We start from the raw sequence: 56,033 nt of genomic DNA, 5'->3' as shown, positions 1-56,033 counted from the left end.
CTATGAACCATGTTCCCCTGCTCTGAGGCTTCTTCATTCTTTGGAGATGAGGAGTAGAACATGTTTGTCATCGGCTCCTGTTGCCACATTATTTTGCTTTTAAATATCTTTAAAACCTCATTATTTGCTTTTCTGTACCTTTGGATGTTTAGTGGTTCAGAGGTCACTTATAGACATAGTTACAGCTGTCTGTGGCACAGCAAAATTCTGGACAGGGAAGAACAACCTAAACTAAGATCAGCACATTGAATGTTGACCTTAGTTGATTTTTGTACCTGTCTTTGAAAAATTCTGACCTATGAAATCCAGAATGATGGACATACACGCACAGGCACGCAGCATGCCTGCACTCTCACACACAAACACACACACACACACACACACACACACTGTCGCCACTGCTGCCACCACACTGCAGAGTCCAAAAACAAGCGGCAAGGGGGTGGGAAAAAGTATGTTAGTGTGTGCAGTTGGCAGGTTTAACTTCAGAAAGGCAAAATGAATACTTGCGTCTTCAAGGGGACATATAGAAAATACCACACTTTCAAAATGTCTTCAGGACAGAGAACACAGGTGTTTATCTTGTAGAAACGAGAAGCGGAACAAACAAAAAATAAAACGAACAATGAAAGCCCACTCCCATCCATTGCAGAGTCACATTTCCTTAGTCATCCCAGAAATCTCGGCAACCTCTTGAAGAGTCTTTCCCCAGTTAGTGCTAGAACACAGAAGCCCACTGAAAGTTCAGTGAATCCTTCCTTAATGGAGTCCCTGATTGGTTGCCATAGCAACAGCAAAGCAACACATCGGACCCTGTCACAACTACCTTCCCCTTCTTCACACCTGTTATTTCCCAATCCATTCGTCATTTTTCATGAGTCTCTGAGCTCACTCGAGGTTGCCCAACTCTTGCTTAATAAGGTGGTGCTCAGGGTGAGTGAGCGGCCCTCTCGGCTGTTTCCTTTAAGGGACATCCGTCTCTTGTTAGTCTGCTGGGAGCACAGCCAGAGTAGGCATGGGTGGGAATCACACAGAGAGCACGGGAGCTTTGCCTACAGGCCACCTGCCGTTTCCCCTTTTTCCATGAAGGAAAGAGCCCGGTGTCCAAGAGGCTCAGATGTAGACTGTTTCCTCCCCTCTGAGTCCAGTGGCATGTCTGCTTCACACCCTGGAGTGATATGCCAATCACTTACACCAACTGCACATCAAGAAAGCTGACTCACTGAAAGGGCCTTCAATCAAGCTCCTCTTCAAAGACACTAATTCTGCTGTAGTGCTGAGTCACAGCCTAACCTATCCCTCTGCATCTGGGCTTTTGAGTTCGTACTCTCTAAAGGCAGAACAGAGATTCCCCTTCTCCAGGTGCCTTCAGTCGATCATTCCCAGCTTAGTGGCTCTAAGTGCTCCAACACCATTGCTATCATTGCCTTCAGGATCAGTGCTGCTGATTTGGTGCCAGCAGCTCACCTGGGCATCGTGCCATCCGAAGGGGAGAGCAATTTGTAGCACAATTCTGAGTGTTTCATGAGAACAAAGCTCAGCCCCAAACCCAGAGGCACTCAGGTAGGCAATGCCCACAAAGGTATGATGCAGAAGGGAGGGTGGATAAGCATCCAACAAATGAGCACAGTCCCATCCTCAGCATCTTGGGCGGGTTAACTCTGTGGTTCTGTCTTTATTTAATCCCAGCTAGCTGAACTCTACCCCCCAAAACCTTTCTCCTACTCTCAAACACTACTTCCTGCCTTTCTCTTGTGTGTGCCCAAAATGTGACATATGGGACCACCAGGAAGAGCAAGGCTCATTTGGAGTCCTCAAGGCCTGTTCATAAACAGAGCAGTCTACTCACTGTCTAAATATTACATTTTCTATTTATGTTATAACACCATTGCATGAGACTATTGTTTTCTGTATGTCTCTTTCGTCTTCCTCATAGCCCAGAAAGCCACAAGAGAATAGGAACTACAGAACACAAGCACTTTCCATCCGGGCACAGAGGCTAGCAACACAGAAGCTGGGCGCTGTGCTGAGGAACAGAAGACAGCAGTCCTGGGTCTCTCTTCACTCATAAATCATGGAGCTTCCAAGGAGAAGATGCTCTCCAAGGAATCTCCGAGCTCCCCTGCACATCCTGGCCTGCCCCTAAAATGACATCCTACCACTATGGTCCCTGAGGTGACTGTGCCTCCCTGTTGTACCCCAGTACCCAGTACCCAAAGGCCTCCATTATTTCTTAAAAGAATAAATGAATAAGGATGAAGTTTATTGGAAGGGTCAAGATCTGGAGTGTCTCCATGGTAACTGGGAGCAGAGAGGACTAGAAAGCAAGGGGCAATCAGTTTCCAGGACCTCCAAGTTCCTAAATACTAAAACAGAACCTGCAAGGTCATGGGAATGAGGTGACTGCTTCAGATCTCCCTCCCCAGCTGTGACACACACGCCAGGCTCAGCAGCCACCTCCACACCAGTTGCAAGCCAATGAAGTTGTGTCAACAGCGTCCCTCAGTACATCAGTATCGCCCAGCCTACCCAGACTGTGCCCACAGGCTGTGTCTCCGTGCCGGTGCACAACACACCAGGTTTCTAGGGAATGCACTCCTTGCTTTTTCAGAGGACTTCCGGGTTTCCACCTCCAAGGAAGGGCCAGAGCAGCATTTCATTTCTTTCACCTTCCTCCCTTACCACGTCCTTCCCACAGCCTCTCAATGGGAGCCAGAAGACTAAGTGGACGAAATAGCCCCATCCTGGGAACAAAAACATCCACTGAAGTGGTTGGAAGTAGATGGCCAAGATACATTTTAGATTCTGACTTGTCAAAAACCCTGGTGAAGTGCTGGCATCTCATCTACACCCTACCCCCAGGAAGGGATCTAACTGTGTGTCCCAGACAACAGACTTTGTCCCTTTGTGATCTACAGGGTAAGGGAGGCTTAGGCATATGTGGGAGAGCAGTCAGAAAAGAAAATAAGTAGGGTAGCTGCTGAGAGGCTGCTGTTGTTACCGGATGGTTTGTTTCAGGTTTGTCTCCTCTGGGACCCCAAGATTCCTCATCTGCACAGCTTCTCCAGGCTCAAAACTTCCTCTCCGCAGCTGTGCCCTGTCACCAGCGTATTCCCGTGTAGACCGTTGTTCAGTAAGTGTTAAGATGTGTGTGTCTATAGAACTTCACACAGGTAACTTCTCCTGGTGCGTCTGATATGTGTCTGATATGTGTTCATGGGGGAAGGAGCATCTTGCTTCTTAGATGGAAAGAGTGTACCATTTTGCTGCTAAAACTTCCGGGGAGAATTTTGAGGACTCTACACTGCCCATCACACAAGTCTGTGGGAAGGAGCAGACTGTGGAGGAGCTACACACAGGCATGTCTCGTGTATTGGGCCGCATCAGAACACTGAGGTCAACTGGCAGAACCAGTGAGAGAACAATGACCATGGCTGACCTGAGGTGCTGCCTCGTAGTACACCAACTATGGAGGAAGTGTGGTCACCCTCCTGCATAGTCAAGTGAAAAAAATGTTCAAGTCTGGATGTACTTTTTCAGTGAAATTACATTCTCCCAATTCAGCCCCGCAGAGTATGCCAGCTGGGAGGCTCAGTCGAACTGCCTCTGCTCCCCTCCTCTTCCAGCAAGAGCTCCAGGGACAAAGGGGTTCTTTCTGCTTTACTTCAAACTCTGCCTACCACGACTATAACAGTGAGAAGTTAGCACAGGACAGGTGCTGCTGAGCGGTTAGCACAGGATAGGTGCTGCTGAGTGGTTAGCACAGGATAGGTGCTGCTGAGCGGTTAGCACAGGATAGGTGCTGTTGATCTGAAGAGACTCAAGGCAGTGGGGTAGGTGGTTATGGCTTGGGTCCTCTGATACCCCAAGAATGGCCTGCTCTGGGGAGGTAGTCTCCTATGTCCAATGTCATTTTACCCATATTCCTCCTTGGCCCTGGCCTGATTGAAAGCCAAAACTTTCAAGTACCCCCAGCTTCTCACCCCTGGTAGGCCTGTCTCCTTGCCTTCCTATCCTCCTCCTGAGTTCATTCCTAGTTGCCAGTCCATTGCCTGTCGATGGGAACGACACTCTGCCAAGGACCTCAAGTTCCACCGAGCAATCAGCCTAAGCTCAAGGGGCAGGCATGAGAGAAATCGCAGGGCCCAGCTGTCTCAGCTCTGGATCCCAGAACGCACAGTGTCCTTAGGCCCACCACTCCCCCAGACCACAAGAAAGGTCCCAGAGAATCCCAGATGGTCAGGGAGCAGAAAGGAGCCTATAGATCTCCTCCTGTCAGGGGAACTCTTGCTCTGCCATTCTCTCTGAGATCTGAGGAGATGTGTCTGGGGAGGAGCATCCACCCTCCAGAGACACACGGACACCTAGACCACTAAAGCTCAACATATGGAAGAACACGCATTCCACGGGACAGGTGGGAGAGTTAGAGCTGGGCCTGGCTTACCGGGAAGGCTTCTTAGAAAGTTGAGGGCCTGGGAGACAGTGCCGTCCATAGAGTATGCTGTCATATAAGAATAAAGACCTGGACTTAATCCCCAGAGACCACATAAAATAGACCAAGAAGGAGCTCACACTCATAATTCCATCGCAGGATGTCAGGAAAGGTGGACCTGGAGTTTGCCAGCCTGCAAGCCTCACCTAATTGCCTAATCACCTAATCGGTGAGCACCAGGCCCTAGTAAGAGACCTTGTCTGAAAAAATAAGGTGGCTGGCTCCCAAGGAACAGCATCCAAGGTTGGCCTGTGAACTCCACATGCACATATGCACACATACATGCACATACACACACAAGCATGCACTTGCACACACATATGTGCACACACATGCACACATACATATGCACATACACATACATACATGCACTTGCACACACATACATGCACATATGCACACATACATGCACTTGCACACACACTTGTGAGTGTATCTGCTACCCACACATACACACACCAATAAATAAATAAATCAACTAATTGATTACCAAAAGAAACCTTCTTGGTAGAAAACAAAGAAGGAAGGTTTTAAGAGTAGGTAGGTAGGTAGGTGCTTTGGGGAAAATGTTAAAGCAAACGCCTGCTGCCCTTTTCTTCTATTACAACGGCCGACTTCTGGTATTCCATTGTTACTAAGCTCTGTTTCCAGAATAAAATGTGCTCTCCATTCAAAGAAAAGAGTAGGTAGGAGAGGAGTGTGGATATTGTATGTAGGAATGAAGTTTTCAAAGAGTAAATAAAAATACTACTTTAACGAAGAGACGGTATGCTTTGAGATTTTAAAGAGGGCAAGCTTACTTAGCACACACAAGATCTCCAAGTCTCACACCCGCAGAATGAACACAAAGAAAGAGGCTGATGACCTGTGTGCGGGCAAGGCCGCTCTCCTAGGCACTTGCCATCTATTTAAGTGAGAGGTGGCTGTGGATGGGAAACAAGAAGGCACCAGTGAAAGAAAATGGGGTACCATGAGGAGGACTGGGAGAAAGGAAGGAGTGGCCAGGAAGGTGCCAACGTCCCGTGGCCACAGGCAGCTCAAGGCGGCTGCTCACATTCCCTCCCATGGACTAGTGCCATGCTGTGCTCTGAGCCTGGCCCAGTCAGAAGGCCCTGCACTTCACTCAAAGTGCTCAGAAACAAACAGATCCCTTCCTCTGGGAGACAGATGATGGCGCAAAGAGGAGCAAAGATGCACCCACCTAACTAGGACCTAGGTACACTGGCAACCAAGCAAAGAACTGAGCTCTGCTTGGCCCGTGTCAACAAAAGCTGTGATTCATGGGCTCCCGTGGAAATAAGGAGTCTCAACCCCAACAAGACAGGCTCAGCCCTTCCTCAGAGCCCCAGGTAAAAGATGGCTCCCATTCCAGGCAGGTGAGAACATCAGCCAGACACTGTGGGCCTCTCAAAGGTGCCTGGACCATGACACCTGGCTCCATTTCCCACCTACCAGATGGTATCAGCCTGTCTCGATTAACTATTCTGAGTCTTGTTTCCTTATCCACATATGGGGTCTGAACACCTGGCCATTGTTTCCTACTCACCCACCCTTCCAAACCACAGCAAGATCAAAGAGGACCTGACCATCCGCCAAACAGCTCACAGTAAACACAGGGAGAGGGATGGGGCGGGTGGAGGGCGGGGAGGAAGAGGTCAAGGTACACTGGAAACCCCTGTCAATCCACGCTCTGATGCAGAATGTAAGACACAGTGAAGAAGAGAATGAGGAGCCAAGAGCATGGCTCTGTGACAGAGTTCTGTCTGTACAAGCCTGATGACCTGACCTGAGGTTCACCCGGATCCTATAACAGAAGGAGAGATTCAAGTCGTAAAAATTGTCTTCTGACCTCCACATGTATGCTGCGTCATGTGTGGGTGTCAACAGTCTCTCTCCCCCCCTCACACACACACAAATAATAGTAACAATAATAATAATAATAAATAATAATAATAATAATAATTCAATTTGTAAGACGAGATGAACGAGAGGAGGGTTTCTCCAGTGTGTGTAGCTTTGGGGATACAGGTCTTCAGGAAGGCACAGCCTGGGAAACTTCTGGAAGAAGACAGCCTCAAAGATAGCTTGATTGTGTATCGTCTTGTTCAGTTACCCACCATGCTTCAGTTTTATCTCCCCAGCAGGACCATGAACTTATTGCTAAGGATCAAGAAAGTGTGCTGTGTTACTTCTGGATCCTCACAGGAGCCGTCCTAGGACAGGCATGTGGTCAGCCCTTCATGAGTGCCGGTACTCTCCGCAGGAGACACAGTGGACATGTAGCCTGCACTCACACTAGAGGCACTGTGAACGGGTTTTCATACATGAAGAAGACTCTCCATAAACTCCATTTTGCAGACACACCCTGAAGTTCAGAAAGTTTTATGATGAGCCCAAGGTCCCATGGCTGGGCACTGGAGGGGTGAGGATTCAAACCCAAGTTTTTCTGCTCCCACTCTGTCCGCAGAAGACAGAATTGTAAATGACCTTGAGTGTCAAATATTGGCATAAACATGACATACACACAAGTGCATACCAACATACATGATCCAGGAAGTTGCATATGATATCCAACAAACAGATGGTTTTGAGCAAAATTAAAGGGTAGTCAACGCTGTGTGGAAGGCTGTGGAAGATGAATGCCCGCCTGAAGGAGCAGCCTGATGGGGTTGGGAAGGCAGCCCGCAGCTGCTGGGGAAATGCTCCGACAGAATAGGAAACACTGTTGCTGTCGCTGTGTTGACACAAGATGTTTGGACTGAAGGGAGTTGGTCCCAGGCCTAAGAAAGCGGTTCAGAAATGAGGCAGTGTTTTTGAGTCCATTAGGAGATGCATGATTAGGACATGACTGAAAGCAATTAAGTCGCTTCTCACCGGTCTGATGATCAAGTTACAACTAGAAAGAAGTTTCCACATGGGGGAGGGGAGGCAGCAACCCAACCAGTGCTTTTTTTTTTAAATGCCATTTCCTGCAGGGGTACTCAGGGTGAGCTCAGGGTTGGCAGATGCCTAGGGGATGCCATCAGCATGGCCCCCTTCATTAATCACACCCCGCCCTTTGTGGGGGGCCTATAAAAACCCAAGGGCTTGAACTTCCTTAGCTGCCTGGCTGCTCCATCCCCTTCAAGCATCTACCTCGAGAGCTCCTGCCACCTGCCTGCTTCACCCGCCATGTCTCGGCTGTCCACCATCACCTTCCACTCCAGTGGCAGCCGCAGGGGCTTCAGCACAGCCTCTGCCACCACCCCAACTGCTGGCCGCTCCCGCTTCAGCTCTGTCTCGGTTGCCCGCTCCTCAGGAAACAGTGGGGGACTGGGCAGGATCAGTGGTGCTGCTGCTGGCTTTGGAAGCCGCAGCCTCTACAACCTCGGGGGGACCAAGCGGGTCTCCATTGGTGGGTGTGCTGGTAGTGGCTTCCGGAGTGGCTTTGGTGGCAGGGCTAGCAGTGGGTTTGGGCTCAGCAGTGGCTTTGGTTATGGTGGTGGCATTGGAGGGGGCTTCGGTGGCCCTGGCTTCCCTGTCTGTCCCTCTGGAGGCATTCAAGGAGTCACCGTCAACCAGAGCCTCCTGACTCCTCTCAACCTGCAAATCGACCCCACCATCCAGCGGGTGCGGAAAGAGGAGCGGGAACAGATCAAGACCCTCAACAACAAGTTTGCCTCCTTCATCGACAAGGTAGGACCTGTGCCCACCCCTCACATTCCCGGTGCAGGAGTGGTTAGATGGGAAAGCTCTGCTCCGGAGAGAGCAGCAATGCAGGTTCCCCGGGAGAACATTCACCAACCAGTACCAGCCCCAGGCCATGGACAGAGACATTTTCAAGCCAGGCCAGGGGCCCACAGGACCCTGTAGAGATGCCCCACCCTACCCAGTCCTCTCTGGGAGTCCTCTTCCAGAAAGAGGGCTCTCACTGTGCCAGCTACCCTGACTCAAAGAAGTGGCATTGAGAAACTCAACCCAGACTCCATGACTCCCACCATAGAGGTTATGTTCTCCCCCATGTCCAGTCCATTGAAATCTTAGAGTCCTTGGGATGCCTCCATGGACTTTCTCATTTGGGAGTGAAATTGTCAATTGTGTAACTGCTCGCTGAGCGTGGGGTAAAAGCCCCTTGGACTCGCCTCCACTGTTAGCAAGAGCACACAGTTCTGCCTCCCTAGCTTCTTATGTGAGGCTCGTTCTCTCTGTTCCTCTGTAGGTGCGCTTCCTGGAACAACAGAACAAGGTCCTGGAGACCAAGTGGAACCTCCTGCAGGACCAGGGCTCCAGGGCTGTCAGACAGAACCTGGAGCCCTTCTTCGACGCCTACCTCAATGACCTCCGCCGGCAGCTGGATGGCATCACTGCCGAAAGGGGCAGGCTGGATGCTGAACTGAGAAGCATGCAGGAGGTCGTCGAAGACTTCAAAGTCAGGTGAATGGGAGACGGGCTCCCGACTCCACACAACCATCCCCGGGGCTGCTTCTCCGAGGTCCAGAGAAGTGCAAAGGAGTGAATGCCACCTGAGCTGGGAGGCTTGGGTGTGCAACCCAGAGTGCACACGACAAAGATGTGCAGGATAGCAAGGGACCTCAGTCTCTGCCTCGCTGCTAACAAACACACAGGGCCTGTTCTCTTCTGTCTACGTGCCCGAAATGAACACCAGCATCATCCGACAAAACAAACACGGTCGCTCATTCTGGTCAACAGTGTTGCTTCACCTGCAGCCTGCCGCCTGCTTGTCTCCATGGGATGTGAGCCTGGGGACTGAGATGGCTTGAATTTCCCAAACGGCAGGAGTGCCAGTGAAGGAAAGTAGCAAGGCAGAAGGAGGGGTTCTGATCTTCCTTGTGGAGGTGAACACTTTATTGTCTGGGCTACAGTGCAAAAGTGTGGTCCTAGCAAGTCCGTTAGCTAGCTTGATCACAACACCCAGTGAAAAAATTTCAAAATGTTCCTGAAAGACTGTCCTGAACAAATAAAGTTTTCTTTGCAGGCTCGGTGGGCACTACTGAGGCAGCATATATTTTTGGTGATTAGGACTATGTGTCCACAAAGAAGCGGAATTGCCTAAGCTCATGATTCCATTCTCATAAGTCTATGCTCACCTTCTAATCTTATAAAGGTTTCTTTTTACTGGCAGAAGAAATGTCTACCTTTTATAGAGGAAGAAGTAGGGGTTAATGAATCATCCACAGTCATGTGCAGGGCTCTGAAGAGCTGGAGAGGAAGGGAGGTCTTTAAGTCTTGCCAAGGCAGCAGAAGTTAAACCTTGCTCAATCTCACACCCCCTTGTCCTCACCTCATCCGTGCAGGTATGAAGATGAAATTAACAAGCGCACCGCTGCTGAGAATGAGTTTGTGGGCCTGAAGAAGGTGAGTAGGGACCTCAAACTGAGGTCTGAGCCTGTCCTCCCGGCACTCAAGAGACAGGAACAGGAGCTGTGTCTGAAGCCAGCCTGGGCTACATGGCGAAACCATGCCTCAAAGACAGAAGGACTGGGCATCCAGAGCAGGATCAGGGCTTATCCAGCATTCCCTTATGGTCAAGATCCAGCACTGAGCAGTGGAGAGAAGGAACTTCTAAAAGGAGGAGGAGGGTGGAGAATACAAAAAGAGATAAGATTTAGCATTAAGTCTTGGGGTATGAGAGAGTCTAGTCCTGGGCTCACCCAAGAAATATCACATCGGTGAGATTATGTGATGAGTGTAAACCTCCCAGAATACACCCCTGTATTGAAGGCCCCCACTACATCTGCTCAGGTCTCTGTTAGCCCAGGAAACTTAAGCCCAAGTCTCAGTGAACGTCTATCCCAACCCCTGAAATCCAGGCTCGATTCTGCTCAGCTTCTTTTGACTTGCTGTTTGGATCTGGGGTCATTTCAGGATGTAGATGGAGCCTACATGAACAAGGTGGAGCTGGAGGCTAAGGTTGACTCTCTGACTGACCAGATCAACTTCTACCGGATGATCTATGAGGCGGTAAGTGTCTGCAAGTTTCTGTTGCTCCTGGTACCGGAGCCTAGAGAGGAAATGAAGCTTCAGGTGTTATTCACTTAGTAAGTCCAGTCAGCATGGTGCCAGAGAGGAATGCTGGGAACTCTGGCACCTGAAACAGTTTCAACTCTGAGACCTCTCTCCCCACAAATGGCAGGATAGCCCTAGCTAGGAGAGATGCTGGTTCCCAGGTTCCAGGCTCTGCAGCTGCTCCCTTCCCTCTACTGGCCAGATGGTTTCTAGGGCCCTGAAGACACCTCATTTGGATCTCTGCCATGTGGAAGGCAGATACCTGGGTCTATGGAGAGACAGAGGAAGGAAGTGATGTAATCACCGTGCAGAGGTGTGGTTGCAGTATCACCTGACCCTGCAGAATGCCTCTGTGAAGCTGGGGGCCCACTGAATGCATAAGTGGAAAGCATTAGTGGACATCTTGAGAGGCAATGCAGAGAGAATGGTTCTACCACACTGATCAGTTGTCTAGAAACTTCCAGGGCCAGGACTCGGATCCCTGGCATGATGGCCCAACTAGGAGTCTGGGGAGGGAAGGATTTCTGCCAGGGATGCCAGAGAAGGGATTCCTAGCCTAAGCAGTTAGTCACCTCAAGATCCCTTCCTCTTGTCTGTGGTGACACTGAGTTGATGCCCTGCAGGAGCTGTCTCAGATGCAGAACCAGGTGAGCGATACCTCCGTGGTTCTCTCCATGGACAATAACCGCAGCCTGGACCTGGACAGCATTATCGCCGAAGTAAAGGCCCAGTATGAGGACATTGCCAACCGCAGCCGGGCAGAGGCTGAGTCCTGGTACCAGACCAAGGTGAGGTGATAACGCTCAGGTGAGTGTTCTGAGGCTGTACCTCATCGCCTCTCTCACTTCTTCACTGCGCAAGTGCAGCCCTGGTACTGGGAAAACCTAGCTTAAAATACTTACAGACGTCTAACCACATGCTAAGTGTGTGTGCCCAGTTGGTGCTGGGTGAGATTCCAAAATGACCAAGAATTATGTATAATAGTCCTAAAGGGCCCATGAATTCTTTCTATAAGCTCTGAGTTCCTCCACTCTGCCAGTAGGGCTTTAGATATAAATATAGATATAAATATAGAGAAGCCCAAAGTAGAGAAGGCCAGAAAGTGGGTGGACACCACGGAAGGGAAAGAGCATCACCAGAGCACTTCCAGCAAGGTCTGGGTCTTTAGTGCAGCGGCCAAGCAGGAAGGCTAAGCAACGGTGAAAGAACAAGAGGGATTTTAAGGCCAAATGAGGGGCTAGAAGGCAAGGACAGGAATATGAGCAGGAGATTCGTATTGCAGGAGGGAGGCTGACCTTAGAGAGCTACAGCTGAAAGCCTGGGTGAACAGCTTTGTCCTAAACACTGTAGCAGACCCCGAGGAATCCCCTTGCCAAACCCAGGTCCCTCACAGGGGCATCTGCTGGCCACTCTGTGACACTCCTCCACCCCGTCCTGCCCTGAGCACTGTACTAGTCCCTTCTGGTAGGTAGTGAAGCAGGCAGGTTGTCTGATGCCAGGGTCCACGCTGCAGCTCCTTGGCAGTGGGCAGAAGATAGGAAGCACTTAACCTCAACTGGAGGTGAAATTGGAGGCTTCTCCCTGTCGGCTGTTGTCCCTTCTAGTCCTGAGTATCTGTCAGCAGGAGAAGCTTAGCTGTTCAGCACTTTCCAGACAAAATGGATCTTGACTCAGACAGGCACTCGTCTGGAGTGGGCAGGAGGAGGCAGGGAAAAGTGATCCCTCCTAAACAAGCACGTCCCAGACTCATCTAACAGGAGCACCAAGACCAGGGTTTCTGCTGGGCCGGCCCTGGGCCTCCTGTAGCCTCTGCACCGTGTAGTTTCCTGACCTTCCTCCCTGGTCCCCACACTGCTGTCTGCAAGGTTACCTAAGTTCATGGGCATAGTCGATGCTAATATCATTCACCCTGCCACAGGATAATCTCCTAAGTCCCTTTTTCCAGTCTAGAATGTTCTCTCTCTAAGCTGTCTACCTAGGTCCCTCTTCTCATCCTGCAGATGACTGCGTCTCCCCTGCAGACACTTCCCTTCTGCCCTCCCACCACACTACACACACCTTCAAACCTAAGTCGAACTCCTTTGGGGCACTCTGAAGGACCCTGTTCGTTTACTACTGGCTACTTATCTTTTGGATACAAATTGAGCAATAGTATAAGCGCCTGGAAACTGGGGTCAGCTTGTTTTTGCATGCCACTCCCAGAATCTGCTGCCTCCCCAGGGAGCTCAAGAAAAACCACCTGGAAAGATGAATAAGGGAAAGGGGCGAGTGGCCTGCTTGGCACACAGGTGTTTGACTAGACTGCCGGTGTCTGCTCTTACCAGTATGAAGAGCTGCAGTTGACAGCTGGCCGGCATGGTGACGACCTGCGCAACACCAAGCAAGAGATCGCGGAAATGAATCGGATGATCCAAAGGCTGAGATCAGAGATCGATGGTGTCAAGAAGCAGGTACAATTCAATCAGTGCAAGAGTTCCCATTTCTTCTGTGTTACCCCACCACCTCCGAAGACTCTTCTCATGGATCATGGCACCTCCTTTCTTTTTAGTGCACTAGTCTGCAAACTGCTATCTCTGACGCTGAGCAACGTGGAGAGCTAGCCCTCAAGGATGCTCGGGTCAAGCTGGTAGACCTTGAAGATGCCCTGCAGAAGGCCAAGCAGGACATGGCCCGGCTGCTGCGCGAGTACCAGGAGCTCATGAATGTCAAGCTGGCCCTGGATGTGGAGATCGCCACCTACAGGAAGCTGCTGGAGGGCGAGGAGTGCAGGTCAGTTCTCAGAGCAAACAGAGCTTACCTGGCAGCCTGAGCTGTGGCAGTGAGGGTGCAATCTCTTTTCAGGCTGCTAAGCCACCCCAGGTGCCGTGCACCCATAGAACTGCAAGGCCTGAGCAGGTCTAAGCAATCGCTTTCTGTTAAAGAAAAAGACATATAATTTTTTTTTAAAAAAGTCATTTAAAGATTTGTTTGTTTAATTGTGTGGGTATTTCGCCTGCTTGTGTACTAAGAGCATGCCTGGTACCAGATCTCCCTGGAGCTGGAGTTACAAGTGATTGTCAGCTACCATGTGGGTCATGGTAACCTGGGCCCTCCGTAAAAGCAAGAGCTCTTAGCCACAGGCCGTCTCGCTACACCCCTAAAAACGTTTTGCTTTAATTAAAAAATAAAAGCCTTGCTCTCCTTCAATTTAGTGGCCAAAGGGATGGGCTTTGGAGGCAGATGTACCCTGTTTCAAACCTTGCAACCATGAGCAAGTAGCCTCTCTGATCTTCAGGTTCTCACTGTAAAACAGATGTACTAACACCTACCTAATGGGGCCGTTGGGAGACGCCAATGGCACCTGTGAGTGTGACAGACTCTCAATAAATGCTAATATTGGCTCTGAGCGAGTTTAGGAATGGATGCCGGTTGCTGAGACAGTGATAGCCCGATTGTGACGACTTTGGATGCCTCTCTGCACCTGTAATAGCATGCCAAGACTCCCTTACTGAGAGGAAACTCTGGTTATAGGGGCCATCCTGCCTTTTTGATGGACTCTAATGTGATTGGTTTTCACTTCCTCGGGGTGGTGGGGAAGGAAGGGATGGGTGGGCATAATTTAACACCAAGCTGTGCCTCTGAGGTTGTGGGCGCCACACCTCCACACCTGGGGCTCCGTTACTATTTTTAGTACTTCGTGTGTTTTTAGAGTTTTAACTGGCATGACAATAATAATAATAAAGGGGTTTCCGGTGCACTTAAAACAGTCACAAAATGTGTATTGAAAATACCTGCCAGGTGACACCTGGACGGTGCGTACGTAACCTTTCCTCCTCTCCTCCCAACCAGGCTGAGCGGAGAGGGAGTTTCCCCAGTGAACATCTGTGAGTACACACCTGGGGCTCGGCGCTCACGTGGTCAGCAGGGGCCCCCACAAGGCAGCTGCGAGAACCTTCAGGCAGCGTTCACTTTGAGACAGTCAGAGGGCTCAAGTTGAAGACAAAATCATAGTAGATTAGGGGAGCTTATGTTATTTACTTATTTACTGTAGTATTGGGAGTTGGACCTGGGGCCTTGGTGTGTTCTGACCATGGTCACACATCCCCACCCTGTCTAACGGGTCCTCATACCCGCCAACTCCCCGACATCGCACATCTTTGTGCTTTGTGTCTCCCATTGAGTTTAACCTGAGTCACCTGTGTGAGTCTGGGACAGCACTAGAGGAAATTCTTGTTTTCTGAGACAGATTTTATGGAATGTAAACTGGCCTCAAATTCCTAATCCTCCTGCCTCTAGTTCCCAAGGTAGATGGGAGTCTTGGGGCTCACCATTCTTCCCTCTGGAGGGAGAGTGCGAACCACTGCCCAGGTGGGGTGGTTCCTGAAATTGTCCTGCAGGAAGCTCAAAAGCCCCAGCCATATCTCCCACCTCCCAGAATTCCATGGGGCTACAAGTCTAGTTTCAAGAGCTCGGAGATGAGCACCTGACGTGAACAGGAGTTTTGCCTGTGTCCTTTGGAGAGAACCCTTTACACGAGGGCCAAACCAGGACAGTGAGGCAGCCCTGCCGCCTCTGAGAAGTCCAGAGAGCCGGCTGCTGGTCTCGGCTCTACAGAGCATTGTGGCAGGAAAGCCCTGGGCTTTACAGGACAGCCACCATCTGTGTTTAGAGTGCCACACCAGGGGGACACCAGGGGAGGGAGATGTGTATTCCTATGAGCTTCCAGAAGGAAGAAGATGCCAGAGTCAAATCCAAAGACAGCAACAGTGGTGGTGGAGCAGAGGGGAGAGGGGAGCACCTTCCCGGAGATGCCTACAGAGAAGTGCTGTGCAGTAGAGAGAGCCTGGAGAAAGAAGATAGCTCAGACCAGCAGAGATGGAGGTCTAAGGCAGCATCTCACAGAGCAAGCAGGGGATATCTGTGAGACCACCCATCTCGGCCACAGACTCTCTAGAGCACAGGCTCTGACATCAGTGCCTTCTCTCCTGCCTGCAATTCTGATTCTGTCCCCTCTTCTCTACAGCTGTGGTCACTTCAACAGTTTCCAGTGGCTACGGTGCTGGCAGCAATTTTGGAGGTGGAAACCTGAGTCTTGGTGGGAACAGTGGCTACTCCTTCACCACCAGCGGTGGGCATAGCCTGGGTACAGGTCTGGGAGGCTCTGGTTTCACCACCAGTAGCTGCCGGGGCCCAGTGGGCAGTGGCTCCAGTGTCAAGTTCATTTCCACCACATCATCCAGCAGGAAAAGTTACAAGCACTAAGGCAGCCTGCCTGCGGTTTCCCTTGCCGCTACCATGAAGCCTCCACACACTCCTAACTGGATGCCTGGGCCCTTCTCCCATATCCTCTTCACAGAGGCCGCCTGTGCTGCCAGGGATCCCGGCCTCCTGGCTAAACCCATCCCCTGGCCTATGACAACCTCCTGACAGTCCCCAGGCTGCTCCTGGTACTTCTTTGTGCCAGACACAAAAAAAACGAAAGCCCACTCTCTTCCAAAGTTCACAATCAGTGGATCTGCAAGTGCCCCTTCAGCGTCACCTGTCCCTTTCCTCCAGCCGAGCGATGGGGGTCTGTGTTGGCCACCTCACCACCAGGCTGTCTTGTCCTTCTCTGGCTGCTTGGAACTGCCAGCGAGAGCCAGTGTTCCTCTGTCTCCTCCCGGATGCCTATTAAATGCATGTGTCACGTGTTTGGCTCGGCCCTCTGTGTGCAGTGGTGATGAGCTCAGGGCAATTCTGACCCCCAGCCAGGGTTCCACACAAGCCGTACTCAGAACACAACAGCTTCCTAAGGAGCTGAGGGGGGGTATGGGGATGACAGCAGCCAGCAGCCTTCCTCTCACTTTTCTCTGGAATGCTTGTTTGGGAAGTCCCAACCCCTGGGCAGAAGCCTTGCCCATCCTTCTCCTCCTCAGTATGTCATTGGGGCGAGGCCAGCCCCTCCCCACATCAGCCTGTGTTCTTTGGACAGCACTGACGTAGGATGGGTGGTCAAGGCACTGGCCAGCAAAGGAGCCGATTGTTCCCTGACAGCTTCAAACTCGCAGCCCTGAGCAGCGAAATGACAGGGCAGGAGAGGAGTTAGAAGTCAGCCCCGAGGCCAGGCCAATGAGCCTGTAATCGCAGACAGCGGGAAGACGCCCAGGAAGTGGCTGCACATTCCTGAGGCTACAGTCTCCTGGTCCCCTCCTCTCAAGACTATGGGGGATGATGGGACTAGTCCTGAGTGGGGCTCACATTTATTTAGACATGGTGGGCTCGACCCTTAGGATTCATTGCAGAACTGATAGAAGCTGCCAACCAGAGCTGTGGAAACCATTTATGCTAGGGAAGGAGTTCAATGACACAGGAGTCAGGAGAGAGGAATATAAAATAAGGAACCACCATCTAGAATTGTTAAGAGGGTAAAGGTTTCAGATAGAGTGAAAAGACTCTGAGACAATTGTTAAATTCTCTAAGAACAAGGAAGACAGCAGCTGAGGGCAGGGATTTGGGGTGACCTCCGACTGCTCTTTAAGGAAGGACACGACACCCCATTTTCCCTAGCTTTGAGAAGTTCAGGGATTCTGGGCATGTAGCCCAGCCAGCATGGGTTCTAGTCTTGTCCCAGCATTCCCTAGCTGTGTGGCTTGTGTGCCAAAGGCTGCAGGTAGAAACCAAGGACGAGAACAGCCATGTTGAAAGGTGGAAGGTGGAGTTCAGCTCACGACACAGCCCAAGACTGTTGGCAGCGACTTACCTTCCATTTTCTCAAAGTTACAAAAATACACTGTAATAACATTTATGGTAGGCCTGCCACAAAGCGTGGCGTCGACTCAACAATGGTGGCTTGAGCACAGTTTGGGGTCCAGAGTCTGGGAGCTGGGCATGGAGGAGAAAGCTGCAGGTGGGGGGATGAGGGGTGTCCAGAGTGTGACTGAGAACCTTGGTAGGCGGGGAGCGCTGAGGCCAGGCTTGCCTCAGGCTGGACTCCCCAGGCCCGCTCCTGCCCAGGGAAGGGAGTTCCCCACGGTGATTAGCGGGCAGAAAGATGGACTGTGGCCAGACATGCCATTGCGGTGAACACAACAGAGGGGTCTTTGATCTGCTCTGGCCAAGCCCAGCTCTTGAAAGGGATAAAACTCAAGGTGAGTCCAGGCGAGCCAGAATCTAAAGACTCGTGGCTTCTGCCTTTGCTGCTCTTTGACACCAACTTCCACCATGACCCAGCATTCCTCTGTGACCATCAAATCTGGGGGCACACGGAACTTCAGTGCCTCCTCAGCCAGCCTGATGTCTGGCTGTCGGCCCGGGTTCAGCTCTGTCTCCATGTCTCAGAGCGGGAAGAGTTTTGGAGGCAGCTTTGGGGGTGGTTTTGGGACAAGAAGCCTACACAGTTTTGGGGGTAACAAGAGAATCTCCATCAGTGGGGGCTACCGCTCCGGTCAGGCCAGCTTTGGAGGTGCTGCCTGTGGGCTAGGTGTCAGCGGCATAGGGTACAGATCTGGGGGAGCCTATGGTGGGTATGGATTTGGAGGTGGGGTGGCCCCAGGAGCTGGAGGCATCCATGAAGTGACTGTCAACCAGAGTCTCCTTACCCCCCTGCACCTGGAAATTGACCCATCTCTCCAGCGCGTTCGAAAGGAGGAGAAGGAGCAGATCAAGAGCCTCAACAACAAGTTCGCCTCCTTCATAGACAAGGTGAGGGGCAAACGGGGGCTCCACCACTGAAGCAGCTGTCGTCTGAACTCCTCGCTGTCTGGGTTTTCCTGAGGTCATCTGGGGCTTCCCAGGACCCATGTACCCAGGGCCTAGGCAGTCTGCTGATAGGGAAGGAGCAGAGGGTACCCATCTCCATCCAGTCTGAGAGCCCTCAGACCCACAAAGAGGGCATTGCCACTCTGACGGTCAGCGACCATGTGCTCAGCCAGACGCTTTGGAGGGAAGGTGGTAAAAGAACAAACAAAAGCTAAGGGTGTGTGGAAGCATGTTGGGTCCCTTTCCTTCTCCCAGGTAACGAACTCTAGTGTCCTCCCGAGGCAGAGGTGTTTCCCTGGTGACACACCTTGGTGATAGTGTGTATCTCGGAAGAGGAGTAGACAGTGAAGGGCACTGAGACGACACGTGTGACTTCAGCCTGAGTCCCAACAGTCCTAGAGGTCCCCAACTCTGGGAGAGAGCCTCTCGGGACACAGCGCCATTATACACCCTCTCATGCCTCAGCTGGGAAAGAGCATAGTCTCTGGGAGGAAGGAGAATGTGAAGTACAGAGATGTCCAGCTCAGGCCCCGCTTTGGACTCCACTTAGGGGAGAGTTTCCTCTCCTCTCCAGCCACCATGGGGTGGAACAGATGGACTCTCGGGTCCCTTTGTGGCTTTCTTGCATTATGAACACCTCGTCGTGGGGAGCAGATGGTTGTGTGGAGAGACCCGACCGAGGGGCTGCTCAGGCACCAGCCCTTAAGTCCCTTGTCGTTCCACCTGGCCTGGGCTATCTCAGCAGGGCTGTGACTTCCGAGAGCCTGGCTGAGAACCGGAGATAGATTCTGGGCTTTCCTTTTTTCTGGTTTGTCTAGAGGGGGTGTGGGAATAGTGGGTGGACCCGGGAAGGACTGGGGGCCAGGGCACGCTCTCTCTCACAGTGGGAGACAGGGAAAGAAAGACACACTTGTTAAAGACATTGCTGCCTCTGAAGTCAAGGAGGTATTGTTCTTCTATTTTTGGAGACTAAGTGGCATTCCAGTTCCTCCAGGGGAAGGACTTCAGGTTGAAGGAAATCAGGATCAGATGGAGCTGAGTCCAGAAACCCAAATATCAGCTCAATACTGCAAGGGACTCAACCAGCAGCGCAAGGGAGGTGATTGCTCAAGAACTGGTGAGAGGCGTGGCTAGGACTGTGTCCAGGTTCCCTTAGTGTGGCTCCGGGGAGGCCCTCACTAACATTTGTAAAGGGCACAGGCAGTGGAGTCCAAGTTCCAGATCCTGAGAAATCTTCCCAGAAAGGAAAGGGAGTGATAGACTTGTCTGCCACAGCCTCCCACACATGTAATAGGAATCAGTTTGGGCTCTGTCAGTTATAAAGTTCTTTTCCTAAGCTACTGTCAACACGGTTGGTGTATCAGATGTTCCTGTCAACACGGTTGTTGTATCAGATGGCCTCCAGCTCCCCTGAACCTGGTACTTGCCTCCCGAGCCCACTATTCCAACATCGATGTGGGTCTCTGCATCCAGGCCCCTTGCAGCTCAGGGGGAGCACTGGAAGCTACCCCTGCACTAGCAGGAGGATCCCACATCGCAGACCATGTGAGAGGCTGAAGCAAGGAAGCCCTCACAATCTCTGACCTTTGTGGGACAGGTGCGGTTCCTGGAACAGCAGAACAAAGTCCTAGAGACCAAATGGAGCCTGCTGCAAGAGCACAAAACCACCAGGACCAACTTGGAACCCATGTTTGAAGCCTACATCGCTAACCTGAGGCGCCAGCTGGAGTGTCTGGGAGGAGAGCGGGGCAGGCTCGAGACAGAGCTGAAGAGTATGCAGGATGTGGTGGAGGACTTCAAGAACAAGTGAGTGGGCGCTCAGTCTAGCGGCTCCAGAGCCCTGCCCTGGGGCTCCGGGGGGCGGAGCCAGGCAAAGGGGCGGGGCCAGGCAAAAGGAGGACACACATTAGGGGCATGGGAATGGGACACACATTAGGGGCATGAGATGGAATCAAATTGACACAGAAGTTTAAAAAAAATGTGCAGAGGTCTTTGGTCCAGAATGTTAGGGTCTGAGGAAGGAAGGACTGGAGTTAACGAGGTAATGACCGTATGAGTCCAAAGACTTGTCCATATGTAACAGCCTGTAACTTCTGCAGATAGGAAACACAAGCGCTGAGATGGCCGTACACCTACTCAAGTTCTAGAGTTAGAATTATAGTCAGACTCCACCCTCCCTTTTATTCAACTAAGTGTTCATTTAGAGGGCTTGTGTTTTCACTCAGTCCTGCACAGGAGACTGGAGAAAGAGAGAGAAAGATTCTCCCAGGAATACTCGTAGCTCCCCAGTCACAGTGAATAATTCCATGAATCCAAGCTGGCTTCTGCAGGGAGCATGGGGTATCCCGATACTGAGGGAGCCTAGTGGGGAGTGGGCCACTTCTCAGAGGATGTGGGCAGGGAGTACTGTAGCACCATGGGTGCCAGAGCGAGTGCAGCCAGCCAGGGCTGGGGAGGGGTCTTACAGTCTGAAGATTTCACTTCTCAGGATACAATTCAGTGTGAGTGAGACATTGAGGGACATGGCAGCAACCTAGGGTGGCAGGAGTCAGGCCAAAGAGGAGGAGGGGTGGGGAAGGGGCATACTTCTTTAGCGATCCAGGTTACCTGTGAAAGCACATCGCAGGGACAGGCATGATTCTACTCTGGCACTTTCAGCTGGAGTTTTCTTTCAGCAGAAGTGGGGCTATTTGATTTGGGGTTCGGAGGCACATATTATGAGGGAGCCACGCTACAGCAGTGGCTTTCTAAGTGTGTCCTCCTGCCAGAACCCTGAGCTGAGGACACACAGGGTGTGCTGGAAGACTTCTCCGACCTCACTCCCAAGCCCTTCTCCCAACACCCACTCTTCTCCTTTCCTCAGGTACGAAGAGGAAATCCACAAACGCACAGCGGCAGAGAATGAGTTTGTAGTACTCAAAAAAGTAAGCAGCAAAGGCGTTTTCGCTGACTGCAGGTTCCTGGGGGAGGCAGAGCTTTCACTGAATCCTCGGTCTGCTTGGAGACATATTTGACTTTAAACACGAGGCCACTGAGGTCCTGGGATGTTCAGTTTGTTGTACAGAGGTGATTAGAAGCAGGTCAGGATCCAGGACTCCCAACTCCAAGCTGTATAAGTCACAGCACTAGCCTCTCTCTGTGCACAGTGCAGTGTAGGTAAGGAGAAGCCAGCTGGGCCTGGTCCTCAGCTCAGAATCCAGAATCCAGAGTCGACCTTTGGGCAGGGCTGTAGGAGGGTCGGGCAATGGAAGTCTGGAGGTCTGACTGTCTGGCTTTGAGACTGGCAGAGGGAAGAAAAAAACACCAAGGTTTAAACTGAAGGAAAAATGGAGTAGCAACTAGGAGAAGAAGGGAAAGGGGCAGAATGGGCAGAGGCATGAGGATGGGAGCCCATACCATCTTTGGGGAGAGTGTTGAAGAGCTCATAGGAAATGGGAGCCCGTGATCCCGGACAGGGCATCCTCACGTTGCTCATGGCACTAACTGAGGACAGCAGACAGGCATTCCTGAAGGTCATACTATGTGGGCCTCCCATTCCCTCTAGCTCCACTCAACAGCATGCAGCAATAACATGTATTCCCTGGGGAACTGAAGCTGCCCCGCTAGCTCCAGAGATACTCTCCAGAGGCTGCTAGTCGACCCAGGGAGAGTAGGACCCAGAATGACCTCATGTTCCATGCCGTGCCCAGGATGTGGATGCTGCCTACATGAACAAGGTCGAGCTAGAGGCCAAGGTCGATGCCTTGATGGACGAGATCAACTTCCTGAGAGCTTTCTATGAGGCGGTGAGAGACGCTGGTGCCCTGTCTGGAGGGCTGGAGGCTGGGACCACCCTCACCCCACCACCCTACCCCCGGCAAACAACTGCTGTCTCTTTACTGACCTCCTTCCTCTCCACTCCTCTTCCCACCTGTGGACTGTGATTCCTGGTGCAGATCCTACTCTTTGAGGGGGTGGGGGAGAATGAGGTTCTTGGGAGTAGCAAAAAGTTTCCAAAGGTGAAAAACTCAACCTTGGCTAATTAAAATAATTAGACCATGTTAGAACACTGTTCTGTTGGGCAGATAGCATATCTGCCTGTCACCAAATTCGGGGCATTCCTGCAGAACTGTCTGTGGCTCACTCCCTAGCCCAGCCCAGCCCACTGCTGTTCTTCCGGGAGCACGGAAACTGATACAGCAGCACTCGTGGAGCCTACGGGTGCTTCCTCTTCAGGTGTGGCGACCACGTGTCCTTCCGAAAGATGTGTTTTGTGGAGCTCCAGGGTGCTCATCTGTGGGCTGTTAGGGGCAGCACCACAGACTGAATCAAGACCCTCGGGTTTGGGCCTTTTTACAGAGCCCTTTCTCCTGCTTCTCGCTAATCTTCATGCCCCATTCTAAGGAGCATAGCATAGAACAGTCAGGAGAAGTGCCTGGTTCCTTTTGACTCAAGCTTCTGCCTGAGGCAACAACAGTCTATTGGGTGTGAAGGGCTGGGCCTCTTCAAAGAGCAAGCGAGCACACTCTGACACTCCCTTGACAACGGGAGTGGCTTCTGGAGAATTCTAGCTGTAGTTACCTGTGCTGCACTCAGGTACACGTGTGCTGATGCTGAAGAGCACTGTAGACTCAGTGGTCTCCTAAATATTCAGAGCTGGGAGAGGAGCTGCACTCCACAGTGCAAGGCCCTCCATGCCAGAACCTGTCCCAGGGGGTTGCCAACCCCAAAGCACATGTATGCACTCATATACACATCTGCACACATGCGCACACACATGCGCATACGTGAATGCCCTGTCTTATCTCTCCTCACAGGAGCTGGCTCAGCTTCAGGCTCAGATCTCTGAGACCTCTGTGGTGCTGTCCATGGACAACAACCGCAGCCTGGACCTAAACAGCATCATTGCCGAGGTCAAGGCCCAGTATGAGGACATTGCCAACCGCAGTCGGGCAGAGGCTGAGTCCTGGTACCAGACCAAGGTGAGGTGCCAAGATCCAGCCAATTAAACAGGCACAGAGATTGAAAGCTTTATGAACAAATAAGATAGGAGTCTATCCTCTCCAGTGTCCCAGCCTAGTGGGGTCCAACGTGTCTGAGTTCATGTGTTCGTGTGTTCTGAACATCACCCAGGGCCAACACCATCAAGAGCAAGGGGAATAGTCAGGTGTTCACCCAGGGCCAACACCATCAGGAGCAAGGGGAATAGTCAGGTGTTCACCCAGGGCCAACACCATCAGGAGCAAGGGGAATAGTCAGGTGTTCACCCAGGGCCAACACCATCAGGAGCAAGGGGAATAGTCAGGTGTTCACCCAGGGCCAACACCATCAGGAGCAAGGGGAATAGTCAGGTGTTCACCCAGGGCCAACACCATCAGGAGCAAGGGGAATAGTCAGGTGTTCACCCAGGGCCAACACCATCAGGAGCAAGGGGAATAGTCAGGTGTTCACCCAGGGCCAACACCATCAGGAGCAAGGGGAATAGTCAGGTGTTCACCCAGGGCCAACACCATCAGGAGCAAGGGGAATAGTCAGGTGTTCACCCAGGGCCAACACCATCAGGAGCAAGGGGAATAGCCAGGTGTTCACCCAGGGCCAACACCATCAGGAGCAAGGGGAATAGCCAGGCAGAGTTTCCAAGGCTCTGGATCAGAGAAATGGGTGTAAGTGGTCAGTTGCAGTCACCATGCCAATCGGAGGGGGCGGTGTCAAGATGAAAGTCTAGTGCCTTCTAGATAAGGCCAGAGGACGCAAAAGAGAGAGCTGGATCTGGTTGGGGCCAAGGCTCTGAGGACAGAGACTTAATATGGATGACAGAATGACATTTCCCAAGTTGGAATAGACACTCTGTTCTGAGAGTCAGGGAAACAATACGCTCTGGTTGCATGACAAATGTATGGAGGGAGGATCTCTATCAGAAAGTGTGTGTGTGTGTGTGTGTGTGTGTGTGTGTGAGAGAGAGAGAGAGAGAGAGAGAGAGAGTGAGAGAGAGAGAGAGAGAGAGAGAGAGAGAGAGAGATGCTAATCTGGGAGAGTCAGATGCATGGAGTGAAGGGATAGGGAAGAGAGAGGCCAGGAGCAGGAAAAGGGGGAACAGCAGGCCACAGCTGCCCGGCTGCTGCTGCAGTGTGTGGATAAGGAGAGCAGGTCCAGAGCAAAATCTGATGCTGCTGAGCGGACTCAACAGGCACAGTAAGACAGCACAGGGCCTTCTGAGCAGCGCCCTGAAGGCCTGGAGGCCCTGGGGAGCTCCAGCCCTCCCTCCTTGGGCCTGACTGCCCCTCATCTGAAAACTCTTCTCCTCCAGTATGAGGAGCTGCAGCGGTCTGCCGGCCAGCACGGGGATGACCTCCGTACTACTAAGATGGAGATCTCCGAGCTGAACAGGGCCATGCAGAGGCTGCGTTCTGAGATTGACAACCTGAAGAAGCAGGTAAGACTGATATCTCAAAGACAATCCCATCCAAATCCCTGCATCCAGGAAGACTTGGATCTGTGCTGTCCTAGTCAGGGTTTCTATTGCTGTGATGAAACACCATGACCAAAGCACTTTAGGGAAGAAAGGGTTTGTTTAGCTTCTGCTTCCACATCACAGCTCATCATGAAAGGAAGTCAAGACAGGAACTCGGGGCAGGAACCTGGGGGCAGAGCTGATGCAGAGGCCACAGGGGTGCTGCTTACAGGCTTGCTCCGCATGGCTTTCTCAGCCTGCTTTCTTGTAGAACCCAGGACCCACAGTAGGCTGAGCCCTCCCCCATCAATCACTAATTAAGAAAATGCTCTACAGCCAGATCTTATGGAGACATTCTCTCAATTGAGGTTCCCTCATTTCAGATAATTCTAGCTTATGTTGACATAAAACTATACAGCGCTTGGGGCTTACCTCAGTTGGTGCAGAGAGAAGTCTGTCAGAGAAGGAATGGAGAAGTGCTCACCTGAGTGCTTTCCCCTGGAGCACAACAAGGCCAAGTTGGTCTTGCTTTATATCCTTACCTACAACCCAGAGGAAGACCTCAGAAAGCCATTTTCTCATCCAGAGAACTCTACACTATCCGTGGGGACTGAGAGCAATCTTACACTCAGACTCAGTGCCCTGACTTCCATGGCACTGACACACTTCAGGGAAGTTAACCTCTGTGAACCGTGTCACGAGCTGCTCCTTTCTCCTGTGGGCAGTGTGCCACACTCCAGGCTTCCATCGCTGATGCCGAGCAGCGTGGCGAGCTGGCTCTCAAAGATGCCAAGCACAAGCTGGCAGAGCTAGAGGAGGCCCTGCAGAAGGCCAAGCAGGACATGGCGCGGCAGCTGCGCGAGTACCAGGAGCTCATGAATGTCAAACTGGCCCTGGACATCGAGATCGCCACCTACCGCAAGCTGCTGGAGGGCGAGGAGTGCAGGTGAGCTCCCACCATGGCCCAAACAGATGCTTCCAGAACAGAATAGTACGCTACAGAGGCCTCGTGGACCACTGACCGCCCTGCCTCTGCATAGAAAGGTCAAGATCAGACCAGTGGCATTCGCTGTTCCTTCACAGGTTCCCTCCTACAGCTGCTTCTGGGCCTGGGCTAGGGGCAAGGCTGTGAGACAAAGGTGACCACAAATGCCTAAGCAGGGACGTTGTGACTTAAGCCTTATAATGACACACGCAGTGTCCTTGGCATCAGGGATGTCCCACACTTTAACCACTCCATTCTACCTCACTGGTACGGGGTCTCACTTCCAGTTTCTATCTCTAGTTCCCTCTGGGGTTCCCCTCCTGTATTTTTGCTAGATTCTAGAGCTCATGAGCTGGATGCCACCTTGTTAAACATAGGACAGGCTCTCAGCATTTATGGCTTCACATGCAAGGGACTGGGAGCTCTCTAAGTCCCCAGCAATGACACACCCTCTCTTCCCACCTGCCACAGGCTCACTGGAGAAGGCGTTGGTGCCGTGAACATCTGTGAGTAAATGGCTCGGAGAGAGAGAAGAGTGGTTGGGGAGGAGAGGTGGTGTTGGGGCCCTAACATTGCTGAGATTTGGAAATTAACAACTGAGGCAAACATGTCATTAGCCCCTCTTCTTTTTGGTTTCTTTCCCTATTGGTGTTAAGAGTGTTTAACATTCTTTGTCCCTGGGAAAGGAGTCTGTGAACTATTTCTTATTCTGGGAAAGTGTCCTCAAATGCTGCAGGGAACCCTGTACCCCTTGGTGGTTGTGATGTCGCATGCCTAGTCTAGCCCTAGAGGATCCTGAGTAGGACAGGACTACCCATGCAGTCAGGCTCCCCAGTCCTCTGCTACTCTGGCAAAAACAAAAAAAAACAAAAAAAACCCACATGGAGCAGCTTAAATACATAGGATTGAAGCAGATTGGCCGAGAAAGTAAAGCAGACATCTCAGCTTTTCCTGGACATCCAGGAGGAGACCAGAAGGGGTGATCTCTTGTCTTTGGCAGTGACATGGCAGTCCTGAGTCATGGTCAGAGAGAGGAGAGCCCCTGGGCCTCAGCCAGGTCAGAAAAGCCAGACCCTGTGGTCATTAGGGAAAACTTTAGGAAGAGTCTCACAGGAGGAGCAGACTCCCAGAGGGAGGACTGGCCTCAGCTTCAAGTGTCTGACGGGTTGGGAACACTGTCCCCTTGTGGGCCTGAGTTCACTGTTGCCAAGGTATCGGAGCAGACACTAGCAGCTCTAGCAATGAAGCTGAGGAGATTCCAGTACTTGGCAGGGAGACTCATCTTGGTGGCCTTTGGAGCTGTTCTAATATAGGAGTCCAAAATCCCCTTCCCAAATCTGAGGCCTTGTGTCCCATCTAGTGTGAGAGCCCTAACAAAGAAAGGGGCAGCGCAGCCTAGGAGCCTAAGACCTGTCCTCAGGCAGGAGTGACCTTGAGCATGCTGCCTGGGGCTTTGCACCTCCATCAGCTCATCTCTGCACTGGAGGTCACAGCCATGGTGGCATCTCTTTGAGGGCCCAGTACCATCACAACTGTGGGAGCTTCAAAAGTCACAGAGTTCCCAGTGGAGCTCACCCTGCCTCCTGCTGCCTCCGGAGATAGCTGTCTGTCATCTGAGCTTTCTTGGCGAGAGAGGCAGCCTGGAGATGAGCGTGGGAGGGATGACTGACAGCTGACAATCTGACAATGTATCCCGTGGCTTCTTTGTTTCAGCTGTGGTCTCTTCCTCCGGGGGCACAGGCTACAGTGGAGGTGGCGGCCTCTGCATGAGTGGCGGCAATTACAGTAGAGGAGGCTACAGTAGCAGTGGCCTCTGCTATGGTGGCGGTGGGAGCAGTGGTTTTAGCTCCACCAGCGGTCGCAGCATGAGTGGCAGCAGCTCAAGCATGCGGATCGTCTCCAAGACGTCGTCCAGCACGAAGAGTTACAGGAGCTAACGTGCTATCTGCCTTGCCTCTGTCCCCAGCCCCCAGCTCCTGGCACTAAGGCCTGATGCTTAGTTACGCTCACCATCCCCAGCGAGAGACACTGACACCAAGTGGCCTGTGAGCTTTAGGTCACCTTGCCCATCTTCTGCCTCCAAGCAGGCCTCCCAGGGATACCCCACCCACTGTTCATCTCAAAGTCCTCCCTTACCCACACTGACCCAACTGCTCTAGGCCAGGCCTTTGCCCCTAAGCAATAGGGGTTGCAGAAGTCCTCCTCTGGTTGCAGAAGTCCTCCTCTGGTTGCAGAAGTCCTCCTCTGGTTGCAGAAGTCCTCCTCTGGTTGAAGAAGCCCTCCTCAACCTGCTTGGGCTCTACAATCTCAAGCGGTTTTTCTTACTCAGAGTCCTCCATGGGAGCTTGACCTTGGTGGCCCCGAGTCACCTTTCATTGTGTGCTTTCCAGCCTCTGAGGTGACTCTGAGTTGGGAGGATCGTCAACCCCCTCGTCTTGGCTTTCTAAGCACTCAGGGTAGAGCCAGACAGGAAGCTGAAGGAGAAAGGCAGATCTTTGCTGCTTTCTCTTGCTCCAGGGCACAGGGACACAGGTAGCAGAGGGGAAGTGTGAGGACATAGGAAAGGAGCTGCGTGGAGGGTTTGGGAGCTGGTCTTCACAGTGGTTTCATCTGAAGTTTCATTTGGTCCCTCAAATATCTGTTATGAGTTCAAGACCAAAATATTTCCCAAAGGCAACTAGGCTACCCGCTGCTGTGCTGTATGTAAAGGAAGCTAACAGCTCTGGAGTCGCAGCCGAACCTCCTGAGCTGCTCACTGCTCTTCTGCGTGCCTTTTTCCTGCTTCAATAAAACACCTCTGAGCACCGTAGGCCTTCAGTGTCTTGCGTCTTACACCACGCGGCAACCTTAGAGCTGTGAACTCTGGGAACCGGTGATTCCCACACTACAACTATGAGCGATCCTACCCTCTGCTCCTGAGCTCCGGGGTTCCAGGAGCTGAGCATGGCTACTGAGACCATCACCTGTTGAACACCATGGGAGGCCTGTGGCTTTGTGGCATCCACACGGCTCCGGCAAGCCCTGTCCTCATGACTCAGCCCACTACCCATGCCCAGATCAGTTTGGTCTCTCGGTACCATCATCCCTCACACCATTTCCTGGGCCTTCCAGCAGTAAAAGTCCCTACCCATGTCCAAACACCCCATCCCACTCTACCTCCCGACTGTCACCTGACCTCTAGTTACACCCCTCACTCTTAGACCCAAAGATATGAACTCCCAAGGCCCAAGACAAGTTTTACATTTCAGTCTGCTGATCTATAGGTGGCAAGAACACACAGCATGCTGGGTCAGGACTCTGAACCCAGGCTTCCTCCTCTGGAAGGATAGAGAGAGTGGGGTCCAATCCCAGACAGAGAGTGCGGGATCTAGAGGAAGGCACTGATACAACCCTCTGACAGTCTTCAGAGCATCTGGCCCGCCCTCACCTCAGGGAAGTCCCCTTCTGTGAACAACCCAAGTCCCACTCTTCTTCCCCAGAGGCTGAGCCACTGCATACGACATCCATAAGTGCCTGGTTGGCCCCTTTCATCAACTCCATAAACAAGGAAGAAGGACAAACAGAATTTTTATAGGACTACCACCCCCCAGCTTTGACCACTGGGGCTCCTTCTTACTCTTTGCTACCCTAATTATGTAATGTGTCCCTAATAGCTGCCAATATCCCAAGCTCATAAACCTGATTTAGTAGTGATTAGGGGTTTGAACCAGTCCAGTCTCACAGCCCCCACCAGATAAAAGGGGAAAAGCTGAGCCACCGTTTGGCCAGTCCTGCCCTGTTCTCCTCTCCAGGGATCCATCTCTGCCTCTCAAGCCATGTCATGCCGAAATTTCCAGCTGAGCTCCAGATGTGGCAGCCGAAGTTTCAGCTCATGTTCAGCCATCATGCCCCGGATGGTCACCCACTATGAAGTGAGCAAGGGGCCCTGCCGGCCTGGGGGTGCTGGAGGCCTCCGAGCCTTGGGTTGCCTTGGATCTCGGAGCCTGTGCAATGTCGGCCTTGGGAGGCCACGTGTGGCCTCCAGATGTGGCATGCCGGGCTTTGGGTACCGAGCGGGAGCTGCCTGCGGACCTCCCATGTGCATCACCCCTGTCACCGTCAACGAGAGCCTGCTGGTCCCCCTGGAGCTGGAGATCGACCCCACGGTGCAGAGGGTGAAGAGGGATGAGAAGGAGCAGATCAAATGCCTCAATAACCGATTCGCATCCTTCATCAACAAGGTAGGGGCAGCAGGTTGGGGTGAGGCAAACTGCTGCCGAGCGCATCCCAGAGACAGGCCATTTGTCCATGGGTCTTTAGGTATTCCAAGACTGCTTGTCATTGGAAATTTCTGCTTCTCAGTCCAGACTAGATTCAAACTTGCAGTGTTCCTCCTGCCTCTATCTCCCAAGTACGTGGGATTACCTGCGTACGTAACTACCTCCAATCCAAGCTGCTCCCACCCCACTACTGGAGTGAAGCAAAAGTGAAGCAAGGCTCAGGCCACAAGGTGACTGTTACCCAAGTCCTGCACTTGACAAAACCAAAACCAAAGCTTTGAAAAGCTACAAGGCAGAGTGACATGCTAAAAAGAATATCACCTCAAGGAGTACTGAACTGGCTTGTCTTCCCCTAGGCCACCTGGGTTTGTCCCCCACTTAGGGAGTCGGGATCCATGCCAAGGGCTAGGCTGTTGTTTCTGGAGACCTCAAGGATTAGAGCAAACAAGCCTGAGTCAAAGTCAGAAGCCCTAGGTCTACTCCACCCCCAAGAAAACACAGGCCAGGGATGGACCAAAGAGTAAACTCAGTTGCTGCCAAGCCTGACACCCTGAGCTAGATTCCCAGAAGCAATATGTTGGGAGGAGAGAACTGACTGCCACAAATTGTCCAATGACTTTCACGTGTATGCCGTGACATGTATATGCTCTCGTGCATCTACACACATGCACGTGCACATACCACACATACACACACACACACACACACACACACACACACACACACACACACTTGTAAATGAATGAAAGGAACTGGTCCACTAACCCTGTTTTACTCTTTTTTGTTTTGATTTGGTTTTGGAGACAGGGTTTCTCTGTACCTTTGGAGCCTGTCCTAGAACTCGCTCTGTAGATCAGGCCGGCCTCAAATGCACAGAGATCTGCTTGTCTGTACCTCCTAAGTGTTGGAACTAAAGGCAGGCGCCACCACTGCCTGGCTCCCTGTTTTTCTCTGAAAACCTGTTAAGTTCTGGTTATAAGCATGTCACGGACGGAAGCCCCACCTGGGAGCCTCTGCTGATGTGACCATTGGTCCAGAGTAGAGCAGCAGCCCTTCCGCAGCTACCTTAAGAGACTTGGTATGGGAAACCCCATACCAGAACTGCAGACCACGCTCTGTGTGCCCATGACTGGCCAGAGCAACTTACTCAGGTGCTTCCAATCTTAATTCCAACCCACAAAGATGGAAGAGGTGGCCCACAGCTGCCCGCATTACTGGAACTCAGACTTCCTTCAGATGCAGCCACATAAACTGAAGCCGCGGAGACAGAAAAGGTCAGCAGGGCTGGGTCACAACCCTTGACCTGTGCTGAGGGACCTTGGACTCAGGCATTCATGTGGGTGTGCTTATGGCAAGGAGAGGCTCAGAGAGGAGGAGGCATGGTCCAGGTCATGTAGCTGCCAAATGCCAGCCAGAGAGCTGCATGTGGGCTGCACAGGCCTGTGAGACAACACTCTTTCCACACCATCATGGACCACTGAGGGGAAGGTGCCAAGGTCCCTAAGGTAAAGGAGACAGAAAGCTAGCTCCTCTTAGGTGTCAGTCTCTGCAGAGCCCGGGTGATTACAAAGAGTGGTCTCCAGGTCTTTTCTGCATGGTGACACCCATTCCTGGGGCAGGTGCGCTTCCTGGAGCAGAAGAACAAGCTGCTGGAGACCAAGTGGAACTTCATGCAGCAGCAGAGGAGTTGCCAAAGCAACATGGAACCACTGTTTGAGGGCTACATCTGTGCCTTGAGACGACAGCTGGACTGTGTGTCCGGGGACCATGGGAGACTCGAGACTGAGCTCTGCAGCCTCCAGGATGCGCTGGAGGGTTACAAGAAAAAGTAAGTGGTCTCTGCCTCCCCCTAGAAAGAGACTAGAGCAAGCTGCAGAAACAGCTCAGACCTCAGTTTCCCATCTGCAAAACGGGAAGCTCAGCAGCAAAACAATTAAGTAGCACAGAGCATCCAAATTATTACCCACAGCGGAAGCCCTGAAGTGTGTGTCTTTGCTCCATCTTCCTTCCCTCCACCCAGCTTGAACAGGGGTCGCCTGCCCCTTATGGAGCTTAAGTCTTTGCAGCTTCATTTCTATTCAGCATTCTGTTCACCACTCCCCTGCAGACTGAGAACTAGCCACCCCTGGGGCCCTTTCCTCCAGGGTTTTGTGGCTTCTCTTCCCTCCATTTGATGAGCCTCATCTCAGGATTTCCCCGACTCCCGTCCAGCCATCAAAGCTCATGTTTTCTCTCTCCTGACTTCTAACTTCCCTGTCCTCCCCTAGAGGACTGTGGGTTTCTGTTGGCTGTCCCATCCCATCCACTCTCCACAGGACAGACTCTGAGCCTCCCTCTCAGTGTGCAGTACGTGGCTGATGTTAAGGAATAGGCTGGCAGGCAAGAAAAACACCAGATGGTAGGAGGACCAGAGAACTTATCCCCTGAAAAGTTACGGGTGGGTCTGCTCAGAGCCTCATGGGAATGTACGGGGCTTGGGATAGGAGAAAGTGTTCCCACTGAGGAGAAATGGCACAAGAAATCTAGGCAAGGGATGTGCCAATGGAGTGGAGCCGTGACTGTTAAGTGTCAACCATGGGCCTTGTTGGTGACAGGAACTGTGCTGGGAAGCGATGCCAACTCCTACCTCACAGCACTAACAACCTTTGCACTCAGTTTTGCATGAGCACCATGAAGACTATCAGAAGAGAGTAGGGATGGGGGCAGAGGCGTAGGGAGCATCTGGAGGAGGTACCATTAGACCATGACCTTGATGGATAAGTTTTCTTCCAGTAGGCTCCTTCTTCTAAAAGAGACCTAAAGCCTGGTACCAGCACTCAGGAGACTGAGGCAGGAGGATCGTGAGTTCTGGGCCAGCCTGAGTTCACTGTCTCAAAAACTCTTTTAATTAATTAAAATAGAAGCCATAGTGACTTTAAAAACTGAAGGGAGAGAGGAGCAGGTGACAGACAGGTGGTTGTGGGAGTGGGCGGAAACCGGGCATAGAGGGACAAAGCCTTCTTGAGAAGTACATGGCCAGGCAAGCTTAGGCTGGTTTGCAACTCAAAATGAGATCTTTGGGTTTTAAATATGAGGGTCTTCTGGCACACCAACCTCAACGGTAAACTTATACAACACTGTCCTAGCCAGTGCTTCATCATGAGATATCACAGGTGTCACCAGCTCACAAGGGCCCTTTGAGGCAGGCCTGGCTTACTCTGTTCTACTGGGGATACCCACGTGAACAATGAGGCCCATAGAAGCCATCATCCACCCAGTTTGGTTATGTCTAGAGACAGAGTGAGGATTCGAACTTGGGCAGTAGCTCCAGAGCTCCTTGTCAAAGCTGGGCAGAGCTCCGTTGGACCAAAGAGAGATGGGCGTCAGGAACACAGGGACATTTCCACAGACTGACACTGTTTATCAGTCACTAGCCACTGAACCCCGACTTCCATTCCCTCTGCCTTGGGTACTGTGTGTGGGCCGAGGAGCCCCCAGGGAATGAGGGGTGCACCTAAGCTGTTTCTGTGCTCTGGTAAGTAGGTAATTGCTACCTCTACCACTGGGCTTCAGGTGGGGGCCAGACTTACCCTGCAGGCAAGGAAGAGGCTCAAGGTCAGCTGGAAATCTCCCTGGAACAATAGCCACCTCCGAGCAGCTCCAAAAAGATGCTGCTTCAGTGGCATGACCTTTCTCCCATCCCAGAGGAAATGGTTAGATAAGGGGACTTCCTCCACAGCAAGAGAGTGAAGCAGTCTTGAGGACCCCAGGGGGTTGCGGGCTTTGGCAGTGGGAAAGGGAAGGCTGACAGGTAACTATGAGGTGTTCCGGTGACGAGTGTCTGTCTCTAGAGAGGGCTGCTGCATCAGCCCACAGGCACGGCCAGAGCCCTTCACCCCCTCGGAGGCCTTAACCAAAGCAATGTGCTCCCCTTTTATAGGTACGAAGAGGAACTGTCACTGCGCCCCTGTGCTGAGAATGAGTTTGTCACCTTGAAGAAGGTGAGGTGGTGCTTAGGGAAGCAAAGGTCCTCTCTACCAGCCCTAGACTGTGTCCACCATGTCCCAAACCCTCCACCACAAATAAGTTCCTCTCCTTGGTCTCTTGTGTTGACCCTGCTGACTGCGGGAAGGAAGAGAGCCTGACACCCCAATCAGCTCCACCTACATATAAACAGGGACTGACCTGGTCTCCACACATCCTCCCCCAGTTCCCATGGGTCAGAGCTGGGGAATGGCAGGGCATCCACCTGCACAAGCAACCGTCTGCCCACGTGGCTAATGCCAAGTAAGAAGACAAACACTGATTCAAACCCAGGCAGAGAGCCAACTGCCCAGCTCCTCAGCTGGGAACTCAGCATCTCCAGACCCTTCTGCAGTGGAGCTCTGCAGAGCCCCTGGCCCGGCTCCTGCCACATCCACCCCCATGCAGCCCTGCCCCACATAGAAATAGGGATTATTCTGGTTTCCACACATTCTCCCTGGGGGTCAGGCCCAGGTCTTTCCTCCTACCCTTGGCCCCATCTCCCTTTGCCTCCACCTGGGCTCGGAGAAGAGCCCTGGGTCCAAAGCTGCCCCTGCTGTCAACTTGCCTAGGGCCGCTTGGCTGGTGTTGGGCATGACCATACACACTGACCCAGGTCATGGCTCTTCCACTGTGCTACAGGATGTGGACACGGCCTTCCTGGTGAAGGCTGACCTGGAAACCAACTTGGAGGCTCTCGAACATGAGATTGAGTTCCTGAAAGCCCTGTTTGAGGAGGTACTGTCGGTCACTCGGTCTTCTGGGTGACCTATCGGGCCAGTTCCAGAGGGACCGGTTGGGTAGGAGTGCCAAGGCAAGTTCTAAAGGGACATCTCACGAACTCAGGGACCGAGACTCCCAAAAGTCATATTATCTATATCAGTGGTTGTCAGTTTGTCCCTGGAGAAATTCTGGGTTGCCATGGGGACAAAGGGGACAATGACAAAGAGCAGACAGGGACCTGTGGGCCAGGAAGAAAAGTTACGAGTCTCAGGAGGCCCAAGCAGGCTCCTGCCATGGCTGGACCCTCGGGGCTCATTCCTGCCTGGCCCCTCAGGAGATCAGCTTGCTGCAGTCCCAGATCTCTGAGACCTCAGTCATCGTGAAAATGGACAACAGCCGAGACCTGGACGTGGACGGCATCATAGCTGAGATCAAGGCCCAGTATGACGACATCGCCAGTCGCAGCAAAGCAGAGGCAGAGGCCTGGTACCAGTGCCGGGTGAGGCTGGGTGCAGAGGGGGCAGGGCTGGGGAGAGGCATCAGAGCAGGGGAGGAGGCCAAAGTGGGGAACGGGGAGAAGCAGAAGAGAGGGTCCCAGTGCTCTGTGCCCCAAGAATAGCTAAAGATGTAACAAGTCTGGGCCACTCCACAGCACCAAGGAGCCCCATAGACCCAAGCTCTGTTTCTGCCAGGTCAGGTGTTTGCAGAGCAGAGAGACCCCACAGACAGGCCATCCCTGTCACTAGGGTGCCAGGTCCCCAGCTCTGTTTGTTTGCAGACTCTAGAGTGGCCCTCTACGCAGCATGCAATCAGTATAATTGGTGTTGATGGCAAAGAAGGTCCCCAGCTTCGCAGTGTAGGCGGAGGCCGCTGGCCTGGGTGTTACTGGTGGTACAGAAATGGTGATTAAGAGTGTCCCAGACTTAGTAATTAGGGGCTTGCTGGGAGGGTAAGGAGAACTCTTGGGCAGCTGGATTTGCAATCCTGTCATCTTGTCCTCAATGCCTCGTCTGTAATACAGCCTGTCTCAGCAACTGCTCACAGAGCGTTTCTCATGGACCAAGCACAGAGCACAGAGCTGCAGATGATACAACAGGGATTGGGGTGGTGGCCCTCAGGCCTGCCTGATACAACAGGGACTGGGGTGGTCCTCAGGCCTGCCTTCCTGTCGTTTTCCTTCTTAGAGGCAGGGTCAAGGGCCAGCAATAAACAGAACAGAGCACCAGAGTGTCTGTCAGGTGGTGACATACAACATAGCCATGAGTGGGTAGGGAGGATGACACATAGGGGCGCTGTGGAATGTAGCTTTAAATAGGGTAGTGGGGGAAGAGGTGACACCAGGCTGTCCCTGTCTGAAGGAATCTAAGGTCCTGTTGGGAAAGAGGACCAGCGACACCCAGCCCCACGGGAACACTCAGTTTCCAAGGGCAAACAGCAGGCTTCCACGGCTGCTGGCTGCCGAGAGGGGCAGGAGATGGCATCTGGAACAGCAGGAGCGTGGACACCTGACCTATTCTCAGAGGACATGTGATGCCCATAAGCAGAAAGCAGGGGAAGGGCAGCTAACTTAAAAGAATTTGTTTCACTTTGAATCTGATTTCTGGTTTTTGTTGTTGTTCATTTGCTTGCCTGCTTGCTTGCTTGCTTGCTTGTCGTTAGCCAAAGCAAGACATCACACTTGATTTTGACTGTTCAACTCTAGGCTGAACATATAATCCTTCAATGTCCAGAGGGACATGGAAAATGGAAAAGGCCTTCAGAAAAGCTCAGGCTCAGGGGCAGAGGGAAAGCGAGCTGGGAGCTTAGGGGACAGAGACTCGGGGCTGCTCGACTTAGGAATAAGAAATGGCCCCAACACTGGTGAGAGAACCAGAAGAGGAGTGGAAAGCAAGATGGGTATGGGATACGTGTGGGCATGGAAGCCCTGGAGAAGAAGCTGGGGACAGTGAAGAAGGGACCAAGAGATGCCACAGCGAGGGCCTGGGGTCTCACCTCTCTGTTCCGGCAGTATGAGGAGCTGAGAATGACAGCTGGGAACCACTGTGACAATCTACGCAACCGCAAGAATGAGATCCTAGAAATGAACAAGCTGATCCAGAGGCTGCAGCAGGACATTGAAGCCGTCAAAGGCCAGGTGACCAAACCCTGAGGCTGGGAGAACCCTCTAGAAGCCCACTTGCCCGCTGGCCCCTGTGGGGCAGGACAAACATTGCTGGTGAGCAGGGCTGAAGAGAGACAAGCCCAAGCCACCTTGTTTCAAGCCCTTCTCTATACAAGCTGCCGACCCACAGCACGAGCAGACCACAAAGTCGGCTGGCCTGCTGTCAGAGCAGTAGCGTGGAAATAGATTTCAAACCCAGGCTCTAACCCTGGGATCCTAACCTCCAACATGACTAAGTTGTTCATAAAATTAGACCTACTCAGTTCTCCTAGGCTAGTGAAAAACAGCCAGGTACTAAAATCTCTAGCCACAACCCCACCCCTAGTTGCAGTAAATCCCAGATCTCCCCAGAGGGAGAGCCTTTTTCCCAGGATGGGCCAGGTGTACAATCCTAGGGTCTGTGGTTATAGCCATGTGTTCCTCTGCCCATCTAAGCCCAGTGACACCTTGTTGTGCCCTCTCCCCAGCGCTGCAAACTTGAGGGAGCCATTGCCCAGGCAGAACAGCAGGGAGAGGCGGCCCTCAGTGATGCCAAGTGCAAGCTGGCAGGGCTGGAGGAGGCGCTCCAGAAGGCCAAGCAGGACATGGCCTGCCTGCTCAAGGAGTACCAGGAGGTGATGAACTCCAAGCTGGGCCTGGACATCGAGATCGCCACCTACAGGCGCCTGCTGGAGGGCGAGGAACACAGGTGAGCTGAGGGGGAGGACGGGCATGGGGTGGTTGTTATCCTGCCTCCTCAGGGTGGCTGCTGCTGTTGCCACCCCACAGTCTAGGAAAACAAAGCAAGGACCGCCATCCACATCCTCAGCACAGTGGGGGACGAACGGAGCGTTCTCTTTGAGGTCGTGCCTGACTTCTTTCTTTTGTTCTCTAGGTTGTGTGAAGGCGTTGGGCCTGTGAACATATGTAAGTAGCTGAGTCATAAATCCTGGATTCTGGGTCTTGGTATTTGATTAAGTGAGGTAGAAGCCCATCACTTCCACCCTTCCCTCTGGGGCCTCTCACACCCTCATTGGAAGAGTTTGCCTGCCATGTATCCTGGGCAAGTGGAGAAAAACCCAGCAGGTCTGTCCATGGGCCCGGCCCAGGTCACCACCTCCATGAGAGGATGTTTTGCTGGAGGGTTAGCCTCAGGGTCAACGAGAGAGGCACAAGGAGTGAGGAGAGTCTGAGAGGGGAATCAGGCATTAGGCCTGTCTTCAACAGGCTCCGGGGAAAGAAGGAGTGAATGTATGGGAGGCTTCAAGCACTGGACGTGATCGGATAGGGAGACAGGGAAGTCAGCTGCTGAAATGGCTGTCCTTGGAGACGGTAGCAATGCTGGTAGTTCTGACCGGATAGTCCCGGGTGGGGCCCTGAGCACGTCTTCCTGTCTCCACAGCGGTCAGCAGCTCCAAAGGTGCCGTTCTCTACGAGCCATGTGTGGTGGGCACACCGATGCTGAGGACCGAGTACAGCACAGGGACCATGGGAGTCCTCAGGAGCAATGGCGGCTGCAGCGTGGTGGGCACCGGTGAACTCTACATCCCCTGTGAACCCCAAGGGATCATGGGCTGCGGAAGTGGGCGGAGCTCCAGCACGAAGATGGGGGCAGGTAGCAACCAATGCAGTCGTTAGTATTAGCACTACCTCAGTCTGGAAACCCTGGGCGTCACGTCTCCACAGAGCTGAAGACTAGAATCTCCCAAATCCTCTCTTTCCACACCAACTTCACATTGCCCTAGAATAGTCCTGGGAGCTGAGCCACGCTCACCTCCACTCTAATCTTCAAAGCTACATTTCAGATATCTGGGTGCAGACCCCAAGCTGGACCCAGCACGGGTGGGGAGCAGTGAGAGGCTGCATTCCCACTGTCCCCTGAAGTTGCAATGGTCAAGAGAATGCCAATAGTCTAGCCACTTTTCCCCCAGGTGAGATGGCTAGTTGGGCACATTACAGCTTATTCTGGAGAAGGCTCCCGGCTTTCCTCACACAGGCAGCCCTACCCTGCCCACCCCTACCCAAGCCTTCCAATCTCCCTCCTCTCCAGCTCTCAAAGACCTAAGAAAATTTAACCTACAGCACCCACCCGAAGCATGCACTATTATAAAAAAGAAAAAATCAAAAGGAGATTCCCCAAATGCTATTCTGAATTCCAAAACCAAAGTCCACAATTAGAGTTCCTGGTCCACTGGATGCTGCTGGTCTCTTCCCAGTCCTGAGGCTCAAGAGTGATCTTTGGGTAGTATGTTGGACTCAAACTGAAAAATATGTGTAGCTCTCATTGGCAGTTGTTGGCGAGACATGCTCAAAACAAGCGTGACAGCGTGTGCATAGATGCTGCTCAGACAGTGAAGAGCTAGCCTTGGCTAAGGACCCAAGTCACAGCCCTGTCCACCTCTGTACATAGCCACTGCTTCCTGCCCCCTCTCATATAGTACCTCTAGCTCTGGACCTTGAGTCAAATAGGAATATGGTTCATCCATACAGTGTCATGTAGCTGTCCCAGTCACTTGGTAACTTGTTCAGGGTCTGAGAGAGAGGAGGTGCCAGGCTGACCTACAAAGCCTGCCCATCTGGAGTTCAATCTTTGAGGAAGCTCTGAGCTGACTGTTTCCAATAAACTGACTCTGTTCACACTAGGAATCAAAATGTCTCCTGCTTGGTATGGGTTATGATACAGCTGAGGGGACTCATGAGCCGCCTTCAATAATTGCAGTTTAGGAACAGAAATGAATGTATACAACCCCGAATACAAGATATGCAAGTGCCCTGTGGAATAAATACGACACCATACAATTCATACCTAAAACCTGTACATCACACATTTGCAAGACTGTCTCCATATTAGAAGCAACACACGCATTGCACATAGGCCTCCCCGTTTCATGGATCCACACACACAATCTCGAGGAGCCCTCAGGGGCCGTCAGTCAAGCTTAGCATCCCCCAAGCCCGTGGTTCTTTTCCACTGCTCCTTTCCATTATCTTGGCAGCTCCCACCTGGGGAAAGCTTTGGAAATGAGGAACAGCTGGGCTGGGGGAGGATCAGGACTCTTCCACACCTCTCCTCCTTTCAAGAGGCTCAGAACCTGGAAACCAGGCTGGATGCCAGGCTGGATGCTAGCAGTTTCATGCTCCATGAGACCCTAGTACTCTTCCCTGCTGGCCGCGTTGATCCGAGTTCACCCCCTCCTCAGGAGCTTTCTGTCCCTGTGTCGCTCCTGCTGGGGCCAGAATGAGCCTCCTTCCCACAGTCACACACCCTGACCTGTGCAGAGCTGTAAGCTAGAGGACCATGTTACTGGGGTGATGAAGAGGCCCTGTTAGCCCCCAAGAACTCTGGGCCAAACTATAGAGCTCTAAATAATGCTCAAGACGAGCTAGTGACTGTGCTAAAAGTCAGTACACTCCTAGGTACGTATCCAAGAAAAACAAATGCCTATATCTACACAAAACACACACACACACACACACACAATTGTTGCAATGTTCATAGTACGCAACATTTGGAAAGAACTCAAACATCCATCAACAGATAAGCAAAATGCAGTGACCCAGCCAGCCAGGGTAATACTACTTTGTCCTTGAAAAGGAATGTGGTGCTAATGTATGCCACAACATCTCGAAGCATGTGAAGGAAAAGAAGCTGGACGTGCAATGGAATAGAGAAATCCACGGAGATAAAAGGTGGAGGGCAGTTGCTTAGGGCAGCCGGCCAGAGAGGAAGCTAGAAACCAGGGAAGCAGCTAAAAGGTTCTTTCTGGTGTGATGAAGGTGTTTCTGTATCAGTGAGGACAGCTGCAAACGCCTGTGACTAGATAGAAACTCTGCCAAAACCCCTTAAATAAGCTGCGTGTTGAACTCTGGTGCAATCAAGGGCAGTTTCGTGAGAACACAGACCTGGAGCACTGAATACAGCTGGGGTGACTGAGCTAGGATGGTGGGGGGCATGGAACTGAGGGTCTCACTTTAGTCAACAGAACCCAAAGCTCTCCAGGAAGAGGAGCAGGTGGCAGGCTAACCCGAACCTCAAAGCCCTGCAGGATTGTGAGGGGAGAGAAGCCCCTGGTGGGAGACTCAGAAGGTGGGGCTGGGGCTGGGGCTGGCCCTTCACGTACTGAGGGAGAGTCTCCATCTGTGCCCCTGTTCCCGTGCCTACCAAGCTCCCTGCTGGCTACTAAGCCAGGACTCTGGGAAAAGGGTTGGCCTGGAGACTCTGATTCTAGGTCAATGGGGTTCCTAAGTGTGTTTTCTGGAGAAGGAGCTCCCTAGCAAGCACAACCCGCTGTGCACACCTGACTCAGACCTGGTCGCATCTCAGAGACTCAGCACAATCTCCAGATTTCAGCAATCAGGCACTTCCTGTTGTCTCACAGTAACCCATTCTCCATGCTTCTGTGGGAGGTGACTCAGGCAGGCATAAAGTGCCCCCTGGTGGTGACCTGGTAGTTCTCATTCCACTCTACTCGGGGACACCTCCCATTTGTGCAGCACCTGTGGGTGCTGGAAACAAGAGGGCTCACCAGTCCTGCTGGATGGCAGGAATCCTAGTTCCTCATTGAGGATCCCAGTAAAGGCAGACCTGTGAGGAGGATGGGAGGACCTGGAAGTGAGCTCTTTACCCTGTGTCTGTCTTCCTAAGTGTCTCATAAGCCTGTGTTCCTCTCCCTGTCCTGTTCCATGAGCTTGTTCCCAGAATCCTCTGCTCCTACTCCAACAGCCCTTCCTCATGCCATCACCTCCGTGGCCCCAGGCTCTCTCACTGCTGCCTCTCTTCAGCGAGGGTTACCGAGAATACAGAAGGAAACCCAGGAGCTTGGGTTGAGACAATGGCTTCAAAAATGGCGATATGACTCTGGAGGCTGTGTCAGGAGGATCGCAGAGTCAAGGTTCGCACGGAGCACCGATCGGGTCGTTCTAGGCCAGCCTGGGTAACCGAATCGAATGGGGAGTGGGAACAGAGAGCAGCGATAGAGTACTTGCCTAACATGCGCAAGGCCCTGGGTCCAGTCCCCAGTACAGAATGGGGGAGGGAGAGGGAAAAAAATAGGGGAGGGGAGGGGAAGAGAGAGGGAGAAAAATAGGGGAGGGGAAGTAAAGTGAAAGGATGAGGAGGGGGAAGAGAGGGAGAAAAGAAGATGGGAAGGGAAGAAGAGAAGAGAGGAAAGGGGAGGGGAGAGAAGAGAATGGGAGAGAAGGGGAGAGGAGAGGAGAGGGGAGGAGAGGGCAGGGGAGGGGAGGGGAGGACACTGAGCAGAGGAAGGGAAGCTGGGTCACCAGAACTGAGCGAGCAAGTGTCCGCACACACACTGAAAATGTGGAAGCCATCGAGTGCCACACCTGAGAGGAGCAACATTCCCACTCTAGGGAGCTTACATTGAGTAGGCAAGGAATTTGAATCCAACCTGAAAAAACATATCCTTCTGGTGGGTAGGGGTGTCACCCCATAAAAAGGGGTCCCTTTACCTCCTCTAGGGAAACTTTGGGTCCTCAGTCTGAGAGGGCACAGACAGGAAGGTGCTGGACAATGGGCTTCCACCTCCAACCCACCCAGCCAATTTTTTTTTGGGGGGGGGGAGGGGGCACAACTCTAGAGCTGGCTTTCCGGGCTGGAGCAGGTCTCAACATGAGAATCTCCTGACCAGAACCTGATGCTAGCACAAACTCAAGCCCAGGCAAAGAGGAAGCACTTTGAAGAAGGTGGAGTTAAGCAAAGCGTCCTCAGCATCTGGGCTTTCCCCTCCTGCCCTTCCCACACACACCCACAGACCCAGCCAGGCCTACCCAGGGTTCCTAGGCCTCGCCTGGCTAGCTAGGAGGGGATTCCCCTCTCCTCCCATGCCACAGATAGTATCATGATGACCCAGCAATCGAAGCTCAGTCACACTGCTGAGCAGAGGCAGGTCTCTGGGATTACACCCAGGCTTCCTGACAAAAGAAACTGTCGCAGCAGCAAAACCTCCAGCCCAGAGAGAGCTGTCAGGGCGACTTCTCCTCCTGCCTCCACCCACCAGCCCCGAGAACACCACTCAGGACTGTGTTACGCATCATGTGGCGAAATTATGTCTCAGAACTCTAAAGTGCTGATGGTGGCAGGGTTGTGCTTGACTGGCCCAGTCACTCACTCCCACCTTTCCCGCTCAGGGTGCAAGGAAGTCAGGTGATGAGCATCTTGTCATGGGAATGTGGGGTACAGTACAGAAGCTGGGGTGGGGGCTCATCAGAAGTAGAGGGAGGACTGGGTCAGCAGGCGACACCAAGAACAAGTATGAGGAAGCTGGACTAAGCAGGCCCCTGAAGGTCACGGGCACACCATGTACCAGGGTGATATTTGACTGCTACACTATTTAGAATGGCTAGGGTGTGTTAGTGTTGAGGCCGGGGTTTTTTCGTACCCACCTGTCCAGAGCACACTGTGCACAGCCACACTGCTGCAGGGTGGGGAGAGTGGGTAGCCAGTCCACCCGACTCAATCAGCTGATGCAAGCTTTCCTTCCTCTGCTGTCCTTCCTGCCACTTGTCCAGCTCCAGTGGAGTTCTCTTGTCCCCTTCCCATTCTCATGTGACTCTGCTAGTCTTCAGGCCATGTGGACCCCTTTCCTCCAAGCAGGTGAACACAAACTCCAAGAATCAAAGCTGGAGAAAGATCTGGCTCCATCCCGTGAGCTCCCACATTTCTGTACCCCTACCATCTCCAGGGTCATATCTTTCCACGCTGACGCCGGGAGGCTCCTCTGCCTAAAATAACCACAGAACCAAATGCCCAAATGCCCATCTATCCTTTCTCTGTCTGCTTTGTTTTTCTATGTTTAACTCTTGAGATGCATTCGTTCATTTACCAAAACCCAGCAGATGTCTACCCATGCCCTCCCAGCATTCAGTGCGGGAAACACATGGTAGCGCTGCTTCCTAGAGCTAGCTCTCCTGACAGGCATACAGCAGACAGCTGATCACAGCCAAGCTGATGCAGAGAGTACCTCAGGTGGTAAGGAGTTCTTAGGAGAGGAGGAAGCAGGGGAGGAGGGGAGGGAACTCCAATAGCAGGTGAGAAAGTGGCCTATGGATAAGCACCTGAAAGAGTTGATGGAGCTCTTAGAGGACAAACAGCCCCAGGGTAAAACAGCACATGAAAGCTCAAAAGTGGTAGCTCACACTTTTAGTCCCAGAACTCTGGAGGAGGCAGAGGCAGGCAGATCTCCGAGCTCAAGGCCAGCCTGGTCTACGAAGTGCGTTCCAGGATGGCCAGAGATACACAGAGAAACCTGTCTTGAAAAGGAACAAACAGAAGCAGGAAAGGATAAATGTCTGCAGTGGGGAAGTCCCTCCTGAGCGGTGGGAAAGCAGGGGCGCTGGGGAGGAAAGCAATGAGGCAGCGGGAGCACAAGTGTTGACAAAGGGACCTCAGAGTCCCTCCAGAGAGGCACTGGCTCTGAAGGCCCTCAGCAAAGCTATGGCATGGTTAAGTAGGTCTTTGAAGGACTCCTAGACTATGGTGTTAAGAATGGTCTGAAGGAACAGGGTCAAAAGCCAGAGACATCCCAGGAATGTGACTCAGTAGACCCACGGAGGAGCAAGCAATGGACCCCAGCTGGCACAGCCCCCTGGGCTAGCAAGCACATCGGGTCCGAGTCTGCTGATGGTGGGTGTGGATGAAATGGGTTGGTTCCAAGATTATCACATGGGCTACTGTAGACAGTGAGACTGGAGAATAAGAAATATAAAGTAGAAAGAACTAGGGGAAGTTTGGGTTGCGTTGCTTGAGGCGCCTGTTTAATATCTAAATGGAGCTATTGATTAATATATATGCTTGGGGATCTGGGGGGATGGCCCAGTGGTTCTTCCAGAGGACCCAAGCTCCATTCCTAGCACCTATACTGAGCCCATAACCCACTCTAACTCCAGCTCCAAGTGATCCAACATCCTCTTCTGGCCTTCATGGGCACCTGAACTCTGATGCATATACCTTCCACACAGATACACACACAGGCACATACTAAAAATAAAATAAATCTTCAAGAGGACACAGCGTACGGGGCAGTGTGAGGTGCAGGCATGCGTTGGTGCTCACTGACAGGCAGAGTATTTAAAGCCCTGAGTCTGTGTGATGTCAGCAAGGGGTGATCACGGGCGAATATGAGAAACAGTCAGAGGCTGACCTGGGAACACCGGGTATGTAAAGCTTGGACACGTGACTGGCTAAGAAGACTCAAAAGGAATTGGAGAATACAGTGTCTGGAATGGAGAGAAGGCCGTGTTTGGAAGATAAAGGGGAGTGAGGGAGACCATGAAGGCCGCAACAGAAGCTGCTGGTGAGCCTTACTAGAAGTATTCTCCTGTTCTTTATTTTCTTTCTCCTCCTTTAGACTAACAGCTGACAGAAAAATACTGATATGACTTGGTGTATACACACACACACACACACAAACACAAACACATATATACATACATACACATATATACATATATGTAGATAGATATATAGATATCTCAATCATTCAAACACATGTTTACCCCAAGCATAAAGCAAGGCCAGGCACTATAATGTAAAAAGCAAACTGGAGCTTGGAGTCCTGAATATCTGTAATATTGCCAACTGTGATCAACTCCACTGGCTTATCCAGGCCCTTTCTGCTTCGTTTCTGTAACCCAACCAAAAAATTATGAATGATTCGAGGAACCTGTGAGGATAGGTCTGTAACTCAGCTCCAGGATATGCCTGGGGCTTAAAGGTGAAGGCTCCAAGCCATGTGGATAACTCTACACATGCTGCCTGGGACAGAGTAGAGACTGAAGAAGAAAGGAATGTGTCCACACCAGCCCCAGTGAGGTTTACTCTAGAATGAGCCCCTGTAAACAGTCAGACCATGAAGGGAGAACCCTGCAAGGGCCTTCTGAGCACTAAGTCTATCCGCACAGACGCAGGATCTCTCTTCTCTCTGTAGGATCTCTTCCTTGAGCTATGCATACCGTGTCTCCTATGCACTCCTCCTCCTGCCTTGGGAGAATTCGCTCCGGATACCCACATTCCTCCAGAACCTCTGCCTGGAACTGTTGACATTCTGACTTTCTGGTGGTTAGCCACACTTGGGCGGGGGGCCTTTGTATTTACGAGCAAGGCAAATTAATATCCCCATAATGGCAATTGTGGTGGACTTATAGGGAAAATAAGACTATAATGTTTATGTGTTTATATGTTTTTAATATTTATAGGTTACCTGCTCCAGCCCACATCCTAATGAGACTAGGTGTGCCTGAATTGGTTCACTGTGAGGGACGTTATAGACAAGAGTTTCTGCTAACTACCCAAGCTCATAAATGCCTTTAAATAGCTTTTTTTGTTTTTACGAGGCCAATCCTCATGTCCACAGACACATAAAAGGGGTGAGAGGGATCCCCTAGCCTCACAGAGACTCTCAGCTCCGGCTCACCCACTGCATATCACTCCTCAGCAGTCATCCACTAAGCCACCATGTCCTGCCGCTCCTACCGAGTCAGCTCTGGTCATCGGGTGGGCAGTTTCAGTTCTTGCTCAGCAATGGCCCCTCCGAATCTGAACCGCTTCCGGACTAGCTCTGTCTCCTGCAGGAGCGGGTCTGGCTTCCGTGGTTTGGGTGGCTGTGGGAGTCGGAGTGCCATTCACTTTGGATCATCCTCACCTCGGATCGCAGTTGGGTGCTCTCGTCCTATCCGCTGTGGAGTTGCTTTTGGAGTTGGCTCTGGTGATGGCAGTGGAGTTGGTCTGGGCTTTAGGGCCACCAGTGGTGTTGGCCTGGGGTTTGGAGCTGGCAGTGGCCTTGGCTATGGTTTCGGCGGCCCTGGCTTTGGCTACAGAATTGGAGGAATTGGAGGCCCATCAGCCCCCTCTATCACAGCTGTGACTGTTAACCAGAGCCTGCTGACTCCACTCAATCTGGAGATCGACCCTAATGCCCAGAGGGTGAAGAGAGATGAGAAGGAACAGATCAAAACCCTCAACAACAAGTTTGCCTCCTTCATTGACAAGGTACCTTGCTGGATGACCCCTGGGATAGGCACTGAGAGTTAAGGGGTGCCAGGGTGCTCTTCCCCTTCAAAAGGGCTGGCCCTGGTCTGAGCCATTGCTTTGGACCTAAAGCATCTGCCAAAGGCATTAAGGGATTGGTGGCTTGTAGATTGTTCTTCACTGAGAATAGACAAACCAGAGGAACTGCTTGCATGATGAGACAGACTAAGACGCTGGCCACAGATTCTGGAGAAAGGGAAGATGGTCCAGCCAAGCCTGCGTGTATATGGGCAAACCAAGCCCTATTTTTTGGGTACTTGAAAATGTCTCCTACAAAGGTGGAGGCTTCAGTCAGGTGTTCGATTGGCTCCTACATGAAATATTTCATCCTTTAAGATCACGGTGTTCTGAAGGGACTGTTTATAGTTCCTGAGGCGTATGATCTCATCCATTTAGCCTCGGGAGAGTGGAGAATGAAGTGGAGTGATCTTTATGTAAAAGACAAAGAATTCATGCACCCAACATAGGCTACCACGATTTGGTTGATATTGAGGGAAATACAGATGGCAATCAATAGCTGATATAGAGAAATAATGATGTGAATTTTACAAAAGCAGAGACCCAGTTGACTGTGTGTGGATGGAGAGGAGGCTTGGTCTCTGGAGTCAGGAAAGAACCTCTGTGAGCTCATTTTGCCTTGGAGCCAAAGAGCTCAGCGATAGAATATTGGAGATGCTGGTCATGGTGTGCAGTCCCGGGTAGCCACTTCCTGCAGCACAATGACCCCCGATGTAGTCGCTACTCCATGTACTTTCCTGGGGTTGGCCGGTGTCTGCTCTCAGATACAGGCAAGCCCAGCCAAAACTCATCCTTCGAGCTTCCTCGTGACTGACTGACACTTTGCTTAGGTGTGGAGGGGAGAAGTGGTACTGAAATGCCTTTGTAGCAAAGCGTAGCTGGGTGTGAGGAGAGGGTCACAGGCCTGCCCTCCTGGCTTCTGATGAGTTAGAGGCACAAGAAAAGCCAGCAGAAGGAAGAAGACTGATAGTACACGACCGAGCCTTCACTGGCCGTCTGGAGAAGTGGCCTACACAGGTGCACTAACAAGCCCTTTAATGTATTGCCTTTGCTTCTTGAATGTAGGTGAGGTTCCTGGAGCAACAGAATAAACTCCTGGAGACAAAATGGAGCTTCCTCCAAGACCAGAAATGTGCCCGGAGCAACCTGGAACCTCTCTTCGATAACTATATCACCAGCCTGAGGAGGCAGCTGGATGTACTAGTCAGTGACCAGGCTCGGCTGCAGGCTGAGAGGAACCACATGCAGGACATCCTTGAGGGTTTCAAGAAAAAGTGAGTATGCCTGGGCACTGTATTTCCAGAAGCAGAAGCCCAGTGCAGGTGAAATAAGATTGTTATTGGCTGGAAAACCAAGCTCCAGGATGCAAGGAGGACAGTGGTTTGAGAAGTGAGACAAGGAAGAAACAAATTTGGAACGACATGGGGTAGGGGGGTGTTCTTAGCACTGCCTGAGGAACGACTAAATTGACTCTGGAAAGGAGGTCTTTCACTTTTAAAGAAGCCCCCACACTCAGCACTGTGTCAGGTCCTACCTCCTCTGTGCTCAGCTGCAATGCCTGAGTTGTTTCTCACAGAGTAGTATAGGAAGGTCCAGATTTTCAAACCCTATATCCAAGTTGAGAAAGTAGAGGATTTGAAGGGCCACTAGCTTAGAGAAAGTTCTAAAGAGAGGACTGACATATGCTACCCTGTGAGTAGCAATGGAGATCCGTGTTCCTCAATAAACCAGGATCATGTTGAGGGATTAGTGAGAACTTGGGGGTAATGTGAGTGAGGGCTTACCCTCCCCTCCATGCTCCCAGGTATGAAGAGGAGGTGGGATGCCGAGCCAACGCTGAGAACGAGTTTGTAGCTCTGAAGAAGGTAAGGCACAGCAGGGAGTCCAAGGGAAGGTCTGTGTGGAGTCACGTGTCCTCCAGAATCCCAATCCCAGCCCCAGCAACTTCTCAGACAGCCCTGCAGTGGCTGAAACTGCTCATCCAAACAACAGAACCCCAAAGATCATATCCGGTTCCCTTCAAAGTTTTGATTGGACCACGGATGATTTGAGTTTGGGTGCTGTGAGTTTGAAAAAGATGGATTCTTAAGTTTCTTGAATTACCAAGGCTTTCTTGGTTATTAAAAATCAATCCATTTATTTGGTGTGCACTGGAAGGGTACATGTATGCCATGGTGTGTGTGTGGACAGCTTGGGAGAGTTAATTCTCTCCTTCTACCATGTGGGACCCAAGGATTGAACTCATGTCTTCAGGCTCCACGGCAAGCTCTCACCTCCTGAGCCATCTCTGCAGCCCCTTTCTTTGCTTTTAAGTGGGTTTCCACATGGCTATAGGGGAAGAGGGGCCGTCACAGTAGGAACGGATGGCTTCTCCTGCCCAGCTCCGGACCTCTAGGTGGGAAGGGTGAATAACAGAGGCAGTGAGCTCATCCTTCTTTTTTATGCAGGATGTAGACACAGCTTTCCTGAATAAATCGAATCTGGAAGCCAATGTGGATGCCCTGGCCCAGGAAGTTGAATTCCTGAAGGCTCTGTACCTGGAGGTGAGACTTGTCTTCTCTAGACATTCAAGGATGAGAGTGCTCAGCCTGCACGCCCTGGAGGCTGAGTCAGGCCTTTGGGTCTCCAGTGCTGGTTTTCTACATCTAGTTCCACTCCTGCTCAGACCTGCGTGCTCTCTGTCACCTTGTCTGGGGGATGCAGAAGGTCAGGGACTTCACAAGGCATCTCCACAGCCATGTTAGGCCTGACACTGACCTCCTGTCACCTGTGATCCAGATCTCCATTGGCCAACCTAAAGGATAGGTTTTGGCAAAATGAGTTGTCAGAAGGAAAGACACAAATCTGATTTAACTAGCCAAACCAATGCCATTTGTTTCCACGCAGCCTGTGTAGGCTGAAGAGGAATCAGCCAGAGCTGCAGGGGAAGGTCTCAGCAGGGTGGAGACTCTGGTTCTCTGAAGATTCTGGATCTAAGAATCTAGGTTCCACTGTGTTTTAAAATGTTGCTCCCTCTCAATGGACCATGACCAGCCCAGCCACCATGTGGGTAGATAACATGAATTTAAGCAGCCGTCACTGGTCACCTGGGGTCCCCCTGGTTTTGATAGTCACCTAAGCCAGAACAAGTACCCGGAGGTATACTCTAAGCGTATGACAGGGGTTCTAAAATCAGACTCAATTGCTTCTCAAGCATGCCCTTTTTCTGAGTCTCAGGCTGGATGGGGGTAGGTCTTGCAATGTCATAACTCAAGAAGCAAAGCTCCCTGTTTCTGATTCACAGGGGACACTGTGACAGAGTCCCAGCTGCTAATGGACCTCTGCCTTGCTGCTTCTCCAATACAGGAAATCCAGCTGCTGCAGTCACACATCTCAGAGACATCTGTCATTGTGAAGATGGACAACAGTCGGGACCTGAACCTGGACGGGATCATAGCTGAAGTCAAGGCCCAGTATGAGGAGGTGGCAAGGCGCAGCCGTGCTGATGTAGAGGCCTGGTACCAGACCAAGGTACCAGACCAAGGCCACAGGAGCCTGGGAGAGGGGGACAGGTGCCCTGGGGTGATGACTGTAGTCTGAGGTCTTCAACCCAGATTTCATGTGGCCTAAACACTGCATTCTGTTCCTAGTATGAGGAGATGCGGGTGACAGCCGGCCAGCACTGTGACAATCTTCGAAACACACGGGATGAGATCAATGAGCTGACCCGGCTGATTCAGAGGCTGAAAACAGAGATTGAACATTCCAAGGCCCAGGTGAGAAAGAACAAGAGAGAAAGCTACAGAGGGAGGAAAGTCAGGGTCCTCGGCTTTGAGAAGTCCCCAAGTCTGGTAGGTAAAGTTCCCATCAAGACCTAGACACAAACCAGAGGGCTGTCCAGAAAAAAATCCAAGAAAAGAGAAACATGGACCAGAAGGAAGGCCTGGGTAGGGAGGTAGAAAGAATAGAAGACTGGAATCCTTAGGTCTGTCTCAAGGCAGCAGAAACCCAGTGGGGACGGAGAGCAGGGAAAAACAATACTCCACCCCTTGCTGACCACAGTCACCATCCCTGGAAAAGCAGCCACCTAGAGTTCCAACCTAGGCCTGGCTGTCGGTTTCACCCCATCAGTAAGAGCAGCATTGCCAAGCCCACTGGGAGAATCCTGGGTCCTTAGCAAAGCCCACATGCAGACTTCCTTTCCCGCAGTGTACTAAGCTGGAAGCCGCCGTGGCCGAGGCAGAGCAGCAGGGAGAAGTGGCCCTCAATGATGCCAAGTGCAAGCTGGCAGATCTGGAGGGGGCCCTGCAACAGGCCAAGCAGGACATGGCAAGGCAGCTGCGGGAGTACCAGGAGCTGATGAACGCCAAGCTGGGCCTGGACATCGAGATCGCCACCTACAGGCAGCTGCTAGAGGGCGAGGAAATCCGGTGAGAGCAGGAAGGAGTGAAGTCAGACTTCCAGAAAGGTTATCAAAATAAAGGGAGGGAGCCAGGTGAAGAAACCTGGAATGAGCAGTCTCTAGATAGAACAAAACATTCTCAGAAAATGTTAGCCAATTGCCTCTGACACAGGATCCGAATGGGCTGTCCTTACAAATGCGTTTACAAGCAATCTGCACCAGGCCATAGGCATTTTGCCTGGCTGATTAATTGGTTAAAATATAATAATAAGTCGCCAAATAGTTTAGTTCAACAATTTAGAGGCAATCTCTAGAAATACGATATGTTCCAAAATTGCGCTAAGAGTTGCTGGTGAGACTCACCTGCCCTGTCTACCCAAACAAGAAGCCCTCTGACAGAGAGCATAGCTCATGTGAATTTGTTCATTTCTTTCTCTCTCCAGGATCTGTGAAGGGGTTGGACCAGTAAACATATGTAAGTATCTAGCCTTTTCTCAGACCATTTCTTAAGGAAGCTCCTGAGATAGCTTGCCTGGCCAAGGCAGTCAGGGGCACAGACCATGGGGTCCCTGGACTGGGAGCGTGTCCTCCGCAGAGGCTCTGGAGCAAAGAATAAAAGTGGTTTATGGGTCTTAGATGTGGGAGAAGGTTCCTGGAAAGAGACTTGTGCCTTTCAATGGCTGTGTTTGCTGCCATCACAGAGACTTAAACGAAATGGGAAGGCCGTCAAAGAAGAAACTCATATTTGGATTGCAGGGATGGGGCAATGGAAAATGGAAGTCGTGCCCCTCCCCCAGTCCCCTGCTGCTTCTAAATAGAGCACAGGCTGGTTCCACAGCAAGCGTGCTATGTGCTGGCACTGCAGAGCAGGGAGAACCCCCGCGCTGTAGAACTCCAGTCTTCTTGAGAAGGGTAGTACTAGCCAGTGCCACGCTAATCTTGGAAGGACACCCGTGGGGGTGGGGGGGACGGGGACAGGCAGAGCAAACCAGATTTACTCTCAGAGAAGAGCCCTGATTTGCTGGGAGTCAAAGGGGCAGCAATGCTCTTCTGCAGAAGGTCAAACCCAGAGGTCACAGGGACGGCAAGGACTCTGGTGCAAAAGCAGAGAATGTCAAGCTTACACTCAGGGCTGCTTTAAGCAAGGCTTAGCTGGATTCCAGTCCTGAGGTATGGGCAGAGGTGGCTGGCCAAGACAAGGAGCTGGCAGCATTTCTTGTCTGGTAGATACTTGGAAACAAGCAAGAGTTGCACTATAACCAAAGAGAAACCACCCTGTGGTTCTACGAAGGCCACTGCTCCCTGGGTGACACGTCTCACTTGGCCTTTCAAATCCACCTGACATGGGACACAGATAAATAGTAGTTTGTGGACATTAATGGCAGTCGATCTGTGGGCAGAGGCAAATGCCCAGGGTTCGAGCGGCATCCTCCCCCTTCCATCTGTATGTAGCCTTAGTCTCTGAGCCACTAGACAAGCAGCTGGTGAGTTCTGGATACATCGCTTCCTTTTCTTCTCCACAGCTGTGAGCAGCTCTCGAGGAGGTGTGCTGTGTGGCCCCGAGTCCTTGGTCTTTGGATCCAGCCCCTCCCGCAATGCTGGGGTCACCTTCTCCAGCAGCAGTAGCGTCCGTACCACTGGAGGGGTTCTGACTTCCTCAAGCCTGAGGGCTGGTGGGGACCTGCTGAGCTCTGGGACCAGAGGAGGCTCAGTGCTGGTGGGCGATGCCTGTGCCCCCAGCATCCCCTGCCCACTACCCACTGAGGGTGGCTTCAGCAGCTGCAGTGGTGCCCGTGGCAACCGCAGCTCTAGTGTCCGCTTCTCATCCACCACTAGCTCTTGCAGGACCAGGTACTAAGAACCTCGCCCCAGATGACCACAGCCTGGAGAAGAACCAGCAGGGCCTCCCTTGCTTCTGTCCCCTGAGGTGCATAGACTCTGGTCCTGAGGGATCCCCAGCCACTCTTCCTGTCAGTACACAGCCCCAGCCATGTCCTCTTGAAGGACTCTTTATTGTGTAGACACACATCCACAGCCCCAGTGGCACTAGCTTCTCCCTAACTCCCGGTGTCTTTTCTTCGGATCACCTCCAGCCTTCAGTCACAGTAAATGTGTTTTCGGCACTGTTCCGGGAAGCGCTCCACCCGGGAGAAAGGGAGCATTCAGAGAAGCATGAGCACAAACCCCTGCGGCCTCCAGGTGTCCTTGGCCACTTCTTGTTCCCTCGTCTCCCCTTCCTTGGCAGAAAAGGCTTTGCTTTTCCCTTCCTTGGCCCCAAAGGACACAGTCCTTGGAGACCACAGGGACCCCTAAGTCTCCATGGTGGTTCTCCTCCCGGTGGCTCATCCGCGCCGGCTGTCTCATGGCTGTCGGTTTATCTGTGATACGTGAGTCTGCCGAGTAGGTAGGATGCATAAGGAGAGGTGGCTTTTCAGCTCTGGGTGTCTTGTCCTGTGGTGACATGAGGCCCAACTCTGTGCCCTGTTGCTGCAGCAGGGTTTTGCTGCAAACCCCAGGAGGGGTGGCTGGGGTGGGTGGGTGCCTGTTTGTACTGCTCTTTGTGTTCCTGGGTTTTCAATAAACTTGCCAAGCTAACTTCATGAGGATTCTGCCTGTTCATCCAGATCACACCGAGGAGGTGGCCTGTGGGAACCCACTAGTTCACTCTAAGGAGAGTGTGACCACAGCAAGGGCTGGTGTCCTAGACCCATGGGAAGAAAGAGTCTAAGCCTCCCAGGGAGGGTCTCACAGTTCTGGAAGGCAGAGGTGACGAGGATTCGAGGTTCTGAAAACAAGTGCCAGCCCATCCACTCTTCTCTGGGTCAGCATGACCTCTTCCTGACCATGCTGACTCCTTCCCTTTTCAGCAGCTCCCAGCCCACCACCCAGCCCTCTGAGATCACAGCAGTGATAGCCTCGTCTCTCTGCCCTCACTCGTGTCTCCATCCAACTTACTCAACACAAGGCTACTAGAGAAGTCCTTCTCACACAGAAAACTGCTCATAACCCCATTGTTTAAAGCCTTCAGAGGCTTCCCATTGCCTTCCGGAAGTAGCTGAAGCTCCTTAACATGGCATTCTGGTTCTGCGGAACCTATACACATACCCATACTCTGGGCCCTTCCCTCAACTGCACCCACTTCCAACCTGCCATGACGCCTGATAATAAAATGCTGTCCTTGCTCTCAAAGTGCTTCCGGTCTAGTCTTCAGAGGAGCGTAGATACGTAGCTGGGCCTTGGGAGGTTGAAAGCTGCTCTGAGAACAAAACAGACGCCATAGCGCATAGAGGAGAAGACCAGCGCAGACTTGAGCAGTGTTAGTTCCCTAAAGAATGTGGTACCCAGCAGAGATGCAAAGAATGGTGAATGAGCCATCTAAATGGGGCACAGTATGTGCAAAAGCCTAGAGACTGTGGATAGCGTGGCAGGTAGGGAGACCTGCCCGGAGCCGGGTAGATAGCGCGTTACTAGAGGTCAAGATATAGTAGCAAGTGGAGGGCAGGAGTCCACTAGCAGGGGCCCAGGCAGCATCTGGCACAGTGGTCAGGGCCCAGGCAGCACCTGGCACAGCGGTCAGGGCCCAGGCAGCAGCCACACTCAGCACCGTCCTTCTTCTAAGGCAGGCATACACCTAGTTTCTTCACACATCCTGTCTTTCCTGACCCAGCCAGCAGCCTGGACACCTGCCTGTCACCCTGCTCAGACTCAATACTTACCAGTTCCGTGCCCTCTGCTCCAGGGCCCCCTGAATATCCGCCTCATTTCTACTGAGTCACATTACTCAGCTGCAGCAGCAGGGGCGCTGCCCCCTTAAGGCCTTGGTGTCTCTCTCAGCCAGACCAACAACCACCCACCATCCGTGACCAATTCATTACCTCAGCTCCAAATTGTCCTCTAACTAGCTTCTCTTCAAAGCTTCATGTTGGCCCTTTTCATTTGCGCTGCCTGACATGACATTACGCCTTGTGGTGGGCATGTCATAAACACTAACGGACCACAGGAATGTGGAACATCCCTTGCCTTTGCTCCCTCAAAGGCTCTTGTCCACTTTCTCCAGTGCCCGGTTCCTGCAGTGGGGGCACAGGATCTACAGCACCAGGTGCCTGCAGCACCAGGCAATGTGGCACTAGTGGCCGGCGGCACTGTTCAGCTGGCTGTGCCCAAATCTTTGCAGACATCTTTAGCTTCTCTCTCTCTCCCAGCCCCATAGTCACTCCATCAGAAAATCTTAGCGCTCAGTTGTCACCACTTCCCTGCATGGTACTGACACTCAGGCTGCTATCTCCTCCCCGGGCAACTGCAGTCAACTTCCAACTGGTCCTTACTTCTTCCTTCCTTCACTCTGTGCGCCATGAACTGCCAGAGGGATCCTATGGAACGTAAGCCCCGGGGCTGAGGACGGAACTGGGGCAAAGTGTGTTCTTTGAATAAGAAAGGCCTGGCGTCCAATCCTCGATGCTTAGGAGATTTTAAAAGAGAATAAAATAAAATATAGCACTCTAGATGAATTCAAAGGTAGCCATTTGAGTATTCTGAAAAGTAAACAAAAAGAGGCAGATTGTGGCAGAAGGCAAGGCTTCAGGAAGTGGCCTACACACACAACACACACACACACACACACACACACACACACACACACTCAAGGCCTTGCTTGAGCTGAGGGTGGAGCAAGAACGCATCAGGTGGACAGCTGAGATCCCCATGAAAATCCCACCTTTCCACAGGAAGGGAAAAGAAGGGGACCTTATGCACTGGAAAATACAGAAGCAAAGTCCATACTCTGTTCTCTTTTATGGCTTTGCTTGAGGGCTGGGCCCTGCCGGACTTGGCAGGACT

The 56,033-nt window shown here is 52.1% G+C and overlaps 4 protein-coding genes across 5 annotated transcripts; all 4 read left to right on the top strand.

The window, feature by feature from the left end:
• Positions 1-7,513: 7,513 nt before the first annotated feature.
• LOC125410189 (keratin, type II cytoskeletal 75) lies at positions 7,514-16,167 on the top strand. Its single transcript, XM_087899325.1, has 9 exons — positions 7,514-8,167; positions 8,691-8,905; positions 9,787-9,847; positions 10,358-10,453; positions 11,122-11,286; positions 12,823-12,948; positions 13,047-13,267; positions 14,327-14,361; positions 15,501-16,167. The coding sequence occupies exons 1-9, from the start codon at positions 7,664-7,666 to the stop codon at positions 15,737-15,739; spliced, it is 1,662 nt and encodes a 553-aa protein (XP_087755451.1). The 5' UTR covers positions 7,514-7,663; the 3' UTR covers positions 15,740-16,167.
• A 1,460-nt stretch (positions 16,168-17,627) lies between these two features.
• On the top strand, positions 17,628-28,438 carry LOC125410190 (keratin, type II cytoskeletal cochleal-like). The gene is made up of 9 exons (XM_048449599.3): positions 17,628-18,157; positions 19,812-20,020; positions 21,078-21,138; positions 21,904-21,999; positions 23,011-23,175; positions 24,501-24,626; positions 25,370-25,590; positions 26,101-26,135; positions 27,343-28,438. The coding sequence occupies exons 1-9, from the start codon at positions 17,678-17,680 to the stop codon at positions 27,564-27,566; spliced, it is 1,617 nt and encodes a 538-aa protein (XP_048305556.3). The 5' UTR covers positions 17,628-17,677; the 3' UTR covers positions 27,567-28,438.
• A 991-nt stretch (positions 28,439-29,429) lies between these two features.
• On the top strand, positions 29,430-39,395 carry Krt82 (keratin 82). The gene is made up of 9 exons (XM_048449596.2): positions 29,430-29,849; positions 31,508-31,716; positions 33,808-33,868; positions 34,533-34,628; positions 34,948-35,112; positions 36,622-36,747; positions 37,242-37,462; positions 37,649-37,680; positions 38,156-39,395. Exons 1-9 carry the CDS (start codon positions 29,445-29,447, stop codon positions 38,389-38,391), a joined length of 1,551 nt encoding a protein of 516 aa, XP_048305553.1. The 5' UTR covers positions 29,430-29,444; the 3' UTR covers positions 38,392-39,395.
• A 5,043-nt stretch (positions 39,396-44,438) lies between these two features.
• On the top strand, positions 44,439-53,722 carry Krt84 (keratin 84). 2 transcript variants are annotated; one of them, XM_048449595.3, is made up of 10 exons: positions 44,439-45,065; positions 45,967-46,759; positions 47,882-48,090; positions 48,621-48,681; positions 49,264-49,359; positions 50,162-50,326; positions 50,446-50,571; positions 51,005-51,225; positions 51,641-51,672; positions 52,721-53,722. In XM_048449595.3, the coding sequence occupies exons 2-10, from the start codon at positions 46,226-46,228 to the stop codon at positions 53,053-53,055; spliced, it is 1,779 nt and encodes a 592-aa protein (XP_048305552.3). In that variant the 5' UTR covers positions 44,439-45,065; positions 45,967-46,225; the 3' UTR covers positions 53,056-53,722. The 2 variants fall into 2 exon arrangements, with proteins under 2 accessions (XP_048305552.3, XP_085534759.2); XM_085678633.2 differs by lacking the exon at positions 44,439-45,065 and having other exon boundaries at positions 45,190-46,759.
• The last annotated feature ends 2,311 nt before the right edge of the window (positions 53,723-56,033 follow it).

The sequence above is a fragment of the Myodes glareolus genome, chromosome 19, assembly GCF_982192425.1.
Source record: "Myodes glareolus chromosome 19, mMyoGla1.1, whole genome shotgun sequence".
NCBI lineage: Eukaryota > Metazoa > Chordata > Mammalia > Rodentia > Cricetidae > Myodes > Myodes glareolus.
The sequence above is the reverse complement of the archived record's forward strand: the minus strand, read 5'-3'. Positions and strand labels throughout refer to the sequence as shown.

What these genes read in the sequence shown, in the direction of transcription:
- Krt82 (XM_048449596.2), top strand. Translation starts at nt 29,445, where the DNA reads ATGTCATGCCGAAATTTCCAGCTGAGCTCCAGATGTGGCAGCCGAAGT. An exon ending in TTGAAGCCGTCAAAGGCCAG is followed by an intron (nt 36,748 to 37,241) that starts GTGACCAAACCC and finishes CCCTCTCCCCAG; the next exon opens with CGCTGCAAACTTGAGGGAGC. An exon ending in CTGGAGGGCGAGGAACACAG is followed by an intron (nt 37,463 to 37,648) that starts GTGAGCTGAGGG and finishes TTTGTTCTCTAG; the next exon opens with GTTGTGTGAAGGCGTTGGGC.
- LOC125410189 (XM_087899325.1), top strand. Translation starts at nt 7,664, where the DNA reads ATGTCTCGGCTGTCCACCATCACCTTCCACTCCAGTGGCAGCCGCAGG. An exon ending in TTGCCTCCTTCATCGACAAG is followed by an intron (nt 8,168 to 8,690) that starts GTAGGACCTGTG and finishes GTTCCTCTGTAG; the next exon opens with GTGCGCTTCCTGGAACAACA. An exon ending in ACCGGATGATCTATGAGGCG is followed by an intron (nt 10,454 to 11,121) that starts GTAAGTGTCTGC and finishes GATGCCCTGCAG; the next exon opens with GAGCTGTCTCAGATGCAGAA.
- LOC125410190 (XM_048449599.3), top strand. Translation starts at nt 17,678, where the DNA reads ATGACCCAGCATTCCTCTGTGACCATCAAATCTGGGGGCACACGGAAC. An exon ending in TCGCCTCCTTCATAGACAAG is followed by an intron (nt 18,158 to 19,811) that starts GTGAGGGGCAAA and finishes TTTGTGGGACAG; the next exon opens with GTGCGGTTCCTGGAACAGCA. An exon ending in TGAGAGCTTTCTATGAGGCG is followed by an intron (nt 22,000 to 23,010) that starts GTGAGAGACGCT and finishes CTCTCCTCACAG; the next exon opens with GAGCTGGCTCAGCTTCAGGC.
- Krt84 (XM_048449595.3), top strand. Translation starts at nt 46,226, where the DNA reads ATGTCCTGCCGCTCCTACCGAGTCAGCTCTGGTCATCGGGTGGGCAGT. An exon ending in CTAGAGGGCGAGGAAATCCG is followed by an intron (nt 51,226 to 51,640) that starts GTGAGAGCAGGA and finishes TTCTCTCTCCAG; the next exon opens with GATCTGTGAAGGGGTTGGAC. An exon ending in GGTTGGACCAGTAAACATAT is followed by an intron (nt 51,673 to 52,720) that starts GTAAGTATCTAG and finishes TCTTCTCCACAG; the next exon opens with CTGTGAGCAGCTCTCGAGGA.